Source organism: Pteropus medius, unplaced genomic scaffold, assembly GCF_902729225.1.
Source record: "Pteropus medius unplaced genomic scaffold, Ma_sr-lr_union100, whole genome shotgun sequence".
Taxonomy (NCBI): domain Eukaryota; kingdom Metazoa; phylum Chordata; class Mammalia; order Chiroptera; family Pteropodidae; genus Pteropus; species Pteropus medius.
Window position 1 is genome coordinate 624,930 of NW_024349519.1, and position 69,192 is coordinate 694,121.

The following is a 69,192-nucleotide window of genomic DNA, read 5'->3' on the forward strand; positions in this document are numbered from 1 at the left end:
TTCTACTTTTACTTTTTTCTCTCTCCAGACCGTCCTCCATGCCATCTGAGCATATGATCTAGGTAAAATGCAGACCTAATTACAGTCAATCCAAGCCCATTGTCTTATTGTTGTGTCTGTTACAGGATAAAACCTACCCCCTTCCTCGTCCGGTCCCAACATACTTTGCTAGCTTCTCCTTTCCCTCCTCAGGCCAAAGCTACTCAAGAAGCATCACATCTGCTGAGCCCCAGTATCCCCTGCATTTGGAAGTAAATGTTCTATCACTTCCCTAAACCTTCATGAATTGTTTGCTTGTGTATTTATTAAATATGCACATGACTCATTCTTGAGAAGTCACATTATCTTCAGTTCTCCCATTGCCAGGAATTTGCCACCCCTTTCTATCTGGTAAATTTCTATTCACACGTTAAGTTCCAGCTCAGATATCAAGTCTCTGTAGGCTTTTCTAACACTCCCACCTCCCAGATAGGATTAAATGCTTCCTCATCTGTGCTTCTAAAGCACTTTACACAATTTGGTCCTAGTACTTATTTTATTGTATTACTATAGGTATCTAAAAGGCAAAGGCTAATACAATCAGTAAGTGCTCCTGACCTGGAGGGATTTTGGGGAGGTTTAAATGGGATAATATATATACGGTTACTATTTCCTTTCTTCATCGCTTTCCTAATAATAGTAATAGAATCTCTATTACAATTTACAAAGTATAAACTTTGTATTCCATACAATCTCTTATCGGGAATAAACCTGTGAGGTAGGGATGGTACTATTATTTCTGTTTTATAGTTGTAGAAAGTACAGAAGGGGGGAAAAGTGATAATGCAGATGGTTTAGTGGTATGCTTGCTACACAAAAGTGCTCTATCGGTATTTGTTTAAATGGAATCAAGTTTTCTAGCTATAAAATCTGTGATCTTTTTAGTAAACCACACTGCTGCTTCTAAGCTGTAGCCAGTATTTTTTCAAATGACAGTAGCCAGTCATTATTGAGTAATAAATTCAATGATGTAGGGACAACCAACACGGGAGGGGAAAAGAGATTAGAAAAGTTCAGAGTACATTCTATGTAGTAAAGATAAGTGTTCTGTGATACTTGGTTGTACTGTAAAATATATTTCTCACCATGGGTCTAGTTGAAAAGAAAGGATGAAAGTCCCATGCTAGCACAATGCCAAGTTCTAATTGAATGTTCATTAAATGGGATAATAGCACTTTCATTTTGTGTTTATTTTTGTTTACCTGAGCTGTCTTCTCCATTAGTGGCTACTGAAAAGCAGAGATCATATTATCTTTATTTTTCTGATTCCTAGTTGACTGCTTGTTACAAATTTGGTGCTCTTAATAAATGGGTATCAAATTAAATCCTGGATGAATGAATGCATCAGTGAAGGCATTATAAGTCAGTAAATATGGTTGCAAGTAACTGCTGTTCTGTCTCCTTCCACATTTCTCTCTAATTCAACAGCAAGACCCAACACTGTTAAGTTGATAGTTTGTCAAAGCCTTGTCCCCCTGCCTAGGGGACACAATGAGCCAAGAATTTGTATCAAGAAGTATCATTTGCCCTCAGTCAACATGGTATTCTGAATGGCTTCAGGAAAGGGCTCCGGGGGTGGGGTGAGAGAACAAACTAGAACTGTTGACCTTAGTCAAAATGGCTACCTTTGGCTTCTCTATGACAATGCGCATGCGTGGTCCTGTCCTCGCCACTCCTCCCTCCCGTGGCCCTGATGCGCGTGCGTCGCAGCTAGAGGGACAGCGCGGGAGGAATAAATTTCCCTGTGATTGGTCAGTGCAGGATTTCAAACTTGAGCTGGAGGCGCGGAGCTTCTCTGCTGTTGGGTGCGGCGCGAGGGAAGCGGAAGGCCGCCCAGGTGGGTCCTGGCGAACCCGACTAAGTGGGTTCTGGGGGGCTGCGAGTAAGAAGTTCGTTTGGTGTTGGGTTTGTGCTGGGAGGGAGAGCGTCGGAAGTGGTGAGCCGTAGCCGCCGCGGGGGTCGGGAGGAAGGCGGCACCCACTGCCCCTCCACGGGGGCTCCCTCCGGGCCAGAAGCCGGAGCGGCCTGAATGGTGGTGGCAGGAGAGATGGGGGACTTCTTGGCGCCGTGTTTTGTAGAAAGCCGGGGCGTCTTTTTGAGATGGTGGCTTAAACAGAGAAGGAGCCACCTCAAAGAAGTGGCTTTCACCTAGATAGAGTTTGGAAGTTGGGGGGTAACACTCCACCCTTTTCTGGGGAACAGGGCTTTTTCAAAGGGAAGAACCCTGGTGTTTGAGAGACTGCAGCGGCTGGAAGTGGAACCCCTTTACCTTATGGGCTGTGTGTGTCCAGGTAGGCTGGCCGAGGCAATGACATGTTGCCCTTCCCATCCTACTTCTTAGTCTTAATAACTACGAGGCTGTACTTTTACACTTTCCCGTATATTTCTCGTCATAGGATTTCGTTCGTAGGCAGAGGGTGTATATAGATAGAAACGTGAGGTGAGTGGAAAGATAAGCCTTTTTTTTTTTTTTTTTAAGAAATGTCATTATCATTCTCTTGAATGTGTGGGGTGAGTGTTTTGAGAAGGCGCTTTTCCTATAGCGTAATCACTCAGCAAGTATTTAAGTGCAAAATGTAAAAGACAATCTTATTTGGCTTTAAAGGAGCTTGCAGTTTATTTGGGAGTGATAGAACTTTAAAAAGGATAACTGATTGTGGTGAATCTAGTCAGCCTTTACACAGTTGAGAGTACTGTACATTAGTACAGCCCTTTCAGAAAATATTTGGCAATATTTGTCAAGAGCCATAAGAGGTTTTTACCTTCTGATCTAGTAATCCCAGCCTTGGAAATCTATTTCAAGAATCACGGCCACCTGAAGAGAACCACTGTCCTCAGTGATGTCCATTCATTCAATGAATATTTATTACTCATTTGCTTAGTGTCAAGCACTGTTCTGGATACCAGGGTCTCATTAATGAACAAAACAGACAAAAATCTCAGCTTTCTTAGAACTTAAACTATTGGGGAGACAGACAATAAACAAAATAAGCAAGTTAATATGTAAGTATGTTAGACGGAGATAAGTGTTTTGGAGCAAAATAAAGCAGAGAAGTGTTGGGGGAAAGGCTGCGGTGTAAAATAGGTGGCTAGGAAAGACTTCACTGAGAAAAGACGTTTGAATAAATACTTGAAGGAGATGAGAGAGTGACTGTGCAAGAGGTTCCAGGCAGATGTAACTGAAAAACTGGAAATTACCTAAATGTCCAAAGAAGAGAATAGTTAAATAATTGTCATCAACTTTTTGGAACTTAATGGAAACATGATAGAAAAACAGCACAAAATTATATATAATCTATTATTGCAATTCTGTGAAATAAACAAGTGCATACTAGACAAAGATTACATAAGAAGGTGCATATAGTTTAGGGTGATGAGGATTTAGTTTTACTATTAAAGAAAACCCTTAATTTTTTTGAACATTGAAAATTAACTATATGAGGCAGTGTTTTATATTTGCCAAGTAAATGTTGTAGATAATAAAGAAGAGATCGTTTTGGACTGAAATGGTTAAGGAATGCTTCAGTGAATTGGTTAAGACTTACACTAGATGTTGAATGGAACACTTCGGAATGGGAATTCACAGAAGAAAAAAAGGAGAATTAATATACTGAACCAGTAATAATTTTCTGAAAAACAATAATTCAGCTCATCTTTTTTAGTTTTTATTCATGTTGGACTGAGGATGGTCTGTTTACTCTTTCTCCAGTTGATTTGCTCATAAGAACATTTGGTTTCAAGGTATTCCTTCTGCCTGCCAGTTGTATTGAGACTTGATGTGGTGAAACAGAAGCTGGACATTTGGGAAGAAAAATTGTTCTGAGATGCTTTCATATAAAAGAATCCTATAGTATTGGGATTATCTTAGGGAATGATTTTCCTTGGCAGCAGAGAATCTATGTTGTTGATTTCTTGGGGATCTCCAGATTTAGTAATGTTCGTGAGAATGTTGTTCATTAAAACTCTTCCTGAAAAATTCAGGCAGCCTTCCATTGCTTTGTCTTACAATATTTAACACCCTTGATGCATCTAAACAACATGATATATAGGTCTCTTAATAATATTGTTTGTAGGTGGAGGAAGAAGAGGATAGAGACTTCCCACAGGATACTCTGCAGTTAAGATCTGTAGTAGTCTGTTATTCTAAAGGACGATGTCTGTCTCTTGGCTGGGTATTGAAATTAAATTGGGGACTCAAGCAATCACATCAAGCTGCGACTCTTTCCCGGTGATGCAGAATTGCTCCCTTAGGGATACTCACAGACTGGGAATCTGTAACATAGTGACTTCTCTACCTCTGGGGTTTCTCATCAATAACAGCTGAGATTTTCTAGCACCTTTTTGTTTAAAGTGCTCCGCAAACCGATTTCCTTGCTCCACACAGGGATCATTTCAGTTTTCCCGAAAGACAGCTGCCTCTGTAGTGAAAAGTGACAGCTGTTTTTATGGCTACAGAGCAATGTACTACAATATGACTTTGTTTTTGTTTCCTTTCACATTAGTGTATCTCCTAGCTATGGAGCTAAATAATGAAAGGGGAGAAATAAAGAAATATTCATGAGAGTGAAAATGTGACCCAGCAGGAAAATTAAGACCATTTTCAATTGACATTGAATAGGATGAGTAATTTTTAACTTTTTGAGTTACAATTTGGCTGAGATATCACAGTACTGATGCAGAAAGATATTTTTGTCATCTATGAATAATTCCTGAGAGTCACTTCTATAGAACGTTAATAAAGATGCCTGATGGTCCCCCAGCATATAAAGAAAAGAGGATTAAATTTTACTAGTGCCATTTTCAGATTACCTTAAGTAAACCTATGTTAGAAGAAAAACTAACTTCTCAGATGCTACAAGCCTCGTGTAGAAAAGCTTGCTTAAGAGCATAAACCTGGTCAAATTTTGCCATCTCCCCCATTCTTCTTGGTCTCGGTTCCAGCAATAATTTGGTAATCACTATTCCAGGGTGTAAGTAACTATCAGACCAAAGCAAAAACAAAAATTTTATACATACTAAAATAATACCTATATTTTTATAGTAGAGTTCAATTTATGCTTTATGAAACTTTTAACTACATTGATAATATTCTGTGAGGTAAGTAGGACAAGTATTATCGTTCTCATTTATAGATGAGTCTCAGAAATTAAGTGACTTACCATAGGTTATACGACTGGTAAATAGAAGAACTAAAACTGTCTCAGTCCTTCTTTTAGTACCTCCCCCCACCCCCACACACACCTGTTTTTTTTTTTTTTTTTTAAACGGTTGTTTTTGATTTTATCTATATTACACATTGATGTTTTAGTAGGATGGAAATTCTTTTGACGATAGAATCATGGATGTGTATGTGTGTTCTCTTCCTTTTATCAAGTATTTTTAAATATCGAGTGTTCGTATGTGTAATACAGTAGTGCCAAGTGTAAGGTTTCTCCTCAAATATACAGTTTACCTGGGACATAGGGTAGAAACATGGTAAAGTTAGAGTGCAAGATGTATATGTCTGAGTGCCAACTGAGGAAGGCAGTGGGAGAAAGGTCAGTTGAAATAAGTGATGATGACCCTCAAGTGATGAGATAGTAACATTCGTGAAAGAAGAATCCACAAGGTTTGGTGATTATATTTGTGGGACAGGAATTAACTTAACGTCATTCTGAGATTTAAAACTGAGTGACAGAGAGAATGATAAACATAAGGAAATCAAAATTGGGAGTCAGTAGGGTAGGTCAGTGGGAAGAATAGTTGATGTGTTGCTTCATGACAGGGATACATTCTGAGAAATGCATTGTTAGGTGATTTTGTCATTGTGTGAACATCGTAGAGTGCGCCATCATATTATACGCCTAGGCTATATGGTATATCCTATTGTTCCTAGGCTATAAGTCTGTACAGTATGTTACTGTATTGAATACTGTAGGCTGTTATAACAATAGTAAGTATTTGTGTATCTGAACATATCTAGACATAGAAAAGGTACAGTGAAAATATTGTATAAAAGATAATGCTACACCTGTGCAGGGCAGTTACCATTAATGGAGATTGCAGGACTGGAAGTTGCTCTGGGTGAGTCAGTGAGTGGTGAGTGAATGTGAGGGCCTGGGACATTACTGTACACTACTGTAGACTTTATATACACTGTACACTTAGGCTACACTAAATTTAGAAATTTCCTTCTTCAGTAATAATGTAACCTTAGTTTACTGTAACTTTTTTACTTTACATATATGAGGGGAAAGGATAGAACTATGTCCTTAAATCAAGCTCAACATCTGAGGCATCTCAAGCAAATTGAGAGTTCCAGGACTGGCGTTAGGAGAGAGGCTAGCGCTTGCGAGATAAATGGGTGATTCGTCTGCAGAGATCTAACGATTAAAGTGAGATAGTTTGATCTTTTCTTTAAGAGGTTGGAAGATTGAACTTTAGGCTTGTCTGGTGTTGAGAGAGAAGAATAGAGAAAACTCTATAGTCAAACTGTTTGTAAAACTCTAATCTGGAGACTGACAGTGTACCAGAGTTAGGATTATCTCTTTGCTGTTTTACAATACAGTACTGAGAGTTCAGTTAAACAACTGTCTCCTAGGTACTAGGCATCATATTAGGAGAACAATGTAGGTCAAGGTAGTTGTATGAGATAACGGTTACTATGATGAGTACGTGTCCCTAGGTAGGTTCTCTGCATCTTTAGACTTTTTGGGAATCAGGTTATATTTTCAAGAGAGTACCTCCCCTGAGCCCTTACTCTAGGGAGTAGTATGCACAAAGAACATGGGAAAGAAGAAGAATGGACTAGAGGAACTTGAGAAAATGTGAGGATTTCTTTTAAAAGAGCAAAAAGAATTAGGTTGTTGTATTGTCATTTAAGACATAAAAACTTTCTGAAAGGAAATTTTTAAAATGAGTTTTTAGTTCCCTAGTTGCACTGTGAAATTTTCCTTTTCCGCATTCTTGGACAGGTAGTTTTCCTATGTACTGAGCTCACTGTCTTATAGTCTCAGAATATACACATGAATGCCAAGATGATAGAAATCAGTGCCCCACATTAAAACTGATCAGTGGCTTTCATTTTTACTGAGAGCCAAAGGAAATCATCATTGGAATAAGCTACTGAATGCCCTGCTCCTGCTTCTGCCCTGTATCATTTGAGTATATTTGCCTGTTCTGTCATAGTGTTAGATCCATGGGCATCTCCATGACTTCCAAATCTCTTCTTGCCAGTTTTAATGCTATTATTTTAGTTTTGTTCTTAGTTTAGAGAAAGATTGTTGTAATAAATTTGTTGGTCTGGTTGCTTAGCAGCTTGCTACGATTTTGTAGCTTGGAACAGATACATTGCCGTTTGAAAATCTTGGTTTCCGGCCCTGATTCAGGTATATATTGCATCCAAGCTTGGAATTGAAAGCTTTTTTGCTATTAGGGCAATCATCATATAAGTACAAATGAATAATTCTGTAGCATTTAATAGAAAATATCTATATATTCCTTTGTCATTTGTGGTTTTTATTTTTTTCCCTGCTTGCCCTGATAGCATATGGTGCAATCTTATAAACATTGTAAAATCACTAAACCTTCATAAAAGAGTTCTTCAAATTTTATTTAGAGCATGAAATAAAGGCCTGGACTAGAATGTTGAAAAAGTGATTAAGCAAAACATAAGAATTCTTTAATGGTATTTCTGAAGACATTCAATTTTTAAATGAAACTTGATTTTTTATTTCATTTCCTTGATAGTTTTCATAACATCAGTTGATGTCTTTATTTCTTGACTGTTAAATGAAGATCTTATTTTCTCAAAATATTCTCAGTTTAAAGTATTCGAGGGTAGAACTGCTAGTGAGGACACAGTTTTTAATCTAATATCAGCAGGTCTTTGGGGGGAAATATGAAGCCTGAAACTCACTATACAGAACACAATAGCAAGTGATTTTTTTCCTTTGCCCTTCTAACTGTGAAGGTGGTGTATTGTCTCCTTGATGTCAGAATGTGGTACAACATAAGCCTTTTCCTATACTTAGTATAAATTTATTAGACTTAGTCCCTGCACGCAGTCCAGCAGAGATCCCTGCATTACAGAAATAATTTTTGTGTTGCTGAGCTGGCGATTTCTCCACTTAATCACTCGTGTGACGTCATCTGTGCTGATGGTAGGAAATGTGCTGACCATGTCCTGTGTTTTAAAGGGCAGAGGCAACAGGAGTACTAGCTAAAAATGAAATTAAAAAATAAACCTTTTAGGTTATGTTGAAGGTCTTCAAAGTCCAGAAGGATTAGAGTGGCAAAAATGTGATTAATCAATAGGCTCGACTAAGAACTACATTTTGTAGTTGGTCACCTAGTAATCAACTGACATGCTCTTTCCTAATTCCTTTCCTCTCAGCTCCATAGTGATTCAAGGGTGCAGGAAAAGAAGTAGGCAGGAAGTGGGTATTATATTCAGAGGTCTGAAATGCTGTTCTGATTTTCAAATGAGTGTTAAATATTCCAACTTTGTTTTTATAATAAGGATCACACAAAACATTAATTATTGGCTTGAGATTCTTATAATGGTAGCTACAAATGGAAGAATCCAGATGTTAGTCACTGATGACTCTAGTGGATTGCTACTGAATCTTTTGTCTGGGGGAGAAGGCAGGAACCCTAATGTATATTTGATTTCTTGGCAGAAAGATGGATACTACGATGCTGAACTTGCGGAATCTGTTTGAGCAGCTTGTACGCCGGGTGGAGATTCTCAGTGAAGGAAATGAACTTCGTAAGTCATTCTGAGCTGGCCTGTGTGAAGAAAGAAAACACATTTCAGATTTCGGTTTTCTACAAAGCTGAAGTGTGTTCCAATCTTAAAACTCTTTTTTAAAAAATAATTAAAAAATTTTTAAATTATAGTTGGCATACAATATATTAGTTTTTGTGTACAACATAGTGATTAGACATTTATATAACTTATGGAATGATCACCTTGATAAGCCTAGTACCCATCTGACACCATTACTGGTTTCACAATATTATTGACTATATTTCTTATGCTGTACTTTATATCCCCATTACTATTTTATAACTATCAATTTGTACTTAAACCTGTCCTTTTTCACCTACTTTCCCAGCCCGGCTCCCACCTGACAACCCTCAAAATGTTCTCTGTATCTGAATTTGTTTCTGTTTTGTTTATTTTGTTCATTAGATTCCAGTTATCAGTAAAATCATATGGCATTTGTCTTTCTCTGTCTGACTTACACTCAGCGCAATGCACTCTAGGTTCATCCATGTTGTTGCAGATAGCAAGATTTCATTCTTTAAAAAAATTTTTTATGGTTGTATAATATATGTATCACTGCTTTATCCACTCATCTATTGATGGACACCCAGATTCCCTCCATATCTTGGCTATTGTAAATAATGCAGCAGTGAACATATGGATGCACATGTCTCTTCAAAGTAGTATTTTGGGTTTCTTCAGATAAATACCCAGAAGTGGGATTACTGAGTCCTTCTTTGTCTCTTATTATAGCCTTTGTTTTAAAAGTCTTTTGTCTGATATAAGTATTGCGACCTCAGATTTTTGTTTGTTTGTTTCCATTTTTATGAAATATCTTTTTCCATCCCTTTACTACAAGAGTGAGTCTCTTGTAGGCAGCATAAGTAAAGGTCTTTTTTTCTTATCCATTCAGCCACCCTATCTTTTGATTGAAGCATTTAATCCTTTTACATTTGAAGTGATTGTTGATAAATATGTAGTTAGTGACTTTTTTTTATTCATACATTTGATCTTTTTCTTAAAGAAGTCCCTCTAACATTTATTGTATAATACTAGTTTAGTCTTGATGAACTCCTTTAGCTTTTGTCTGTGAAGCTCTTTATCTTTCCTTTAATTCTAAATGATAGCTTTGTTGGGTAGGGTAATTTTGGTTGTAGGTCCTCTTCATCACTTTGAATATTTCATGCCAATTCCTCTGACCTGCAAAGTTTCTGTTGAAAAATCAGCTGATAATCTTAGGGGAATTTCCTTGTAGGTAAATAATTGCTTTCCTCTTGGTGCTTTTAAGATTCTCTCTTTGTCTTTAACCTTTGGCATTTTAATTATGATATGGCTTGATGTGGGCCTCTTCTTTGGGATTCTCTGTGCTTCATGAGCTTGTATGTCTGTTTCCTTCACCAGGTTAGGGAAGTTTTCTGTCATTATTTCTTTAAATAGATTTTCAGTTCCTTGCTTTCTTCTCCTGGTACCTCTAGGATGTGAATGTTGGTAAGCTTGATATTGTCCCAGAGGCCCCTTAAACTATCCTCATTTTTTTGGATTCCTTTTTTCTTGTTGCTGTTCTGACTGGGCGTTTTCTGCTACCTTATCTTCTAAATCACTGATGCTATCCTCTGCTTCATCTAATCTGTTAATTCCTTCTAAAGTATTCTTCATTTTGGTTATAGTAGTCTTCATTTCTAACTGGCTATTTTTTATGTTTTCTATCTCTTTTTTTAAAGTTCTCACTCAGTTCATCTATTCTTCCCCTAAGTTCATTGAGCATCCTTATAACCAGTGTTTTTAACTCTGCATCTGGTAGATTGCTTGTCTCTATTTTGTTTAGTTCTTTTCCTGGAGCTTTGTTTTGTTCTTTCATTTGGGACATGTTTCTTTGTTTCCTCATTTTGGCTGCCTCCCAGTGTTTGTTTATATATGTTAGGTGGGGCTCCTAAGTTTCTTGGTGTTAGTAGAGTGGCCATACATAGTAGGTGTCCTTTGGGGACCAGTGGTGCAGTCTTCCCTGGTCACCTGGGACAAGTGCTCCAAGTGTGTCCCTTGTATAGGTTGTGTGTGCCCTCCTGTTGTAGTTAAGCCTTGGTTTCTGTTTGCACATCAATGAGAGGGATTCATTGGTTGTGAGGACTGGCTGGTGAGGGGCCAGCCCTATGAAGAAGGATTCACTTTAGCAGGGTTCTGGTGCCTGTCCTGTCTGCCCTTCAGGTATGTCATCCTCAGATGCTCCCTGGGTGGGTCTCCAGGTTGGGGGTAGAGGTGTGGTCAAAACGGGCCGCAGGGCGTGCCAGCCTCAGGGCCTCCTGGGAGAGTCCCTGCTGCAGGCAAAGTTCAGCAGCAGCCCGTGCACTGCCTGAGGCCACCTAGCAAGTGTCCCAAGAAATTTGCAGATAGCCGCCACATGTGCCAGCCTTGGAAGTACCTCAAGAGGCCAAGCCATGAACTAAGGCTGGCTGCCACTAGTGCTGGGCTTGGGACTGCTCAGCAAGAGGTATGGGGCACTTGGAGGCTAGATGCTGCTTGTTTCAGTTTTGTGACCCTTTGAGAGATTTTAAGAAAGTCTGCTGCACAGGCCATTTGAATTTAAAAGCTACTGGAGGCAGCTTGGGTGGGTCCACAAGTTGGGAGGGCCAGGGCATGAGGGAATCACCTGTGTAGGGTGACCTGTGTTAACCAGGTTGATGAAGACTCAGATATGGCAGCAGCCTGCGTCTGCATGCTGAAGGGGGAGGGCTCAATAAAAGGAACAATGGATTCTGCCTGCACTTCTGTCTGGGAGAAAGCTGCCTCTCTAGATCTAGCTATGAAGTCAGACAACTCAGTTTCTCCCGGTATGTCCCTGGTGCTTTCTGAGCAGCTGCCCCAGCGCTGGTGCTCAGAGCGAGTGAGTCCGTCAGCAAGTAAGTCCATGTGTGGGCTCTTTAAGAGGAATATCAGCAATTCCCACAGCCCTTCGTCTTACTCAGCTACAGTCTCCACTTGTTTTTCACAGCCAGGGGTAGTGAGGACTTTTTCTTCTGGCCCAGGAACCCTGGGCTTAGGAGCCCAGTGTGGCACTGGGACCCCTTGCACCTCCAGCAGGACCTCTGCAGCCGAGATTTCCTTCCCAATTTTCAACCACTGTGGTTGTGGGACCAGCCTGTTTATTGTCTCCGCCTCTCCTATCAGTCTCTAGGTGGCCCCTTCTGTATGTCCCTAGATGTAAGACTTCTGTTCAGTCAGATCTCAGGTATCTCCCAGTGATGGTTGTTCTGTAGTTTAGTTGCAGTTTTGATGTGGTTGTGAGAAGAGGCGAGTACAGTGTCTACCTACTACACCATCTTGATGAGAAGTCCTTAAAATTGTTTTTCATTTGGATTGCCTAAAAAGAAAGTGATGGTCACTTATCCGTGGTCAGAGCTTAATGACACTCATTCTAAATGGTCAGTTTTTTCTATACTTCTTAAACGGGTTTTATCTAGTCTTTTTTCATTATCAAGGTTCTCTTTCCACTAAATAGTTGGTGTTCGTTGCCAATTTCATTTTTGTACTATGAACTGTGAAAAATCTATTGAATTTCCAAGGATGTTGCTTTTTTCTTTAGTAGTTGTCTACATTTTTTTATCCTGGGCTTTTCCTGTGTTTTACAGAACATTTTCAGTTGAAGAAGAGAAAAATATCATAACTTTTTTTTTGAAGGAGGGACTATTCATCTGCTTTTATTTACTTCATATTTTGATGCTTTGTAATAAAGGATTGAGATTGGGCGGAGAGCTGGGGAGGAAAAGGAGGTGGTGATAAAATAGTCATTTAGGAAGTAGATTAGTAAGAAAGGAAGCTGGGGCTATTAGCAGTGACTTAAGTGATCTATGAGATTTATTCTTTACCAGCTTCTCTTTGTGTTGCTGTCCTCTGCTATTTCAGATTTTCATTAATACCTAATTTAATAAATGTTGCTCTTAAGTCAGCCTCATTGATATAAAAGTAATGAAGAACTATGTCTTAAAACTTAAAAAAATCCTACAGTACTTAGCATGGCACCTTGCTTATGCTATTCAATATTTCCTTTAATTTGATTGATGTTTTTAATAGCTCTTATCCACTTACAGGCCTTTCAAAACAATATTCTATTTTCTCTCTCTAATAGCTGTCTCATGACCCTATCATCTGGTACTAGCTCAGTAACCATGATGGCATACTAATTAGGCTTCTCTTTGAGGTCACATCATCTCAGAGGATGGATTACTTTGGAGTCTAGTGGGAAAAAGTATTGAATAAGAGATCTTAAAATTCAAGTTAATTCAGCAAATATTTAGTGAGAACCTATCACAGCCTCTGGCACACGTTGAGTTGAGGGAAAAGTATGAGTAAATGGCTTCATGGAGAAAAGTAGGGTTTGAGTTAAGCCTGAGATATAGAGTAGGATCCCAACAGATAGAAATGAAAGAGGACATTTAGGGTCAGGAGAACAGGAGGCAAAAGGGTGTGGAGTTTGAGGGGAATAGGAGTAAAGGGGAGTGACATAATGAGAGCTGTGCTTTTGGAACATTACCCTGGCAGAAGTGGAGGTTGCAATAGAGGTGGAGGCTGGGAGACTGATTAGCACATGATTGCCATTGCTCAGGAGAGAGGCCATAGGAGTCCTAACTAGAATGGTGGTTGTGAAGATGGAAATAAGGGGAAATGAGTGGAAGAGATTGTGAGAATAAGATCTCTAGGAGGAGGCAGCTGATTGGATGTGGGGACAGAGGAAGGAATCTGAGGTTTGGAGTCTCAGTAACTAGTGCTGGCTTTTAATGGTTATTTCTGTGTCTGTTTCTCTAGCTATAAAATAGAAATGTAAATGTCTTTATCTTTGTGAGAGTACCGTGAGGATTTAGGGATAAAATGAGATACTAGTTGTGAAAATACTTTGAAAGTAATTATGCCAAAAAAATACAAGATATTTATTTTTACAGATACCCTTATTTTATAAGCAAATTTATATCTTCCCATTTATTTCTGTTATAAAACAAAGGTACATTTACCTCCCTCTTCAAACCCCTAATTTGGAATATTGGCTTTTGGAGAACTAAAGTGGTTCAGTGTTTTCTAGACTCTAGAATTGCCTTTCTGCAACCACCCCAGTCTATCTTCTTTGACCTTGGGAATTGCTCCCATGCTCAGGTATCCCGACTCCTTATTCTTGAGTTTCATCATCATAATTTTATTCTTCTTTCTCCTTTGTATAGTCTTTTTTTTTTTTTTTTAAAGCTAAATCCAAGGTTACTGAAAGATCAGAGTGAGGGTTAATGTTCAAATAAAATGACTTTAATAGCCTGGGTATTTTGTTATCTTTGTTTTCCCCAGACTACATGATTTTTATCTCCTATTTTTATGTTATCATGAGTTGCCTGAACTTCTTTTGATGTTGTTGGTGTTCAAATTAGGAATAAATATAACAATATTTATCAGGTTCCTGTTGTATACCAACACCATGCTAGGTTTGTGCTATGCTATATACAGTAGGCAGTACTGAAGTATATGTGACATGTTGTCTGTCTTCAGTGAGATTATGGTTTTTAAATTTCAGAGACAGGATTATTTCTCATGAAACAAGATAATACAAATATCAAAATAATATGCTTTTGGGAAGTATAGAAAAATATAATGTAAGCAAATAGATTAGGAAAGGATTCATAGAGCAGATGGGACTAGAAAAATGGGTACATAAAGAAGAGTAGGTAGGGCATCATTCCATTTGGAGTGCATAGCTTGATCACAAGTAAGGGCAGAAATGAGTATGGGTCTGTTCTGGGGTCAGGGACAAACTGGGTTTGCTAGGGTATTGTGTAATGGTGGGAGGTAAGTTTGATTAGATGCGTAAGGTGGGCTTGGATGCTTGGGGTTTAAATTTGATCTGAACAGCAGTTCATTTGTTCAATGAATATTTAAGTGCTTTCTGTGTGCTAGGCAGAGTGCAAGGCACCGATGATAAAAGAGCAAAAGAGATACATATGGTCCTTGCCTGTAAGAAGCTTAGTGAGTCGTGGGGAAGACAAAGGAAAGAGCCTGTGCAAAGGCCTCAGGAGGAGTGAGCTGAGAAAACAAGATTTTTGGAACTGCTTCAGTCTGCTGAATTATGAACAAAATCCTGGTTTTTTTTTTGTTTTTTTTTTAATGAATTAAAGATTATCTTCAATTTGTTTTAAAGAAATTTTTCTCCTTTTTAAGTGCATTTTATAATTTAATATATACATAACTTTTAGGAGGTAATTTGAATTTAAGAAATCTTTTGACGTGAACTTCATGACTGGGACTAGTACCAGGTTGAATTGTGATTCATAAACTGGCAAAAAAAGGCCATGTTCGTTGTTCTCCAAGATCAATATTTTTCCTGGTCTAGGTCTAAAGTGCCTTTTTGACCCATCATAACAAACTTAATTCATAATAGAATTGTACAAGAAAAGTAATAACTTAGTCATGTATGCAAATGTCCTTCTGGTTTTGGTTTAACACTAAGCTGAACCACTAGTAATTTAATCATTTGCATTATTAAAATAGGAACTCCTTCCTTGAAGTGAACTGATACTTTGAGTTCCATCGTCCAGTTCAGTTAAACCTATAATATATGCCAGTTAGCAATGAACAGGGTTTAAAACCCAAATTTAATAAGACTTACCAAGAAGGAATATTCTAAAGAACAAACCAGCAAAATTAGGTCAAATGGAAATCCTTTCATTCTCATGTTTTGCAATTTCATAAAATATTTGAGAGTGTATATAGCACTATATTTAGAAACATTTAATTGACCACAGTGTGGAGCTAGAAAAGCTTTTAGACTGTATAGTTGAAAAGTGTGTTTCTTGTTCTTTATTTTTTGAAATTGAAATATTGCATACATTAGGAAAATACACAAATTATAAGTGCACTACTTGGTGAATTGCCAGAGTGAATATGGCTAAGAACTAGCTTTTGTTTTTAATTTTTTCCTTGTGAATCTATGATGTCTAAGTAGTTAAATCTGCAAAAATATATATTGTTCATGTTCTTTTTTTTTAAATTAAGGAGGAATAAAACTTAGAAATGTGTTCCAAACTGTTAACTAAACCAGCATATAATTTAAAACTATTTGAATTGTAATAATACACTTTGGGGGAGGGGGCTGATATTTCATTCATCTAAGATAACTAGGTCATAATATCCTGTTTTGCTAAAATTTTTTATTTGCTAAAAACTGAAGTTTCCTTATGTATAAGACTTGGTTTCTGTAGATTGAGTTGGTATCCTAATTTTAATTTGTAAGTTTTAAATTTAGTCATATTATTAAAATTGCTTTAAAGAGGCAATATATTGTTTCTGTGCTCTTAGGTTGAATTCAAATAGGAAAAGACCCTTAACTGCCTAAGAATCATTAGCCTTGTGTGAATTTGTCCTAGTTTCAGCTGGGTTTAAACTAGGTTAGTTTGACCAACAGCAGGTATATGCCTTGGAAACTTTTTTCATGATACTGGAGGAAAGTGATGCTTAGAGATAGATCGAGGTTAACTAGGAAGCAGTAAGGCATTGTAAAAGAATAATCTGCTGATAGCAGGTGATAAGAAAGAATGCCACCAGAGTTTTCATGCTTCGAGGTGCTGCCTTGGAAGTGATGCTGTCTTTGCAGACATTTGAAGAGAGTCCACATTCCGCTATCAGTGACTCATCCAGAGCTAGTATGATCTTCTCTTCCTGTGCCTTCCCAACTGGAATGTTTACATACCCTTCAGGGCAGTGTTAAACAGCAAAAGCAAATTGGCTCTTTACTTTCAAATCAATATTTGTATAATTATATAGCTGAATGGAATTGCAGGCCTAGACATCTGTAATATTAATCTACATCTACTGGAGCATATTACTGCAGTTACATTTGAATTTGCTGTTTAACGTCTCTCTGGCGCAGCAATGCGTGACTCTCAAGGAGGCTGTTTTTGTTTTATAGCTGTAACTGTCCTGGTGCGTGACAGCTGCCCCAAAGGTATCCCCCTTTGATTGCCTTCTGTTCAGGAGCTTTCAGTATTGGTGTTTCATCTGGAGCCAGGTGACTAATGAGTTACTTATTCCATAGCAGATGCCACTGGCTAAGCCAAAGTAAGTTAGCCTATTGAAACAGGAATTGCTCCCCACAAAACTCTCATCGAGGGTGCTGAACATATAGATATATATCCAGGATCTGCTCTTGGTTATTTTCAGTTGGATTTGCTCATAGTTTGGCTGGTTTCTTAATTATGTATTTAGAGTAAAACTAACCAGAGGACTCATTTATTAGAACATTTATACTCTGCTTGATGTTTGAATTATTAAAGTTTCCTCCTTTTTTTTTTTTAGAATTCATCCAGTTGGCAAAAGACTTTGAGGATTTCCGTAAAAAGTGGCAGAGAACAGACCACGAGCTGGGCAAATATAAGGATCTTTTGATGAAAGCAGAGACCGAGCGTAGCGCTCTGGATGTTAAGCTGAAGCATGCCCGCAATCAGGTGGATGTAGAGATCAAACGGAGACAGCGTGCAGAGGCTGACTGTGAAAAGCTGGTGTGTATTGTTTTCTGTGCTAAAACTGTGATGGTGGGGGAGGGGGAAGCATTATCTGATAATGTTTCCACTTGTCACATATACCCAGTTTCTTATTCCACGTTAAAGAACTAAAAGCAACCTGTCCATTGACAGCTTGTCCATGATTAGAGCTGAAATTGCAGCCTGGGAATCCTGTCCACCACAGGTTGAAATTTAAGTTGATTTTTGCGTTAGACTCAAAACTGTTACATAAAAGATAGATTTCAAATGAGAATTTAAAGGATTAAAATTGGGGGGAAGGGCAGGGAAATCCTATCATACTGTCATAAGACAATTGGCAGTCTCTCGTGCTACCCAAAATACCCTCATCCTTATATCAATAGCTAGTACTTTGTCATGGATACAGGTAAGACAACTCTTAAGTCTTCCCTTCACCAGTGCTTCTAATTCAGTGAAAAGGGCTAGATGTATTCAACCAGTTGAACAGTGTGGCTAACATAGAACATTTGCATTTCGATGTACAAGAGTGGGTCATGATACAAAGGAAAGCCTTCGTTAGGAGGCACTAATCCATCTTGGTACAGTGTTAGATGCCTCAGTAAGCTCAAATTGTGTGGTTCCAGTGTGTCACAGCTTTGTATCCATTTTAATACATTTTGCTCCACCATTTAGGAAGGTAGGTGGCTGCTTTGATCTGTAGAAATACCTAATAATTGTCCTGATAAAATGACACTAAAGTGATTTTGCTATGCGAAATCTATTTTGGGACTCTTATTTTGTAATACTCTCTCCTCTTGGATTAGCAGTTTGATCCAAATGTCTTCTAACAGAAACCCCACTATTCTAGGTGGAGTTCATTTTACCAGTCAGAAATCAGAGACACAATCTGGGCTTGATGCGAATTAATATGCTATTGGTGTAGCAGCCTTCCTGAAGGCTCATTTACATAATGCTGTATTTTTGTCTTCTGGTCTGCCCATCCCATAAATTTGAGGTGAAGCTTTCTCCCCTGGTTAGTTAGGATGTTTTACTCTGCTTTGGTCTGTAGGAAAGACAGATTCAGCTGATTCGAGAGATGCTCATGTGTGACACATCTGGCAGCATTCAACTAAGCGAGGAGCAAAAATCAGCTCTGGCTTTTCTCAACAGAGGCCAACCATCCAGCGGCAATGCTGGGAACAAAAGGTGGGGGAACTGCATCTGTTGTTATCTGATCACAAGCAACACAGCTGTCAGAAGTTCTTGTTATCTGAACTCTTATATATACTGCTTCTGGAATGTGTGCTGAATAAAGCAGAAAAAGACTTTGGAGGAATGGTGGGTGGGAAATAAAAGCAGAGTCCTCCCTATTTTCTTTTATTGTGATTTTTTTAATCTTTCCTTGGGATTTTGTTTCACCATGGGTAAAATTTTGATGTCGGTGCTAAATTGCTCATCAATAACTAATCCTGTAGATTGCTAAGAAATCTAAAGGTGAAAGTGGCAGTTCAGCAATACTTTCAGTGTTTACTCTCCAGAGAGCTCTTGTAGCTCTTCTGGTTTAGAAAGGCCTTCTGTGAGCCAAGACTAGACAATAATTTTGGTTCCACTGCATCATTCTTTAAAATAGTCTCAGCCAGGCTTTGAATTTAACATCCCCAATACAATACATAGGGAAAGGTCAGCATTTTTAGAGCTGTTTATTTTGTTGCCTGTTTGTTTTACAGAGAATCCTTATAACTAAAAAGATGTACAGGCTTAATTTCTTAAAAAGCTAATGCTGGGTAATACTCTTTCTTGTAAAAAGCAACCACAAATGCGATCAAATTAAACTTCATTCTTCTGCCTTGTGAATTTTTAGTAGCCTGTAGTACACACTCAACAGGGAATAGCACCCATACCACTGATTGTAATTTTCAGCTGTGGTTATAAGGCCTTTGCTGAAAATGCAACTGTGCTGCATTTATACTCATGCATGCACACACAGTCCCCATGAAACCATAAAAAGCAACCCACCACAGCTAGGGTTTGAGCTTGTAGTTATCTCCATAGGGAAGGCATTGCTGTGAAATTGGCTGGCGTTACCTGACCAATGTGACTGTTCTGGATGCTGGTGGATTTTACGTTTCACAGCCTTCTGTATCTAACACTGTATTGTTTCACTCATCTAGACTGTCAACCATTGATGAATCTGGTTCCATTTTATCAGATATCAGCTTTGACAAGACTGATGAATCGCTGGTAATGAACATTTGATCTCTGAGAATTACATATATTCCTGCTCCTTCAGGAATTTCTCCTGTCCTCTCTTCTGAAATTCTTTTATTACTGTGTTATTAGTTGATGTGTTATAGATACTGAGCTAACATTTTAAAACATGAATTCACACAAGCTATAAGAGACTGGCTTACATATTTTTTTAGTTTCTGGAAGTAAGAATATAGAATTTAGGATTTGGCATGAGGTTACATTTATTTAATGGATCTGTGAGCTGCATGTACTAACTGACTATATCTTGACTTATCAAAGCCCCAGCTACCAATAAAAAAAATTAGCAAAACTGTATCCAGGCAGAGCTTATTTGCTGCTCTTAGGGAGAATAGACTTGTGCCTTATGTCTGCATTAGTTTGGTTCTTGAGGAAAACTTAGTTATACTTTACAATTAGAAGGACAACCAATGCTCTGGAGCTTCAGCCAGAAGATTGATGAGGCTGTTTCCAGGTGCTATATGCTTTGATCAACAGTGGTCAACATGTCTAAACTCTTCGTTACCCTGCTTTTGTGGGACAACATCTTTCTAACTTATGGTGGTGTTTCTGCCTGAAAGATCATCTCCTAATATTTCAATCTTTGATATTCAGGAGATTGGTAGTTTATTAGTTTGTGTATCTTTCCTGTTTTACTGGCTGAAAGCTAGTAAACAAAACAATAAATCAGGAGGTTATTGGTGGTTAGTTTTCCGATGCTAGCAGAACAAGTCACAGCTACTTGTTACATGGGCTAGGAATTTTCTGTTCAAATTCAGTATTTGACTAAGTAAATTAACTGCCATTTTACAGATAGAAATATTAGATATCACCTTTTTAAAATAAATGATATAGAAAAATGGGATATATAATAAAACTAGAACATATTAGCTGATTTTGGAGCTAGACCTATGATATATCTGTTGTAACTAAAGGTGAATTAAACAACCAGTAGCTAAATTACTTGACAACGAATTGGAGAGGTTAAATTTATTTAGCTAAGTTACTAAGTGCTGTATATAACTGTTTCTGAATTTTGTGTTTTCGGGGATTATCAAGAGTTAAGAAAGTCACAGGTAGCTACTAAAAATGAATGCAGGTGGTTAAAATAAGTGAAATGAAACTAGACCACAGTAAATGACACATAATTCTTTGGTGGTGAATATGCCTTTTAGAGTCCAAGGAAGATGGACGATTGAGAAATGTAAAACTTGAACTAGAACTTTTTAAGTGGCTATATTGTACTGAACATCTGATTAGACAATAGCAATCCCTTAAGAGCAAGAATCACATTTAATAGGATCAGTATAACACCTAACATTCTGTAAGTTCTAAAACTAATTAGAAAAATAATCAGAAACGAAGGACCAAGTACTGGAGATAATCATGACAGAAGTTGATTATTTAACCTTTTCTTGCCTCTGTGATATTGATTCCTGATTCTGTTATGGCTTCAATTTTGGAAACAAAGTATGTTCTTTAGCTCTATAGCTACAACACTTGAGACCCTCCCTTCTTCTCTTCAAATTATAAACTAGGTAGTCTGACTCAAGAAGCCTTTAAAGTTCTCTAAATTTATTTGCATAGGGTTTTGGGAAGGCCTAACCAAACAGAAATTAATACAGTTTAATTATCAACAGGATTGGGATTCTTCTTTGGTAAAGACTTTCAAACTGAAGAAGAGAGAAAAGAGGGTATGTATAGTTTTATTTAGTTTTTAATTTAATTTAATTTAATTTTTACAAAGTAACAATAAAAGAGTTTTCTCTGGAAATTTTGCCATGATACTGTATTCCCGACATGTTGCTTTAGCCATTGTTAAATACATGTTACAAATGAATCCATGCTGGGGGCAGTATTGATGTTTTTTGAGGTAGTAACTCAAGAGAGAATCTGTCCCATTTCACTGTTCTGGATTGCTCTCACTTCAGTCATTGAGTGTAAAAGGATATACTTAAGTTTGTTTTGAGTTGTCATATAAATTTTTATGCAGGACTTTTGTGCTCTAACATAAGCTTCAGATGAAATGTGTGTATAATGGGATATACAGAGATCTATTTGTGTGTGCTTGTTTAGGGTACTTAATATGTTTCCAAAGACTTTATGTTCTTAGATAGGATTACAGCTCTACTTTTTCTGGTGCTGTCATCTAAATTTTTCCAAAGCTTACTTGTTTCTTCTAGGGCAGTGAAAGCATTTTTGTGTTGGTACAACTTAAGCTTCACGTGGAAATTGACAATGAGAGAAAGTATATTGTTTGTTACTTACTGTAGCCCTGGAACCTAGGACTTGCATCCAAGCCGTCTAATGGGATAATTTTATCTTCTGTGCTTCAGATCTTCTCCTTGGCACTAAAGTTATTGTTATTCGCCCCCTCCCTAGCGCTCCAGTAGCCGACAGTTCATTGATGGTCCCCCTGGACCTATAAAGAAAACTCGTTCCATTGGCTCCACAGCAGACCAGGTAAAAATAGTCAGGTCAAGAGAATTATGGTCTTGAACACATCAAAGATTCATGAGCCCGAGCATTAAAAATCTGAGTTAACGTTGCAGTGTATTTTTGAGAGAGGTGTTTAGTGAGAGTTTTTTATGTTAATAGACTTCTTATCCATATGAATGGATTATTCTGATTAAGTAAACAGCTCTCAGCTTTATGTTTGATTCTTAGTTGCTTGTATGTATACCCCTATGAGCTATATTTCTGTTCTAAAGTATGAGATTTCAACTTAATATTGTTTTGGGCTAGGGCCTTAATCCTAACAAAGGAATTTTCAAGCACTCCAAAACACCCTATAGTGGAGGAGGGGAAATGAGATTCAGATATTCTTTTCTTCTTATTACTTTTGTTTCAGGGAAATGAATCCGTAGTTGCAAAAACTACAGTGACTGTTCCCAGTGATGGCGGGCCCATTGAAGCTATATCTACTATTGAGACTGTGCCATACTGGACAAGAAGCCGAAGGAAAACAGGTCCGTTGGGTTTGCAGCTGAATTGCCTGTGTAAAACAACTGGTAAAATTTTGGGGAGAATTGGTTTCTTAGAACCTTCATGAGGCAGGGATTGGATATATTGTGTAGTTTCTTACTGAAGGCCAGTGCACTCTGTGTCAAACCCTGCCCTTAGACTGCCAGCCTGGCCGATGCCACTAGTGCATAACTTGTTCTTGAAATGGTTTCTTTTGCAATAGCTGTTATATTCCTTTCTGATTATGGTTACAGATTACCGATTATCTACCAGTTATATTAAAATTGGGGTTAAATTCAGAAGGAACAAAATACTTAAGACTTAAACTTGTTTTCTAGGTGCTTTACAGCCTTGGAATAGTGACTCCACTTTGAGCAGCCGGCAGCTGGAGCCAAGAGCTGAGACAGACGGTTCTAGCACTCCGCAGAGTAATGGAGGAATGCGTCTGCATGACTTTGTCTCTAAGACGGTAAAAATGTGATTGCTTCTTTTTTTGGGTATCTTTAATTTTCTAATTGTGAAAGTACTATGTACTAGGAATACATTTAAATACTTCAGTGTTATAAAGTTAAATGTTGAATTTCCTTCCTCCTTCCAGTCCCACTCTCCAGGGATAACTACTGGTTATAGAAGGTATATATATTTCAATTCCATGAGTAATATTAAAAGAGAGCAACTTTTCCGAAGCAGTTATTTATGCTTTTTAGTGATACATATTTGTGTTTTGTGCTTAAATAATAGCACGTTTTAACTTTGCTCCATTTGATTTCCTCATAAAAAACCCAAGCAAACTGTCAGTCTCAGAGGAGTTAATTGACTTGTTTGAGCTACGTGACAGTAAGTGGCAGAGTTAACATGGAGGTTTTCTGACTCCTTGTCAACAAGTTCTTCTCACTACTGTACACTGCTCTCTCCTAGCTGAATGACCTTATGCAAGTTATTTAGCCTTTTTTTGCTTATGTTTCTTTATCTTAAAGAGATCAAATCCTATTTTATATGATTATTGTGAGAAATACACAAGCAAATATGCGTAAAAGGATTAGAAAGTTGTTCAGCACTGCTAAGTGCTTAATAAATGTTGGTCGATGATGTTTATCATTTTATAATTCATACCACTCTGTTCCTTCTGCCCCATTTCATCCTCAGGTTATTAAACCCGAATCTTGTGTTCCATGTGGAAAGCGGATAAAATTTGGCAAGCTGTCTCTGAAGTGTCGAGACTGTCGTGTGGTCTCTCATCCAGAATGTCGAGACCGCTGTCCCCTTCCCTGCATTCCTACCCTTCTAGGAACACCTGTGAAGATTGGAGAGGTATGAGCCATCATTGTGTTATAGCTTCAGCTCTTCCAAAGTTGGATGTTTTTGTTCTAAAATTAATGATACCAAATATATTTCTTTCCACACATAATGAACAGAAATTATAAAATATTAACTCAACAGAGTCCTGTTTGGATTTGTCTGTCTGTTTTGTAACCTTTCTAAACCATACTCTTCCCTTACCTGCCCTCCTTCCTGTCCCTCCCTTCCCCTTTCTCTCTCCCTACCCTTCTGCCATTTCCACCCTTCTTCCCTCCCTTCTTTTCTTCCTCTCCTTCCCTTTCCTGCTCTTCTTTCCTCTTCCTTCTTTTCCCCATCCTATTCTATTTTGTAAAATTTGAAACAAAAGAAAGTAGAGAGATTAGTATAACCCCTGATTCCTATCGTTCAACTCTCATGATTACTACTAATTCATGTCCAATCTTTATTTATCAGTACTTCCATCTCCTCCTCCTGGCCCTGTCCAGTGAATTATTTTGAAGCAAATCTCAGCCATCATATAATTTCATCTGCAAATATCCTTTCTCTTACATTAGAGATATTCCATACTAGGCTATTAAGATTAGGTTGCTTATTTCTAAAAATTGATTCAATCCATTAAGAGATTATTTATCATACAAGCAACATTAGCAAGAATCAAAACAAAATGACTAAGCTGCTACTCAGCCCTCGGCAAAACCAATTTTATTTTTCCCTAACCTTAAGAGTTCTTATTGGTGCAAATTTTTTTTTTTTTTTTTTTTACAAATTTTCTGTACTCTGATATAGTACCATGGAATTCTCCTCTGTAGGTAGGTTTGTATTACAATCAACTGAGTTGTGTTAATTTTTCTTACTAAGAATAATTTAAAAGGTTTTCTTTTTTAGAGCAACAAATTAGTTTATATTAAAGGCCATACCTGTAATCTCATTATTGCTTGCTTTCCGATGTCCTTGAGTAGAAGAGAAGCACAGACACTTGTAGCTAGTCGTTTTATTACTTGTTCATGAAGACTGTGGTATCTCTGACCATAAATCAGTCCTGGCGTAGAGGTAGGAAAAAATAATTGAGAGTCTCTGTTTTAATATATGCTTTGGGAATAGGAATTTAAAAGTAGACATGATGTCCCAGCCTAAGTATTAGTCTGGAGATGGTTCTTCCCACTGGTCTGGATCTGCTGGTCTAAGTGGTATAAATAATAATTTAAAACTTCCTTTTCAGGGAATGCTGGCAGATTATGTGTCTCAGACTTCTCCGATGATACCCTCCATTGTTGTCCACTGTGTAAATGAGATTGAGCAGAGAGGACTGACTGAGGTAAGGGTAAACCCTAGTCGAGGATGAATTTATTACTTGTGTCAACAATTAGGAGCTTAACTGAAATGTCACCCCAATAATAGACAGGCCTATATCGGATCTCGGGCTGTGACCGGACAGTAAAAGAACTGAAAGAGAAATTTCTTAGAGTGAAAACTGTACCCCTTCTCAGCAAAGTGGATGACATCCATGCTATCTGTAGCCTTTTGAAAGACTTCCTTCGAAACCTCAAAGAACCCCTTCTGACCTTTCGGCTAAACAAGACCTTTATGGAAGCAGCAGGTAAGGACAGATCTTAATAGGTACTTGAGTGTGAGTTCCACAAGGGGCAGGAATTTTTGACTCTTCTGTTTACAGTTTTATCCCTGCCTAGTAAAGTGCCTGAAACATGGTAGGTGCTCAAATACTTTGATGGATGAATAAATATATCTGTGTCTCCTATACCTGTTTTCTTCATCTAAACTGTATAGGGCACTAACAGGTTTTTTGTTGTGGTTGCTTTCTGTCGTTGTTTAGTCAAGTTTTAGGTTGTCCTTTTGAACTTGGAACTATCTTTGATTCCTTTTCCTCACATTCCACATTTAATCCAGTGGCAAATCTTGCCTGCAGAGGTCTTGTAAAATACATCTTAAATTTGCAATTTGTCACTCCTACTACTACCACTCTTTACATCTTTCACTCTGGAGTGATGTGAGAACATCCTGATTTTCCTGTTTCTATTCTTGCCCCCCTACAATGCGATCCTCATACAGTAGCTAGAGTGGTCCTTTAAAAAGTTAAATTAGATGATGTTTCTTCTGTCCTCAGTATCCTCCAATGGCTTCCCTTCGCTCTCAGAATAAAATCCACAGTTCTTAGCATGGCCTAAAAGACCCTACACAATTTGGCTTCTGGTTATGTCTCCAACATCATTTCCTTTTATAGTCTTCCCTTCTTTCCTTCTTTTACAGTTACAATGGAATTCTTGCAATTCTTAGAACATAACAGACTTCTTCCTTGAGACCTTCACATTAGTTGTTGTCTCAGCCTGGAATGATATTTTCATGGTTTGCTCCTTTATTTCTTTAGGGTTTCTTTTTGAATATCTTATCTTCAGAAACACCTTTCCTGACCACGTTGTCTAAAATAACAGCTCCCATTACATTCTAGCTTTTTGCCTGCCATATATTACAACCTAATATGTTACATGTATTACTACTTAATAGATATTTGCTTTTTGACTAACTCTTCCAATAATACCTGGCACATAGTAGGCCCTTAAACATGCATTATGAACGAATACCTGCTTGATAATTATAGTCACAGCAGTGTGGGTCTCGGTTGCTAGCTGCTTTCCCTAACTGCAAAAGCTGGCTTTTTTTAAAAGTTCTGATTTCTAATATTGAGTTGTTGGCCAGTATCTTGCCTGTTAATGAAACTAGAGTCTGATGCAGTCATGAACCTAATCACAAGTTTCAGAAGCTTACTGTATAGATGAGGCTTTGCGGTCAATAACCTGGAAGCCTGCTGTCGAGGGAAAGAAGTCTTAGGCCTCTTGGTGCTCTCTTTTCATTTACAGAAATCACAGATGAGGACAACAGCATAGCTGCCATGTACCAGGCTGTTGGTGAACTGCCCCAGGCCAACAGAGACACATTAGCTTTCCTCATGATTCACTTGCAGAGGTGAGTACAGCAGAAACTTTTTTCGAGGAGTTAGGGAATTTTCCAAGGGGAAGATAATGTGGGTTGGGTTTTAGGGAGGGAACGTGAGTGATGGATTGTTTTCTTGTAGAATTTATATTTTGGTCTGTGTTTAAGTGGAGAAACAAGTGTTCTAATTTAATGCTCTTTTGCTTAGAGTGGCTCAGAGCCCAAACACTAAAATGGATGTTGCCAATCTGGCTAAAGTCTTTGGCCCTACAATAGTTGCCCATGCCGTGCCCAATCCAGATCCAATGACAATGTTACAGGACATCAAGTGTCAACCGAAGGTAGGCAAGCATGTATATATATATGAACTTGTGTAACATAACCTGAGAGACGAGTGAGAGGTTAGCCCTGAGCTTTTGGAAGTTTGCTAACATGTTTGGTGGTTTTTAGGTGGTGGAACGCCTGCTTTCACTGCCCCTGGAATACTGGAGTCAGTTCATGATGGTGGAACAAGAGAACATTGATCCCATGCGTGTCATTGAAAACTCAAATGCCTTTTCAACACCACAGACACCAGATATTAAAGGTATGGCGTAAGTTGAGCTTTTCTTTTTTTTTTTTTTTTTGTAATTTTAAAAAATTAGTTAATTTTTATGGTGACATTTGTTAACGAAATCCGGTAAGTTTCAGCTGTACATTTTAACAGTAAGGCATATATATATTTACATTGTGTGTTCACCTCCCGTAGTTTGATTTCTTTCTGTCATTACATATTTGACCCTTTTTACCCCATCTACCTCCCCTTTCCCCTGCTTCCCTCTAGTAAGTTGTGCTTTTTAAAGAACCTGACTCCCTGTCCAGTTTTGGTCACGTGTCCTCTCCCTGCCTTCACTAGAGTTGTTTGAAATTTATATTATTCAATAAAAATTAAATTCATTTTGAGAATTCTAACATTAAAGGAAAATCTACCATCCTGATTTTTTCCCTACTTTTTAATGCTCTCCTTTCTTTACACATATGGACATTTTAAAAATGTAGATGTAATAATAATTTAGATATAATTTGTTATGTTTCTTGATATGTTTTACCAACTTGATTTCTTAAAAGCGTTTGCCAGTTTGTGTTGCCACCAAAAATGTGTGAGGCTTATTTCATTCTAATCTCACTGGCATTGGAGACCTCTTCTTTCCATTATTGCAATTTCCTTTTAAGAGAGCATATTGTTTTTTTCTAGTATAGGTAAAAATCAACTGGTTAGATGTTATAGTTATGAAGTTTGGAGTTTGAGAATGGCCTGAATCAGGAAGCGAATGTCAGCTATTAATTAAGCATTAATTTGCCTGCATAGTTCAAAAGACATAGGTATGTTCTAAAATGATGATAAAAATGATCTCTGGGACTTTGCTAGGTCTCTAACCTTAGCTCTTAAGTGCTCCATGGAGGGTTTCAGCTTAAAACAGGCCATCTACAAGGGTGCTTTCTTTTTTCCCCCCTCCTTTAAAAATATGTCTTAACTTTGATTGAAGTGAGTTTCCTGGGGCCTGTGACCACTCCTGAACATCAGCTTCTTAAGACTCCTTCATCTAGCTCCCTGTCACAGAGAGTCCGCTCCACCCTCACCAGGAACACACCCAGGTATGTAGAATTGGCCTGCTTAGAAAATAATAACTACTTTCTTAGATTTCTTTCCCATCATACTGAAGCTTATTGAAAGGAAGATTGAATTAGGTCTTAGGTAGCAACTAGACTTTAAAAGGAAACCTGGGGCCTTTTTTAAAGGGTCAGAAGGTCTGTACTGTTTCCCCTCTCTCATCTCAGGTGACAGAGTAGCTTACAGGGTAGTTATTGAGGGTTTTTTACTTTTAGTTTATTATATCAAGTCATGTTAGAATTGTTTATCATTTTTTTATAGAATACTTTTCTAGTTCATTCTTTTTCTTTAGATTTGGGAGCAAAAGCAAGTCTGCCACCAACCTAGGACAACAAGGCAACTTTTTTGCTTCTCCAATGCTCAAGTGAAGTCACGTCTCCTGTTACTTGCCAGCATTTACTGACTGCTAAAAAGGGTGCACCTGTACTCTCTGCTCTTGCAGCCTCCTGTACTCATTACTACTTTTAGCATTCTCCAGGCTTTTAATCAAGTTTAATTGTGCATGGGGGTTTTATTAAAACTATATATATCTCCCTCTCCTTCTCCTCAAGTAACGTACTATCCACACCTTATACCGTCGTTGGGAGCTTTTAGATGGGAGATCTTTACAGGCATAGAGGGGTAGTATGGAATTCATTGTGATTCTTTTTGGGGCTTAGGGGGGTTGTCCCTTTGGCTTAAAGCTAAATGCTGCTCATGGAATAACCTTTCTCTGATGTTATCTAGAACTAATTTCCACGAGACAATGACAAAAGCCCTATCTCTTTGGTAAGACTGACTTGTTTCTGGGTGGGAGGTGGAAGGTGAGAAGGCAGGGTAACGAAAGGTTTGGACATAGGATTTAGGATGGCTCCTTCCGAGAACTTGGAAGTTCCCATGCCTCCATTATGAACTGAGCTATAACATGGAGCCTTTATAAGAATGGGATAGGGTAAGGACAGAACTAGTCATGGGAGTATGCTTAGCTTTAATTGGGATTGATTAAGTTTTATAGTGTTAAGTGGCGCAACCTTGTAAAAGTGACACTACAACTTATATTTATCTCTGATGGGCCTCTGGCTGGACTTTGGGTCTGGTTGGAGTCAAAGCTAGTTCTTAAGTTGAATTCATTCTGATGCTTGACATGCACCTGCACCCCCTCCCTAGTCCATTGGAGCCCTAAAGGTCAGTATGCTATCTGTTTGGCATCCCAACTAACAAGAGTAGGCTATAAGGGGAGATTGTCAATATTTTGTGTGGCAAGAAAAGCCACATTCATTTTGTCTTTGCACTTTGGATGCCAAAATCCTCTTGTGTAACATAGCCACATCTAGATAAATATGAGCTTTTCTCTCTATTAAAATTACTTTCAGTGTCTATAAAAATGCTTTCTTCTTTAGAATGTTTCTAATCCATATTGACCCTTATCTGTAAAACACATATTTGGAATAATATTTGGAAAAAAGTAAATAGTTTTTTCAAAACAAATGTGAAGTTGGTTTTCTTGTCCTGGAAGGTAACATTCAACGCCTTTTTTCTTTAGAAGATATTTTTCCTCAAAGTGTTTTGCGTCTGTTGTTCATCTCCATTCCCTCCTCCCACCCAGACTTTACCACCACCAGGAGTTTGTTTCTCATTCAGTCTCTTTCATTGCCAAATTGAAATGGTAGATTTGTCCCTATGATTGTTATCCTCTCATTTGAAGAAACTACTTTAAACAAAAAACAAACTTTTAAACAAGTCTTTAGGGACCAGAATGGTGCAGATTTAAATGGCTCACCAGCTGTGGCTGACTGCCCAGAAGGAACATCCTTCACTGCTGGAAGTGACTCTGGAGTGAGCCGGGATGATTAACTGAGGGCACCTGCACTTGGAACTCTGAAGCTGGTGAACAGAATGTATCTGAGATTGAACGTAAACAGTTGCAGGCTTAATATGTAACTGTGGAGAGAGGAGGCAACCTACTGGCTTTTTTCCCAGTAGGGAAAAAAGGTGGCAGTTCTCACAGCAGGGCCCATCTGCCTTAGCAAATTGACAGAGGATGGGTCCCATCTCCCCTTCCCCTCTTTTACACACACATGCCTATTAGGTTTGGGTTTTTTAAACTTTTGTCCTAGATGCCGTCTCTTTTCTTATGTCTCTGCAAGCCTACTGTTGGCCTGGCTCCATATTTGCTGTTCTGTAGTATCTCCCTAAGGTGCATTTTAAGTCACTAATGTAGAAGAAGTAAATGGATTGTATAATGTTAGTGAAGGCAAGACTTCCCTATGCAGGAACTGATGGCCCATTAACGAAAAAGGAAATGGTCCTATGTGTCAAGTGTTGGCAGCCAATCTCTCAGTTTTGGGCTAGGCCAAGAGACCTTCGCCATGAAAATAATTCTGATCTTAGCAAAGGGAAATATGTACTCACCTCCAACTTCTTTAACAGCACTTCATGTGGAACAGCCTGACTTTTGAGGGCTTTCTTAAATTATACTTCCTTGTGTTGGATCTATGGAAAAGGGACAGTGTTCTGGAGTGACTGTCACCCCTGTCTCCTGCTCCTAACCTTTTCTGATGCTGCCTCTTACTCCTTCTTAAATGCAGTTTAACTTTACTGCCCCACTTGCTAATAACCAGAATCTTTAAATCCCTTCTCAGTCTATGTAAGACAAGTTTGATGTTTATTTAACTGGGCAAGCATTACATGGTTTGATTCAGCAGCAACACTTTGCATTTATTACAGGGTATTTAATGATTTCTTAAAAAGGTGAATTCATTGCTTGCAGAAATAGAAGGTAAGAAGTCACCTGAGTTTTGATCAGAGGACTATAGGGTGCTCAATTGATTGACTGTGGCAAAAATAGTCATTTTTTGGCTATGAACTGAACCTGTGGCATTGAAAGGGGTCTTGAATGCTTATATTCATGCTTAAATTATTGGGTAGCATAAAGTGACAAGTAATGCTGAGTGAGTAGAAGGAACAGAGATACCAGGCTTGCTGTTTTTTTGTTCCAGTAGGGCCTCCTTACCTCAAGCTTCAGACTGATAGACAAACACATACATGTCCATATACATATGGCATATGAGTTCCTATTGGAAAAGCATTTGGGAGACCCACTGCTGTGCCTGATACACCGAGTGTTTTGCTTAATCAAGCATCACCTTTTCTTAGACTCTCAACGTGAACAGAGAGAGCTGTTCTGCAGTCCAGATCTGAGAAGCAGGGGTGGCACAGAGTTCAGTGTTTAGGTTGGCACAGCTCACATAGTAGGTTCTTGGTCAAGGCGCTTTGATGATAGTCTTGGTCATGACTCAAGTTGCAGCCACTAGTGTGAAAAGCTTTCTACGCATGCAGGATTGGGGCATGTTAGTCATTGTGCTTTTAGTATAAACAGGGTTTGGAGAATGGCCACTTAACTTAAGAATTTAATAGTTTAAAAAAATCTGCTCCCTGGAGCTGGCATATTTTGTAAATAAGTGAAGGCCCCAGGTCAGGAGGTCCTTAACTTGTAATTTATTAGACTCTGGTTCTTAGAGTCTGTATTTGTTGATGGTTTCTATTCATGAAGTCAGGCGGTAGACAGCTTGACATCACCAGGAATAACCTTGCAGTGTGTGGGAGCCTTCTCCTTTGCAGTCATGTGGGATGGGAAAGGAGGCCACTTTTCACGGACTCAGGGTTGGAAGCAGAAATTTTTCCTTTTGTCTACCTTCTCCCTCTAATTCTTGCCAGGCTTCATTTAGTTGCATTGTTTTTATATAGCATTACTCTCACATCTCACAGTTGGACACCATCTGTGTGCTAGGTTCAGACACATGTAAATAGATATTTAGACTTCTAATAAAGGACTTGCCACTTCACATCTCCTCTGGTCTTCAGTGAAGATGGACTTAGGGACCAATTCCCCACAAAGCCGCTAGGAAAAGTAATATGGTGATTTATAGTATACAGAGTGCTTTTCATTTATCTTACTTCATCTCCCCACACCCATGTGCGGTAGGCAGGATAGGTGATGTCATCCAAACTGACAAATTCAGCGAGGTAATTTGGCTCAGATTCCCACAAACTAATTATAGTTTCCTTGGGGTTCAAATCTGAGCATTGCAGCTCCACTCTGGAGGTCAGCTGTGGTGCTTGCTATTTCAGATTTCTTCAGCATTGTGGGCTTTTTAATATATTATTAGGTACGTAAATGATTCCAGAAACTCAGGGCTGTATGTGGATGTGCTTATTTACTCAACAGATGACCTGGAAAGAGCTGGGGGGCCCAGGCTGCTAGGAAAAGCATTTGGGACAGGAAAGTGTTGTAATGGTTGGAGTTATTGTCTGGTAGAATAGAAGACCTGTGCTTGGTGATCCAGGGCTGTTTTCTGTGTGGGAGAAGGAAGAGCTGATGTGGGTACTTGAAGTTGCTTCTGGTGGGAGTCTGTTCTCCAGCCACCCATGTGCATCTTGTGTGCTCTGGAGCTCAGAGCCAAGAACAGGCAAATCTCTGAACCAAAGCCATCAGCCTGCTTCTAGAAACGTGTCAGTGGATTAGCTTATTGGCTTTTCCCTTGAGTGGCATTAGCTCTCACCCCATCTCATGTTCACCATCTGGCTTTGAGTAAGAAGTTTTCGAGTGATCTCTCTTCAGCAGCCTGCTCTGTGCCAGGGTTTTCTAAGGGCTGTTCAGCTTTCTCCCTCATCAACCCTAGGGCCCAGTGTTCTCTAAGAGGTAGTCTGTTGTCCATACTTTTGCATATCTGGGGGTCAGAATACTATTTAAGGCCTCAGAAGAAAAAAAAATCAGCTCAGAGGAGAATGAATCTGCGTGGTTAGTGGCCTACAGGTTTTTTGTTGTCAGAACTAACAAGTGGATCTGTCCTTAAGTGAGTTTTCAAAATAGAGTTGCTCCCGTCATAGAGAAAGAGCTTTCTGCCTGTGAGATGATACAATTTGTCCAGATTTTAGTAGAGCGAGGGAAATGAAGGGGCTGGAATATTTCTTCCTCATTGGATAGGAAAGCCTGGAGATGGAGGTGCTTAAATGAGCCACCTCCCCTCCTCTCAGAGAGCTGGCTGCTCTCTCCTCCTAGGTTAATATACATTGACTGGGGCTAAACGCCTGATGCTTCTGGACAGAGTCCAGCCCCTCAGCAGAGCAGCCGCACTGTGGAGATACAGCTGCTGGCATTAAAGGGCTAAGCCCTTTCCAGCTGCTTTGCTTTAACGGGAACTGCCCGCAGTTGGCAGCTTAACAGAGCCGTCTTAGCCAGATTAGGAGGAAATGACTAATCTCGGCATCTTATGGAACTGGCCTGGAGGCTCTGGGGCTGATAACCCAGTAGGGTGGGAGGTAGTTGGATAAACGATGTTGAAGTACTAGGTGATTATTTACTCAAAAATGGTGGTCCTGGCTTGGCCTGGCTTGTACTTTGTTTTGTCTCCCTGAAAAAAGTGGAGTTCTCTTTTGTAGCCTCCTGGCACTGAGGGAGAGGAGGTGTTCAGAGGCCTGGATATTTAAAAACTGGACTAGCAGCAGATGTGCAGAGGAGTTGAGAGCATGCAAGGGCAATAGTTTCTACCCCCTTAGAGGAAGGAGAAGACTTGGGACCCTCCAGAGTGGTCCCCCTTTGGCTTTCCATTCCCCTTTTCTTTAAAGTCTGACTAAAAGAGCCAAGATTTGAAGGAGAAATGTTTTCCTTGATCGTAAGGTGCACTTGAAACATGTTTTACTATCTCTGAGAATTGGGGTATCTTATAATCAATGGAATCATACAAATATAATGATGTGATTTTTCTTTCTTAGTGGCTCATAAAATAGTGGTGCATCTTATCATCAATGTTATTTGGGTTGGAAGTGTTAGCCATTTAGAGGAGACAGGCTGTTAGCTAGACCAGATGTGGAGGCCAGGGAACCTGCTACTTAGCTGTGGAGAGATTAAAACAGAGAATTCCCTCAGGTCTGAGGGAAGCTGCAATATAGGAAAAGCAAGTCTCAGTCCCCAGGACATTTGGCACAAAGAAGCAGACAAGCAATGTGTAGGATAGGATCAATATCTGTCCCACTCATGACTCCCAGAGCCATTATGTGTGACCCCTGAGTTGTGGAAGCAGGAGAAAGCCATTGTGAATCGGTGAGGCCAAGACCAAAATAATAGTATGTCTTGGTGGAGTTAAATCACAATATAAGACTAAAACACTCGCTGTGCCTTAACACAAAAGAGATTAGAGTGTTAGATACTCTCTTTGGGCAGGGAGTTAAGAGTGTGTATTGCAATCCTTTGTCCAATTTGCTTACCAAATACAAAATAGCAGAGGTTTTTCCTCCCTTGAAATGGGAAGGCCATGGTTTTTGGATTGACAAGAAAAGGACAGATAGTCAAGTTAAGGAAACCATTGCTCTGAGATGAGAAGTAGACTAAAAATACAATTTTATTTAAGAAGCTCTTCGTATTCAGTAGAGAGAGGTGTTCAGATAACTAGGAAATAATGTGCTCAGTGCCAGGATGGAGGTGGGTGCAGAGCACTGTGGGAGCTCGGAGGAGGGGCTGAAGGCTTAAGAGAGCCTAGCAGGTGAGGACATTCAAGCTGGACTGCAGGATGAACAAAGCAGCTAGAGAGGGCCCGGAAGCATATTCCAGGCTAAGGAAGTACCTTCAGCCTGGTGTTCTGTAACCAGACACCCCTAACTGCTGGCCTGGCTGGGCCTAGTTTTATTGGTCCATGGGTTTGGGGTGGAGTTGTTGGTTCCTGCCTCTGTCTCTGGCCTCCTCCACCCCCAGCTCTGGCAATAACTGCTCCTTCATCTGACTTAATCAGAGCTCTGAAACAGTTTTTCTTTTCTCCCTTTACTGCCCATTAGCTGCAGCCTATTAGTGCCACTGGATGCCCCACCCTCATAAATCCCCTTCACGAACCATGCCTCCCCTCTATAGCTTTTGCTAAATATGTGACTGCTCCTCAGTGTAGCTGCCCCTCCCTGAGAAGTGATTACAGATCTTGGCTGTGCGGACCCCCTGCCCCAGCTGCCTGAGTGGCCACAGCTTGGCTGGATGCTTCATCTTGATTAGCCCTTAAGGTCTGCACTCCCTCCCCTCCCTGTCTTGCCCCTGACTTTGCTGGGCCTGGCATTGGCTGCAGGTTAACATCTCTTTTGATAAAGGAGCGCTCTTCTTGCGCTGTGCTGGGGAACAGCACTGGGGGCCCCGAGGGACTGAGGTGATTCCTTCTCCCGACTGACCCAGCAGAGTCTCTCATCAAAATCCCCAATCAGCTGGTTCCAGAGCACTTGACCTCAGTATCAGAGATCACAGATTTTGCTCTGTGCTGCTTCTTAAACTCTCATCTCTGATGGCTGCTCCCCTTTTGTTTACTTAGCTTCCATCTGAACTTCCAGATACTCAAAACCTTCCTTTTCACTCCTTTATACCCACCCAGCCTCCTTTCTCTCATTCCCTGACTCTCCTCCAAACCAGCTTCCAGCCACGATCACTCCAATGCTCCACTTCTCTGTTCTGAGGAGGCTCTTATTTCTCTTTCTTGCATTTTATTCTTGACTCCTCTGGGATCCTGCTCCCCTAAAACACTCATGCTCACATACTCTCTTCTTTGCTTAAACTAAGCCTGGGCTATGGAGAGAAAGTGATCCCTTCTTTAGTAATAGCTGGACTGCATTAGAAACTGCAGAGGAGACAGCCGGACTCATCAGCAGAGGGAATGATAATCTACCGTGATGATGGTAAAAACTGCGACCGCTGATTGAGATCTGATTATATGTTAGGAGCGGTGCTGAACATATATATACATCCCGCATATTCTTCCACACTCCTTAGGAATAGACCCCATTTTCCAGAGGAGGAAAGTGAGGCTCAGGATTTTAAGTAACTTGTTCAAGTTCACACACCTATAAGTGCCCAAGCCTGTATTTAAACTCTTTCAACCCTTTCAACCCCTAGTCTACTTTTATATAGTCTTTTTTTCTTTTAACCTTGGTACACAGAATCCTTTAGGTCAAAGTGATTTTCTTTGGAAAGTCTTGCTTCTCTCCCCTCAGTCTGAGGAGCCCAAATGTGTCCCAGAGCCTGACCCGTTTGTGGGCTCTCCCCCCTTCCACAGCGTGGTCCCAGATTAGACCTGTCCTCTTTACACCCCGAGGTAGCAGTGGGGGTGGGAAGTGGAGAGGGGCTTCCTGCCAACCAATGGTGAAGGCTTTGTGCTGGCATCATCTGCTCCTGCTAAGACAATCATCAACATAAAAGGCTAATTGTATTAATCACCAAGGCACTCGTCCCGAGCCCCCCTCCCTTTGGGGAGAATTATGAATTGCAATTGCAGATGGCTCTGCTGATTGAAGGCAGTGCTCAGCAGGGAGAAGGGCCAGATCAGATTACACACCATTAATTAAAAACTTCCCCTGACAAACAGGAGGAAGGGAGTGCACGCCAAGGGTCTGTCCGGTTGGGTCTCTGTTCTCCCTGTGCTCCTGGCCCCCCACCCAGACCCAGGGGCTGTGACCGTGAAGCCCACTGCCCCTGGCTGGAATCATCGAGATCTGGCTCCCAGAAGGCCAGCCCTTCCCTCATCCAAACAGATGGCCGGCTGTCCTATTAAAGGGCTGCAGAGGAGAAGTTCACCTTTGGTTACTCGTTCCTGTCTAACTTTGAATGCTCTTCAGACTCTAACCTAATTCTTCACTTCTCATGAAGCTTGTCTTCTCTTATTTAGTCTATTCCAACAGCACAGCTTCAAAGAACTATTTGTGAAAGTAGCCCCCAGCTTTCTCTTCAGACAGTCACCCTTACCCTTTTGGCCTGAAGTTTCTGGGATAGAGGTTACACAGTCGGCTCTGGAGTAGGAGTGAGGACTCATGTACGGCCGTGTGCCCTCTGCCCAGCTACCCCTTCTGCAAGCGCAGGCTCCTGGGCTGCTGTCATCTTGGCTCAATTGGAGCTGTAAGTCCTGAATTCTCTTGATAAATTATTGCCTCCCCTCCCTCCCAGCCGCCCAGCCTCAATCATTCATTCATCTAACTTTTATTAAGCACCCAGTGTGGGCTCGTCTCTGGGGACTTGGGGAGATGATTTGTCTAGGATCTTAAGGGCCTACTACAGGAGCTCCACCCCCTGCTCTCTTCAACCTTCTAGTTCCTGCTTCTTCCCTTTCTTTGGCTGCAGCTTATATAAGTCCCCCTGGAGCACTATTTTGGAAAATTCTAAGCTAGGAGCTGGGGAGACCTTAGGGGGCTGTGGTACTGAGCTGGATGACCTTTAACAAATCAGTCACATCCTACACACACACACACACACGCCCAGCTGTCCCTGCTCATAAAAGGGCACAAGAAGCCCTGGGCTCTGAGAGATTGCGAAGATAGATGAGTACAACCCAGCTTGGAGAAATATGAATAGTATTCTGCACTGACAGTATTCCAGAATGCTGAGCACAGCTGCTATGGCCAAGAGCACCGGGGACTTGGTTGCTGCACTGGTCACAGGCTGGGCCCTGTCACTCTGTCCTTGGAAGACTTTGGTAGCCCCTCCCCCATCCACAGCCCCTTTGGAGACACCATGGAAAAGGATCTATCTTTTTTATGGATTTGGTTGCTGCATCTCGAGGTACCATGGTGATGGGCACCATAGAGATGAGAAGAACTGACTTATTGGCTTGTCTATTCATTCCAGGACCCCTCCCCCAACCCCCAGCATCTACACACACACACAAAGTTCCCAGGTCACTAGACCCAGGAAGGAGGTAGGGTACCCCGTAAGTGGAGCAGATGAACTGAGAAAAACCTCTCCCCCTCCCTCTCAATCATCTCCTCTTCTTCTCATCAGCAATTGTATTCAAACCCAATAATTAGAATAATAGCAACAATAATCATCATTTATTGGCTTTGTTTTTCTAACATTTTAACTTACCCAAACATTTTCCAATCTCTTGTTTATTTTCACAGCAGTGCCTGGGGGAAGCTTGTGCCCATTTGATAGCTGGGAAAGCCAAGATCCAGATAGAACCCCAAGTCATGGACAGAGTCAGTTTACAGCAGCTTGTGAATATTAACAAACCAATAGAGACTCCAGTAGTCCTTCAGAAGCACTGAACAGAAAACCATGGTTTCCTGGGTCATTCCTGAGTTCCTAGCATCCTTGGGACTTACTTATTCAACAGCTTTTGGGGGATCCTGGCAGAGCTGAGATTGAAGCTGGAGTTTGCTTCTTCTGGCCCAGGTCAGGGGCCGAGGGCCGGGCCGGGGCTGTCTCCTCAGGATTGTTTCTGTGAATGGGGCTGTGAGGTGGAAGGCAGGCAAACACCCAGGAAAAGCTTGCCCTGGAAAAGGCCTGTCTGGCCCAAACCTCCCTTGCTAGCCTGAGAAAACTTCCTCTCTGTGTCAGCTCTTCCCAAGGGTGGGGTCCTCTCCTGGGCATTTGGAGGAATGAGGAATGAGGAAGGAAGATCTATGAGAGGGTAATCTCTGTCCTCAGGAAGCCCTCAGTCTGAGGAGCCATAGGTGCCCCCCTCCCCCCAAACCACACTCGAGCAGAGACATCCCTCTGAGGAGCTGAGTCTTCTGAGAAGTCTGGCCTCTCCTCCCCACAGCTGGGGTAAGAAGTTGGGGTTCTCTAAGGTCCCTTTAGCCCTCAGCCTATAAGCAGAGTGGCTTTCTGGGCTATAATTTATTTTTTCAAGACATGAGGATCCGCAGTCCAGATGGATGAGAGAAGTGGAAGGCAATCATGCATTCCCCTGCCTCCCTCTGCCCTGTCCCATTAAGAGATGGAGGGGGAGGAAACTGAACAATTTCCTCCCCAGATTCTATCTAGAAATGTAATGCCAGGGAGAGGGATTAGCATCTTGCCCAAGATGTTAAGACAAGAGGCCACGCCCCGCTACCCACACTCGAAAGCCCCCTTCCCACCACCCTAGAAAACCTGAAGATACGCTGCCCACCTACACAGCTCATCTCAGAAGCCTGAGGGGAGGGGCCAAGTTCTATGCCATCTGACATAACACTCTCCATTTCGGTGTTCCCTGAGCTGGACTGGGATTCCTTCTGGGGCTCCACCCCTACCAATTTCTCCATCTCTGTAGTGCCCATGAGGATGGCCAGTTGCTGGCTCAGGGTCTTGGTGTCAGGAAACAGGAGAAAGTTGTAGATCAGCGAAGCCAGGACAGCCGCTGTCAGGGGTCCCACCCAGAAGATCTGAGGAGGCAGAAAGAAGTAGGCGCCTGGCTCATGAGCTGTCAGGATCACAGGGTGGCTTTGGGACCCCTGCCTGCTTCCCTAGTGTTGACTCCTCTGGTCTCCCAGGACCCCTTGATCTCTACAAGGTGGAAAATTTGAGAAGCACAAGTCCTGCACCCACCCACCACTCCCCCAGTATCCTCACTACTCCTTTCCCCTGCTCTTCTCGCCTCCACTGTCCCAGCCAGGAGCCCTGGCTAGTGCCATTTCTGTCTTTGCTGGTGTGTGTGTGTCTATTTCTGTTTGTCTTTATCCAAGTTTGGAAATTGGTCCAGCTGGAGAAAGTGAATAAGGAAACAGCCAGGACTTGAAGTCGGCCAAGGCTGCGGCTCCTGCCCTGGCCCATTTCTTGCCAGCCCACCGGATACCCTGGGCTATTGAAGTTGTAAATTTAGTACAAAGCCAGGATACTCTCCCTGGTCTTCTGAGCTTAGAGAAAACCCCATCGGGGGTCAAGATGTTCTGCGGCAGGAGGACTTGTCTCCCCAAGTCTCTATGGCCCCACTGCTGGTGAAAGCCACAGTAGTCTCTATGCCCCTACTTGAGCCCTCTCCCCTCCCCATGGCTGCCAGTCGAGGGTCTCACCCAGTGGACTGTAAACTTCCCAACGATGATGGCAGGACCGAAGGAGCGGGCCAGATTCATGGAACAGCCAGTGAAGCAGATCTGGGGAATGATTGTGGGTTCGGGGTGTGAAGAGCCTGGAAGGGGATAGTCCCTTCTGCCTTGGATGAGAACCTCAGTTCCAGCTTTGGCATCTGCAGCACCATATCCTAGTTCTGGAGTGTGGGACACAGCCTTAACCCCAAGACATGAGGAACTCAGGGAGGGACACTTCCTGGCCTTCAGGGCCCCTACTGCCCTCACTTTGCCCCTTACCCCAATGAGGTGGCCCAATGCCACAGAGATCCCAATCATGGCAGCTGGGGAGCCTGATGCCTGACGGCTGTCCGTGGAAGCAAAGACAACAGAGCGCCAGCCGCAGGGTCAGAACCAGCTCCACCGCCAGCAGCCCCCACAATGGCCCCTGCCAGCTGGGCAGCCACATAGGCCACAGTACGGGGCAGTGAGATTTGGGAGCCCACGAGGAAGGCCAGTGTCATGGCGGGGTTGACATGAGCCCCGCTGGTCTTCCAGGTGACCTGCACAGCCGCGGCTGTGGCCAGGTTGAAGGTAATGGCGACCTGTAGCACAGAGGGAAGCGCCGAAGGCCAGTGCAGAGCCGAACCCACACCAAAGAACACATACAGCCCCGTGGCCAGGAACTCGGCAAACAGCGCTTTGCCGATGGCCACGCAGAGCTGGCACTCCAGCATCCCAGCCACGCTGCGCCCTCCTGCCTCCACTATGTCCAGGTCCTGGTGCCTTGGCTGCAGCTTCCTCTGCCCCCAGGGCCTCTGTGTTCCCCTTGCTTCTGGTTTCCTCTGTCTCCTCTGGTCTCGTCTCTGGCCTGCTCTGGCTGTCTTACTGTACAGAGGCTTTGCCGGCTCTCGTCTGAAGCTCCCCCACTGCATTCCTGCCCCAGGACTGTGCCAGTCAGACTGGCAAAGAACAGGCTGATAGGGTGATATGGGTCTGGATGGGGGAGGAGTGTAGGGGTGGCATGAGGGGTGATGCTCACGGGCCTGCTCCACTCTGAGCTCACTTGACAGCCGGGGGAGGGGGATGGTCTCAGGGCACTGAGCTGGAACCTCCCAGGAAGTTTCCAAACTAGATAGGCCTGACTGCTGCAGGCAGAGGCCCAACCTGAAGGCCATAGGTGCAGAAGCAATACTGAGCATGGGATTCTAGGGCGCTCATATCCCTGATGTCAGCTTAGCTAGAACAAGATCACTCAGTCCTCAAGACCAAGGCCTGCTTCAGAGGGTCTTGTGTATTCTGGGCTTGGCACGGGCTCCTGTTCTCCTGGGCCCCTCTGCCTGCAGGCTCTACCTCTAGACAGACACACTATTCAGTGCCCCATAAACCTAGATGTGAAATGAAGCTCTCTTCCATTCCCAATTAAAACCTCACTCACAGAGAGCAGATGTGAAAAGAGTTAACTTTACTAAGGATATGGGCCTGTTGGGGCACAGAGGGGGCAGATGGAGGACAGGTTTATTCCACAGCTAATCAGATGATACACATGGCAGTGGGCACCTCTGTTACCTGCCAGGGGAATTTCTACTGGTCCTTCACCTAACTCCTGCCTTCTCAGCTCCTCCCTGTTCCATTCTCTGCTCCTTCTCTCGGGACCAAACAATTCCTGTCACAACTCACAGAGGGCAGCTTAGCCATTTTTGTGGCTACGCAGTCCCTAAGGTCACCCATACCCTAGGCTCTGCCCTTTTACCCCCAGCAGCAGATCGAGGTATTTACCCAAACAAAGCAGAGTCTGCTAAGCTGTTCAAATAATTGTCTTCACCTCTTAACCACATCTGGGTGCCCTGACCTTTGCCCCTGGCCATATCGACCGGCCCAGTGGATGTCCCCTGGTTGTCCTCAAGCTCCTCAAATGCAACCTGTCTCAAAATGGAATCCTCCTCTCTCCCCGTCCCCACAAATGCACTCCTGTTTCCTCCAGGTTAGTTGGGGGCACTTGAGCATCCTAGATCCTTCCTCTCCTGCCTCCATCCAGTAAAGGCATCAAGTCCTGCTGATTTTGAATCCTGACTATTTTTTGACTGTGCCCTCTTCTCGCCACCCCCGCTGCCCTGCAGCCTTTCACCATTCTCTCTGTCTGCTCCCTTGCTCTGCTCCAATCAATTATCCACACTGCAGCCAGAGTGATCTTTCTAAAATGCAAATCTGATCCTGCTGCTCCTCTGCTAAAATCCCTTCAAAGCCTCCAGTCCCCTCTGGGATCCTGCTCCTCCTGCCTCACCTCTCCCCAATCCTTGCCTTGCTCTTTACCCTCTAGCCTCACCAAATGGCCAGTGGTTCTGGAACACTCCATGCTGATCTCTCCTTGGAATATGCTCTCTCTTCTCCTTAGAGAGCCCTTCCCACTTCCTTTGCTTGGGCAACTCCTAACCCATCACTAAAGCTCAACTTCAATGTCACCTCCTCTTTATCTGGGTGAAGATCCCTCTGTGCCCTCCCACTGCACCTGAGCATTTTCATGCACTGCAGTCACCATAGGGTGTTGTCACAGTGTTAATGTGTCTCCCCAGAGAGGCGGCGAGCCCCTGATGGTCAGGCACCAAGTTTTTTGTTCATCCTTACATGTAGTGTCTTGTACAGGGATTGGCCATAGAAGGCGCTCAATAAATATTTGTTGAATGAATGAATGAGTGAATGAAAGCGTGACCTCCTGGAGGCAGATGACTTTCATATCTGCTTCATTTCAGCCAGCTATTCTTATATAGCCTTATACGTTCCCTCACCTGGGACTGGGCCCTCTGATACCTTCAAGTGAAACCTCTCAGCGTTGATCACAGGCTCTGTCCACACACCCTCCCCCATCTCAGTCACAGTAAAATTCCCTTCCCCACCCCGTTTCTGTTCTCCCAGCCAGATCCCTGGTATCTAACCTCAGTGCCCCACTGTCCTAGCTGCCTGTTCCTCCACCCCACCCTCCCACCTCCACCACCTCACCCTCATCTTTCCATTTTCATTCTCGCACCCCTCTGCCCGCCATCTGCGTGCTGCTGAGCGCTGCTGGAGACACTGGCCTAGCCATGCGGACTGCTGCCATGACACGTCCATGGACTCTGGCCTCAGCAGGGGTTGCAGCTCTGCTCAACAATCCTTATACCATCCCCAGGTGGCTTTCTCCCCGTTGTTCTAAGGCCTATTTCAAACCTTCCCCACTCTCTTCCCCACTTACTCTGGCTTTCTTCCAGCAGGTCAACTTGCCTTCTGTCCCACCCAGAAAGTCAAGCTAGCAGGAAAGACTTTTTTCCATCCTTCCTCCCCAGCTGCCAACTCACCAGTGGCTGCCCTATGCCCTCACCAGCTTCCCTGTGGCCCCGAAGAAGAGGCAGCCCTCTCCTATGTTGAGTTAGGGGCCCCTCCCTGTGCCCTCTGAGTGATGGGGACAGCTCTTGGCCATTCCAAGTCTCATCTGTGGTTTACACATCTCCCGCTCCTGGCTTCTTTTTAATGTGCCTGATAATCTCAGAGTAATGGAGAGACCATGGGTTTGAAATGCCATTCCTCTTTGTTTTTCTTTCAAGACTTTGCTCAAGTCTGATTTCTCCATGAAGCCCACCCTGATTTTCCTCTCCAGTAGAATGAAGGCAAGCTTCATGGAGAACTTGGGCTTGAGCAAAGCCAGCGACAACTTCTGGCTTCAGCCTCCTCAGTGTGTCCACTGTTCCAGTGCAGAATCCTGTGCTTGCCTGTCTTAAAGGAGTCTTTCAATACTCAAGGAATGAAGGAATGGGTAGTATAGGTGACATTCCTTCCTGCCACAGTGGGTTCCCTGACTAGGAGCTGTCCCAGAGAACATCCAGGTCATCTCCTTCCCTCACCTCAGACAGGGCCATAGAGGGTTTGGGGACAGATCCTTACCAGTCCTTACATCTTACCTAGAGGCTAGGTTTCTGAATCTGCACACCAAGCACCAAACAGCAGGAATGCCTATCTGTTGGGAGACCGATAAGACAATACAAGCGAGAGCATGTGAATATCGCTTTGTATATTTTACCCCTCACCAGTGCTGAACTTCTGTGATCTCGGGTTCCCCACTTATAAGATGGACGTGAAAATTCCTACCTCCCCGTGTGCCACTAGGAATAAATGTGCTAATATCTAGGAGAGTGTCCCTGAGTCAGAAAATGTGGGTTATTAGGATTGCCACTCTCTTTCCCTCTCCAGTGAGACAGCTGTGAGGACCTGTGAGGCTGGGGTGGGAGGGTCCTGGTGCTGTGGCAGCTCCAGGACAAGCAGCACCTGCAGCCCCTGCTCTGGGCCCCGGAGGCTGAAATCATTAAGTGCAGCAGCAGCCCTGTGTTCCAGCTGGCCTAGAACAGAGCCTCCGGTGGCCCTACCTGGCCTGCGACAAATTTCTTCAACCCCTGAAGCTAGTCAGGCATTGTCCAGGGCTTGCTCCAGTTCCAGTCAGCACCTTGCTAGGCCCAGCCAGTCTTGGGCTCTAGTGTTATGCTTTGAAGTCGCTCATGCTCAGAGGCCTTTGCCAAGGCCCCACACATGGCTACCTATAGCTAGCTGTCTGTCAGGTGGTTGTGTGCTCTTAACTTCCCAGAGGCCTCTCTGGGCTTCTCAGACTGCTGGGGTGGGCACCTCTGTGGGAAGGTGTATGTGAGTGTGTGTATGTGTGTGTGTGTGTGTGTGTGTGTGTGCATGTGCACAAGGGGAATTATGAGCTCTGACTGAGGTTCTCTCAGGGCTTGAGGGAGGTAGGGGAACAAGGGGGAGCGGAAGGAGGAAGGTACTGGGGGAGCAGAGGAGGGACAATAAAAACACGTCAGAAAGGGAAGAATTCAAGGTAGCTTCCCTCACATCATCTCACCAATCCCCACAAAGGTAAGGAGTTCTGATCTCATTCACACCTGACTCAGGAGGAAGCTGAGGTACAGAGAGGGGCTGAGAAAGCTGATCCTCCAACAGCCCCTCCTCCTGTCCATCCATCTAGACAGCCAACCTTCTGTCCATTCTCCGCCTTTACCCCCAGTTCTCTCTCTCCATGAAGTCACCCTGTCTATCTTCCTATCTGGTGAAAACTGGCAGCCCCTGGGCAGATGGGGAGTGAGCCCAGGAGAAAGCCTCCCAGAGAAGAACCAAGAGTCTTTCTGGGTTCCATCTTCAGGTAAAGCAGAGGGTCAAAGGGGCAACTGAACGTGTATGTGCATGGGTATGACACACATGTTTGCCTCTTGGAGAATACATGGAGTCAAGGCTTCCCGTTCTGGTCCCGAGCAGCCCTGTGAGAGAGAATTGGGGGAGGGTTGACAAGGTTCTCATACACACGGAGTGAGCAATCCCTGCCGAGAATACGCAGCCCCTCCGTACAACTGAAGGTCGGTGTGGCTGTGCGGGACTAGGGTGTGCGTGTTCCTGTGTGCGCAGGTCTTTGTGAGACTGGACCTAAGCAGCGAGTGGAGAATCAGCCACCAAGGAGCACAGCGCCCTCTGCTGACCACACGGCCCAACCGCCGCAACTTGTCCACTCAAAGCCCTGGGCGGACCCTCGCCCTCTGTCGGTGCTTGGAACTCCCTCGTACTGGGTGCCCCACCCACCCCGAGGGTCTGTCCCCCACAGGCTCACAAAGGAACGCAAGTTGCTGGGCCAGCTTTGCTGGGGAGAGGCCAGCCTCACAGTCATGGCTGTGTCAGTACCTGAGTCTTGTGGAGACTGAGTGGGGAAGAGATCCCCTCTCTTCTGCACCCACTCTCGGATGGTGGGATGAGGGTGGACTGCGGGTAGATGCTTCCCGGTGGCTCCTGGGGACCCAGCCTGAGAGACTCCCCTTGTCCTCCACCCCCCACACCCCATCTGGCTGGAGCCCAGCCTCAGGACTCGGGGACGAGGAAGAGCAGCAGCTGTGCATTTGGTGGACGACGTCCCCCCCTGCAGGTCGGAGCTGGCACTTGCGGCCGGGCTGGGGTGTGGGCCGGCGGTGACCAGTAGGGGACTGCTCCTTGAGGATCTCACATGAGCACTGCCATTTGGTGTTAACTATGCCGATACGGCGGGCAGGGCAGGGCAGGGCGGTCGCAGCTCCCCTGTACAGATATTCGACTCAAGTGTGGAGAAGGGCTGGGGACTCCGCGGCTCTCATCTCCAGCTCCTGGGACTGACCCTTGTCAGCAGGGTGCATATTCTCTCCCACCCCTTCCTGGCCCATTTCCTGGCCCTACTGGCCCCTCCTCTTCTGAGGCAAAACTGAAGACCACGGGGAGAGGTTCCCACACCACAGAGAAGCAGGTGCTCAGGTTCAAACACTCAGGAAAACAGAAGCTCAGAACTGGGGTGTGGCTGGGGTCCCAGATGTTTACATGAGGGTTTCTTTTCACACTAGTTTATTGAACACTCACTCTGAGGTGCTTGGCCCTGTTTGCACAATGGTTTTACTTCCACCCATCGTCTCATCTTATCCTCACAACCACGCACGAGGTGGATACAAGAATCCCCATTTTACAGATGAGGTACGGTAATTAAAACTCAGAGAGCTTATGTTACTTGAAGTTGCACAGGAAGACTTGAACTCCAACCCGGACTCCTTAACTATGCAGGGCTGTGTCTTGAGCTGCTCATCTGCATTCCACCCTCTTCCCCACAGAGAGCAAACAGGCCCCAGGAATCTGACTCCTTCATCTCATCTTGATCCCCACAACACTGTGAGGGAAGCGGTTTTAATTCTCATTTAATAGTTTAAGAGATGGAGGCTTGGTGAGTTAAGGAGGTTTCCTAAGGTGTGTCAGTGGGCAAGGGGACAGCAAAGCTGCAGGCCCAGAAGAGAAGATGGTGGAGACACGGGCCTGTAGAGGCAGGGGAGGATACCAGAGAAGAACCGGGCCAGGTGTGGCTTTCGGGTGTGTGTGTGGTTGGGGCGGGGGGAAGGGTTGCTCTCTCTAAGCATAGGCTCTCAACATGGCACCTTTTTGGAACATCGAAGTGCAGAGAAGGAAGTCTAGGGCTGTGCTTCCTCCCAATGACAGACCAAGGGTGCTGGTCACCCCCTTGGCATCTCAAGAGGCTGCTGGCTGTTTACTTCTCCACCGTGCCTGGCACACCCTCCTCAAATGGCAGGGACTTGACATAGCTAGGGCGGGAGACTCAGTGAGGAGAATGTCTCCTCTGCTCCCACTGCCCCCTCCTGACCTCTAGCTCCATTTCTATATTTGACCTTGCCCTCTTCACTTTCCCCACCCCCGTATCTGACTCTCTAGGCCTCTCCTGGCCTCAGCTTCCCTGGTTTTTTCACAGAGGACTATGGAGCCCATGAGGATCCATAGGGGAGGGTTTGGGATAATGAAGAGGGAAGGCGATGAGCCAGAGTGTCCCAAGAAGAGGCTTCTGGGGAGAGATGAGGCAGTACATGAACGTCAGTGGTTTATTGGGAAGTCCCCACCCCAAACACCAGCAGTCCTACCCCATGAATCTTTAAGCAGAAATAAATAAGGCAGCATTTAATGAACCAGTCTGTCTCCCTCCTAAGGAGCTCTGGGGAGAGTCAGCCTCTGCTGTCCTAGGGGCTAGGATCCCTTTGGCTCTTGAAGAGGATCTAGGGAGAGTGGGGGATGAAGAGTGCAGGCCACCCCCTCTTGGCCTGGCCCTGGGGCAGCCTGCGAGCTTGGAGCTGCATTCATAATCTCTGAGGTCTGACCTCGTGGCAGCAGCCTGCTGTGTCCCAAAGAGATACCCTTTCCATCAGACCCCAGCCCCTGGCCACCACCCAGAGCCCCATCATGGATCCCTGCTCCCATTTCTAACTGTGGAGCCTGGGGAGCCAGTACCTCCTCCCCAACCCAGAGGACCCAGCTGTGGGGGAAGGAAGCTTTGCTGTCATGTTTTTCTTTTTCTTTTTCTTTTTTTTCCCCTGTGGTTCAGGGGCTGAGGGGCTGGCTCCTGCCTGATGCTGGTCAGCGGGCAGTCAGCTCCATGGTTTTCTTCCGCTCCTCCCGCTGCTCCTCCCAGTCCTCTTCAGGCTCATACGTGCCCTTGACGACAGCCACACGCTCACTCAGGCTCAGGGAGTTGGGGAAGAGCAGGTAGAAGTAGAGAATGGCAGCCAAAGCAGCTCCCACGATGGGCCCCACCCAGAATACCTGGTGGAGACAGGGCAGCATCAGGGGGCTGAGCCCCAGGCCTCAGAAATCAACCCCTTCCCCCCAGAGGACAGACTCAGAGGAGATGGATATACAGACTTCCAGACCTCCAGACCCTCAGAGGAGATGGATATACAGACTTCCAGACCTCCAGAAGGAAAGACTTCCCCCACCTCAGAGACAGATATACTGACACCACACTCTCCAATGACAGGGACATGGACCAGAGACATCCACATACTTAAGGGAGACAGATATATCTCTAGAGAGACAGGGCCCCTTCAACACTACCCTAAAGAGAGACAAATGAAGCTTCAGAGGAACAGACATATAGATCCTCAGAGAGAGGAACAGAATTTCTCTCCCTTCTATGTTAGGATAGAGACAGACTGGAGAGAAACCATGAGCCCTCACAGGAGGTGACAGATTGTCTAGAGGGACAGACTCATGCATAGGAAGGAAGATTCTTCCAACCCCTCAACAAAGGGAGATAAATAAAACATCAGAGAGGACAGACACACAGACCCCCAGAGGGACAGAAGAAATCTTCAACTCACAGGTACAGATCCCCTCCCTCCCCTAGAGGGATAGACACACATGGTACCCCCTCCAGCCCCCCAACCAGGGTCCCCTGGCCCCAAGGGCTCAAGACATATACATCTACCTTTGCCCTTGTTCTGGCTGCATCCATTCCCTACTGTGTTCCCTTCTCTCTCCAGCTACCGCTCTCGGGAGCCACCCCCAAGCTCTGGGCCCACAGCATCCAGAAAGTCCAGTTAGCTCTTGGCTGCCATAGCCGGATGTCCAGGCCCTCATTGCCAGGGACCCAGCAGCGGAGGCCCAGACTCACCCAGTGTGCAGGGCTGAACCGCTTCATGACCACTGCGGGGCCAAAAGAGCGGGCTGGGTTCATGGAGCAGCCGGTGAAGTAGATCTAGACAGAGAGAGGGATATAGTGAGGAGGGGGAATGTGCTTGTCCACTCCCACAGGGCCCCCAACTGTCTCAGGTGCACCCACCAGTACAGGGGCTCAGCCAGGTCTTAAACTCAAGTCTCCTGATTCCTAGGCTGGTGACCTCTTCCTCCATAGGTCCCTATGCACCCCTCTTTTATCTGTCTTGAGCTAAGGCTTGGTTTCCTGGCCCCACCTCAGTTCCTACCTCTCCTGCCTTTCCTCAGGCTACAGAAAGATTTGAGGGTTCAAGTCTGCACCAGAGTATAGCAGCCCCACTCCAGACCCAAATTGTAGGGCTTGTTGGTCCAGAGGGGTGCTATTCTAGGGCCCCATTATTTGCCTTGAGGGGCTTCCCACAACACCAGCCATGTGGCAGCTCTGCTCACCCCCACAAGATGGCCCAGTGTGACCGACAGGCCAATGGATAGGGCTGGGGAGCCCACAGGGCTGGTGCGGCGGGAGTCGGTGGAGGAGAAGACACAGAGCGCCAGCTGGAAGGTCAGAATCAGCTCTACCACGACGGCCTGGCCCGGCGTTGTGTTGTTGTTGAGCTGGAATGGGAGGTTGGGTTAAGACCCCGGCCTTCCTCTTCTTCTATGGCCAGGGGCTTGTGGAGATGAGCTTTGGGCCTCCAAGGACACCTAGAGCCCAGTGCACATCAAGTCAGGGAGGTCATTTGACAAAAGAGACTACATAATTCACGGTGTGTGCAATGCTTGGAGCACAGGCCAAAGGACAGTGTGAGGGGAGCTTTTCCTGGACACAGTTCTTTCAACGGTTCTGCCCAGTCCCCAACCCCCACAAGCTGGCATTTACCCTCCCTCCTGTGGGCAGCGTCCCAGTTTGCCTGCTGCACCCCAGCCCACCTCCCGCCCGTGCCTGACCTGCTGCCAGTGCCAACCTCAAACCCGTCTCTCCGGTGCGGCTGACTCACAATTTGACAATAGCTGAGAAAATCCTCCTCTGTGTTTGATTAATGAACCCAGTTTGCATGGGACATGGGGGCTGAATCTGGTGCTGGGGAGAGGAAGGCAGTAGGGAGCCAGGAGCAGGAACCAATATTCATCAGAGACCCTATGCACTGGAACTAAATTAGGGGCTTCAAAAACATGGTTTCTAAATGGGATCTCTTGACACCTGCTGTGTAGGTTATGACCATCTCCATATAATGGCTGAGAAAAAAGAGACCCAGAGAGGCCAGGGTCATTGGAAGCCAGGATTACAACCCATCCCTCTCTGATGGTTCCAAGAAACCACTGAGGAGCAGACAAGGGCCATGAAGGGCCCAAGAAGACAGAATTCAGGAGTGAGATGGGAGAAAAGGCACAAGTTTTGGATGAGAAAGGAGGGGTAACAGACACCAGGAGAGGAGCCAGGAAGTAGCAGCAGGAGGAGAGCTGGGCAGAGGATGTGGGTATGAAAGAGGGAGCCTGAGCCCCAGCACACACCAGCCTGGGGATTCATCTTCTTGGCCTTGGGAGGCTCTGCCTTCCTTGCAAGGGTGCGTATGGGCCCACTCAGTGGCACCCGTTCTTGAGATAGGGTATGGGGGCCTGGTCCCAATCCCACCCCAAGGTCCTTGACCCAAACCCCATTGGCACTCACCGCATTGACAGCCAGATAGCCCCGGGCATTTGTTGGTGCTAGCCCATAGAGGATGCCTGCTCCCGCAATAGCTCCCAGCAGCTGGGCCACCACGTAGAAGGTAGCCCGGAGCAGGGAGATCTGGTTGCCCACTAAGAGGGCCAGTGTGATGGCGGGATTGATGTGGCCGCCACTCACAGGCCCCAGGGCCTGGGCCAAGGTGCCTATGGCCAGGCCAAAAGCCAGCGAGATCTGCAAGATGGAAGGCAGCGCCGACGGCCACTGGAGGGCCGATCCGAGGCCGAAGAAGACGAAGATGAGGGTGGCCAGGAACTCGGTGAAAACGGCCTTGATGAAGGCCACGGAGCACACCTCCTTCTTCATGGTGGCCTCGGGGGCCAGACGGTAGCGGGAAGCACCCGTCGGGGCAGCGGCGGCGCTGGGGGCAGGGGACTGGCTCCCAGGCGCGGAGCCCTCTCCCACTGCGCGGCTGGTGGCCTGGCACCGGCCCTGCAGGGGTGCGCTATATAGAGGGCGGGCGCCCCCGAGCGGGGCCAGCGCGGGGGGGCAGTGGGCGGCTCCCGCGCTCAGGGGCCAGCGCCGCGCGCAGGGAGGGGACTTTGCGGCCGCCCTGGGCTCGCCGCTGTCCCGGACCCCGCGCGTCGCCCTGCCAGGGCAGCGTGAGACCTGCCCGGGCCAAGTTACCCAGGCGGCGGTATAGACTGGCCCGCCGGCGGGAGACCCGCGCATGGTGCGCTCCAGGCGGCTCCTGCGCTCAACTCACAGGCTCCGGAGGAGACTATGCTCAGACTCGACTCTCCTCCCGACTGTCGCTTCTGCACGGCTTTTATCTCCGGCCGTGGTCTCCCCACTTCCTCCTCTTCGGGCCCTGGGTCGAGTTCCTCCTTTTCCTCCTGCGACCCGGCATCCTTACTCAGCCTCACCCCACCGCGGAGCTGGAGCGATGCGATTCCCTGAGGACAAGCGCCATACAGCTCCCTGCAGCCCGGTGGCGGGGGCGGCCCGGCCGGGCAGTGCGGGGCAGTCCCACGGTCGCGGGCCTCTCCCTGACCCGGACCAGGCTAGCCTCCCGGATTGGGGCGGGGGCGTTTTGGGAAAAGCGGGCATAGTGCCAGCCTGCACGGCGCTTGGCAAGCAATCCTCGACCCCCAGAGCTGGGCAGTCCTGGTGGTGGGCAGCGGACCCCGGGACGTCCCCTCTACTCGGCAACCGTCCCAGCCCCTCCGGGAGCACAGCCCCTTTGGGGATCCCAGCGAGTCCCCTAAGGAGGTGAGGGCCTGAGGTCACTTTGTCCATGCGACGGGAGCGGGCATAGCCGGTTCGGTTTTGCTTTAAGTCAGGAAAGAGGCCCTAGGATGAGGGGCGGGGAGGGCGGTGGGGGTTGCCGGGAGAGTGCGGGCGCGCTACCGACCTCCCACGACAGGTCTTTTCCTCTCCCGCCTTCCTACCAGAAGCCTCCACGCTAAATCTCAGGTTTTCCTTCTGCGTCTCCTGCTTCTCCCCCTCCTCCCAGTTTCTTTAGTCTCCTCTTCCTTCAAACCCTCACTCGGTCTTGATTTCTATTCCTATAGTAAGCTCTCTGCCTCTCTGTCTTTCTCCTTCAGTTTGTTTCTCCAAACTCTGTCTCTTTTTCAGACTTTTTTTGTCTTTCTCTTCACTCTCCCTGTCTCTCTTTCTCCCTGTCTCTCTCTCGCTCTCTCTCTCTCTCTCTCTCTCCCCCCTGTCTCTCTCTCTCTCCATTTCTGTTTTTATCCCTTCTTTTTACAGTCTTAGCCTTTGTCTCTCTCTGTCTCTTTATCTCTGTCTCCATCTCCTCTCTATTTCACCTTTCCTCTATCAATTTCTGTGACTTTCTTGGTTTCTGTTTGTCTCTACCTCATTTTCCACGTCTGTCTTTTTCAGTGCCCCTAAAGTCAAGTCCTCTTACCCCTGGACTGGGTGGCACTTTTTTCCAGTTTCCTCCCCTCCTCCCGTCCTTCCTCTTTCTCTCTGAGCTCTCAGCTGCTCTCCCACCCCTCCCTCTTCCCATCCCCAGGTTAGGCATGTGGGGAATGAGGCTGGAGGGCCCTCCAGGGCTTGGAGGAGGGGCAAGGAACCACCCCTAAGATCCCAAAAGAGGAGCTGCAGTAAAGAACCCACCACCACCACTATAATGTGTCCTTAGGAAGCACTTAGCAAGGTGCCTGGCCTGGGTAAGGCTAAGTAAAGTTTCCTTATGATGTGACTATAATTTAAAAGCCCACTCAAGGGTCTGTGGAGCTAAGGTGGAAGGTGCAGTAGAGGAAGAGAATGGGTGCTTCTCTGGCAATCTGTCAGGCAGGGGCTAAGGGGAGGGTCCCAGAGGAAAGCCCAGGATTTAGAGAAGTGTATTCTGGGCTCCATGGCAGCTAAGAGGCCAAAGAAAACAGGGACCAAAGAAACCCTGTATTGTTCCTCCTCTGTTTAGTGTTTCCTGCTGGAGCAGCTCCTCCCCCACCTTTCTCCTCTTGAGGCAGGAGGTCTGTCTCCCCTTTCTGCCATGGATCCTAAGGTCCTGCTCTTGACAGGGCATGGCAGCTGTACACATGATTTTCATTTGAACTTGGGGATCAAGGCTTGACGTGGGCCTGGCCCAGACTGTGATGACCCCACAGGCCTTTGGGGGCCAGGCCCCTTGATTGTTGAACTTTCTTGCCTGTAGTCTGTACCCTTCCACCTTCTTTCTCATCTTTTCTCTCTAGGCACTACCTTTGTGGATCCACAGGTCTCAAACTCTATCACCTTGGGTGAGAAGGACTTGGCAGTGCTCACAGGAGGCTGAGCCGCCGGGGGAAGCTCCTACTTGAGGATCTGGGCCCAATCCTTTACAACTAACCAAGGTCTTTACCTTCCACTGTGTGATTTAATTCTGAGCTACCTGTAAGGAAACCCAGACTCAGAGGTTACACAGTGATCTGACATAGGACCCACAGGGTCACCAGGAATGGGCCTGGTGTGGCTGAAGGAGACTCAATCTGTCAAGGTGGCTTGGAGGGGGCAGCTGGTTATGTTTCCTAGGCTTGTGCTTGAGGTTCTTCTATTTCTCTGACATCAGGGTCACTCTGTCTCCAGGTTGTCCCAAGAAACTACTGAAACTCCTATGTCTTGAAATTGTCTTTTCCCTGAGCACTTGGTCTCTGCCCTGCTAGCCCCAGAGGAACCTCTCTGGGCTGGGAGATGGGCCTCCCCATTTGTGGCAGGGAGAGCTAGACTCTCTCAAGGAGGGCTGCTTTTCGCCTTTCTTGATTAGGGGCCCCTGTATTCTCTGGGATTGATGAGTGCTGGGGGTAGAAATGGTAGGGTAATTGGCAGCAGGTGATCCCCTGGGGCTCCACATATCCCCAGTGTTAGGAAAGAGTCATCCATTCATTCCACAAAAATTTATCAAGCATTTACTTTGTACCAGGCACTTTTCTAGGCACTTGGGTATAGGCATGAGCTGAAAGGAGACAGACAATGAATAATGGACATATGAAAATTTTATAGAATCGTATCATAGAATCTGGTAAATGCTATGGAACAATAGCATATATATCTGGTAGGAGTAGAGGCTTTTTGAAATTTTAAATGGGGTGTCAGCGTAGGTCTTATTGAGAAGGTGACATTTGAGCAAAGACTTGAAAGTGGAGAGAGCGATTCATGCATATATCTGGGGAGAGAACATCCCAGGCAGAAGAGCTGCCAGTGTTGCTGGAATAGAGGGAGCAAGAGAGAGCGTAAGGCGATGAGGACAGAGGTGGTGTAGGTGGGCAGACCTGTGCAACACCAAAAGGACTGCAGGCTTCATTTGAAAGATGGAGGAAGTCACTGAGCCAAGGACTAGAATGGTCTGACAAAGTTTTTAGCACGGCTCCTCTGCCGTTGTGTTGAGAAGAGTCCAGAGGGGGCAATAATGGAAGCAGGGAGACCAGCTGTCACCTATCCAGGGAGAGAAAATGGTGGCCTGGAACTGGGGTGGGGGGGTACTAAAGGTGAGGGTGATGGGATTCTGGATCCCTTGTGAAGTAGAACCAACAGGATTCCCCAATGGAGCTCACGTGGTGTGTGAGAATGAGGAGTTAAGGATGATGAGCTTTTTGGCCTTAGCAGCTGGAAAGATGGAGTTGCTATCAGTTAAGATGAAAGGACTGTGCAAAGAGAAGGTTTGGGGAGAAGAGCAGGCAGTCAGTTTCAGACATGTTGAGTGTTAGGTATTGTCCCAGACTCTGAAGGTCCCCTACCCTGACTTCCCAACACGGTGCTAAGCCATCACAAGGGGACCAAAAAGGGCTGTTCATTGCTCTGTCTGCAGGCCACACAGCCTGCCCATGTCTTCATGCCCTCTCCATGATGCCACCTGATTCACCCCCTGGATGCTCATCTGGCCAGGTTGACAGTTAGAATTTGCCACCAATTAGTTGAGCATTGTATTCCCTTTGCACCATTCCTAACAGTAGCTCTGGGGAACACAGGACATGCCAGAGACCCCAGTCTGTCTTCTGGTACCTTGGACTGTATCGACCATTTCTAAGTTGTGGAAGAAATAGCACTTATTGGCAAATGAGCATTTATTAAGCTTACTATCTGCAGAGCACTGTGCTAGACAAGACAGATGAGGGAAGATAGACAGGAGAAGACCATCCAAGAACTGGAAGGAGCCCTGTCCCTAAAGGGCTTACAGTCTAGTTGGGAGGCATTGCAAATATACAGAATCACAGCTTAAAGATACAAAACAACATCAAAGTGATATTTACAAGTATGAAGTCATCTGGCACAAAGTGGGAATATGGGAATGGATGCTGCTAGGACCTGGGCCTATCTACCTGCCCCCTCAAGCTCAGCCATCTTTTCCCCTTAGCTCAAGGCCTCTCTGTTTCCAACTTGAGGACCTGGAGGCCTGTTCACCTACCTCTATGCTGCCTGGCCTCTGTCTGGTTTGGGGTGTGTCTGACCTCCACCCTCCTCCAGAATGGGTACTTTTCAAGTGCAGAAACCACCCCATGTTGTCATTTTCTCCCTGCCCTGCCTCAGCCCTCCCCAAGGCCCTGTGTCCACCACAAGTCAGTGGGCTGGGCTGGATAGGCACTGTTTCATGTTCTGGTTTTTGCCAGGGGCTTCCAAGAGAGGCCTACGACTTGCCTCAGACCAGACTTGGTCTCCTTTGGCTTCTGAGTGGAAAGGTCATGGGGTTTTGAATAAAAACACCTGAGTTCAAGTCTTGGCTCCACTATTTTAGAGCTGTGTGACTTTAGTCTCTTAGTTTCTGTTTATTAGTCTATAAAAGAACAGTACAGTCACGTGCCACTTAACAATAAGGATTACATTCTGAGAAATGCATTTTTAGGCGATTTCGTCATTGTGCAAACATCATAGAGTAAACTTACAGAGACCCAGATGGTATAGCCTACTACTATAATTGTATGTATTATACTTTTATAGGCTGGCAGCACAGTAGATTTGCTTACATCAGCATCACTGTAAACACGTAATGTGTTGAGCTATGATATTACGATGTTACAATGGTTACAATGTCACTAGTAGAAATTTTCAGCTCTATTATAATCTTATGGGACCACCGTCATATATGCGGTCAGTCATTGACCTAAACATCATTATGTGGCACATGACTGTATTCGTTCTGCCCATCTCACATAAGGGATTGCTTTGGAAATAATAAAACCTTGCATGGCTGAGAGCCATTATTCTCTATCCTACCCGAAGTTTTAGGAGGATGAAATAAGCTAATGCATGTAAAGTGCCCAGCCTAGAGGCCAGGACACAAGAGATGTTTGTGTCCCATCACTTTGAATCCTGCTTTGACCTCTGACCTTAGTGACCACAATCTGGGCTGGAAGTGGTAGGAATCTCACATTTATTTTGGGGCAGGGGAGATGAAATCCAGGAAGCGAAACAGACATAGAGAGAAATTCTTAGCAATTTCCAGACGGACCTGTTGGGGTGAGGTGGGGTGGGACAAGGTGCCTGAGACACATTCAGGCTTTGCTCACTCAATGCCTTGCTGTCTTTAAACTTCCAGAGCAAGGACACTCAGCTAGGAACACAGCCCTGGAGGTCACTTTGGTCTCTGACTTGACCCCTCCCCCAGTAATGAGGCCAGATGGCTGTCACCAGCTCTATAGGAAGTTTGGGAGAGTCATCTCTACAGCACTTATAGCCCACGGCAGACTTTTTCTGATCCCAAAGGGAGCTTTGGTCAAGGAAGACAAAAAAGACATAGATACAAAGGTGTGCACCATTACATAGATGTTCCTCTCACACAGTCCATCTCTAAAGGGAGTAGAAGGCAGGAAGGGGCTGGCGAGTCCAATGCACAGTGGGTGTTTGGCGTGTTGTGGGACAGACACAGATAAAAGCCTTGAAAGCATGGAGGCAACAGAGAAGATGGAAAAAGGGACTCAAGGTGTGTCTCTCACATTAGCTACACAGCAGGTGGTGGGAGGAAGGAAAGGACAGAAGAGTCAGGGTGCACTCAGGTCCGGAGAGTTTAAGAAGCTGGACCAGAATGGGGCCAGCCCCAAGCCCATCTTCTGCCTGTACCTTGGGGTTCCCAGGGCTCTCCTTTGCTTTGACCACCAACTAAAGGAGGTGAAGAGGCCAAGGGTCAGGCTCCTTCTGAGTTCTTATCCCATGAAGCAGAAGTAATAAAATGATTTCAATAATGTGTGATAATGGTATAAGGAATTACAGTTCACACAGCATCTTTACATGCATCATCTCACTTAATCTCAGTTAATCCCAGTTAATGCACTGGCCTGAAAATTTAGAAGCCCAGGCTTTAGATCTGCCTCTGCCTGGACAAGTAATTTCCCTTCTCTGGTCCTGAGAGTGCTAGGCTGCTCTCTCCACAATAACTGTCCTGTGATGGGGGCTGGAAGGGAGCGAGCACTGGGGCTGAGGAGGAGGAAGGGAGGGGAGGAGAGATTCCTGGGAAGGAAGAACCGCTGCCTGGGGAGGGGGGCCTACGGTGGGTAATGGAGAGGTGTTGCCTGGTGCCTGTGGTTGCATGCCTGAGTGCCTTGCCCAGCCAGCCAAAGGTGTGTGCTGGGTGAGAGGGCTCACTTGCGAAACTGAGTGTCTCCTTTCAAGAAGTGTCTAGTTGCAAATCTCCCCACTCCCAATTCAAAACCAGAGGCCCCAAAAGGGGTTTTGTTTTCTCCATCACTGTGGGAGGCTAATCTCTAGGTCTGGAGCCACCCTGGAGATGGGTGGTCACAGGCATACACGTGGCATGCACATATACATGCCTGCTTCCTCTTTTGGAGAAATCCTCCCTCAGGGGAGAAAGGAGGTCCCTGGCCACCTATTCTTCCTTTTTCTCAGAGGCGGCTTCTAAGGGAGCCATTCTCTGGTTGATACCTCTCTCTGCCTTTAGCAATGGTCCTGACAAGTCTTGGGGCCCGATGCCGCAGCTTAGGGAAATTTTCTAGCAGGGGCAGGGTAGAGAAATCAAGGCCCTCCCTTCAGCCCTCTCAAAGTGGTCTCTAGACGCTCCCTTCCCTTCTCCCGGAAAACACACTCTTGGATCTCCTGAGGATGACCGCTGGCAAGTACTCATCCACTGCAGAGGAGGTGGATTTATTGCAGAGGGGGAGGAAGGGACAAAGCAGCAGTGAGAAGTCACCAGCAAGTGCACATTTGCACCACCACAGCACACCTGCTCACCCTTAGGAGCATGCGCAACTCTGCGCTTGGGGGGACTGAGAGGCACTCGGGGATGAGCACACATTTGCACACTCTAGCAAAAACTCATTTCCAGACCCCCAAAAGCTCATTTTCAGGCGAGGTCTGTACACTTCCTCCTCGCTAATACCGCGGGCAGGCTCTCCCAAACCGTCCTCTGCCGGCTCACCCACCCTCCTTCCCCAGCTCGGTCCCCAAATCCCTAGCTCCCCGCAAGGAGCCAGAGGGTCGACTCCTCTCCCGCCAGCGGCCTCTGGACAGGAGTCTTTCAGGCTCACCGCCAGCCCCGCATCCCTTGCCGGGCCGTGCCCTCCTGGAAGCAGCTACTCAGCACTGGGGGCCAACTTTGGACCCGGGGAGAGGAGGGGCAGGTGGACCCTTATGTCTCGGGCCGGGGCCGGCGGGAGGGGCGGGTGCCCCGCAGCCCGGGCGCGATCTGGGCCCGCAGGCGGCCGCTCCGAGCTCCCCAGGGCCGTCCGGGCCGGGCCGGGGCGCTCAGGCCTTGCTGCCCCGCGGAAGGCTCTGCGGCGAGTGCAGCTCCACTGACTGCCGCCTCCGCACCTCGCGCTCCTCCCAGTCGCTGTCCGGCTCCAGCCCCTTCAGCACCGCCAGGCGCTCCGACAGGCTCTTGGCGGGCGGGAACAGGACGTAGTTGTAGAGGAGGGAGCCCAAGATGGCTCCGACCAGGGGTCCGACCCAGAAGACCTGCAGGGAGACGGAGGGCGGCTCGCAGGGCGCGCGGGGCCAGGATGGCGGGGGCGGGGGTGGGTGGGGTGGGGTAGGGGTGACAGGGCAGGAGGACAGCGCCCGCCGCGCCACCACTCCCCGTGCGCTTCTGAGCCTGGGGATCTGCAACTCTCCCCACCTCGCGTGGGAAAGGGGCCTCACACGCGATCAGGGTTACAAAATACTATCATATAATTAGTAATGACAACATGAGCTGCTGGGGAAGACTTTTTCGTTGGGGGCTAAGGGTGCGCGTCCTAACGCGGACTGCCTGGGTGAACTTAGACAAGTTACTTACCCCGTCTGTGCCTCAGTTTCCTTTCATTATAATAATACTTAGCCTTCTAAGGTTGTTGTGAAAACTAAATGAGTTAATATTGGCAAAGCACTTAGAATAAGGCGTTGTACATGTTAAGCACTAGATAAGTGCTAAATAATAAAAATATGTGTTAGCTAGCATAAATACTACCATTTATCGAGTTCTAAGTGATCTGTTTTACACCAGTAACCTACCTCACTTAATCTTTCCAAAATGCCAGGGAGGCCAGAATTGCAATTATCCTCACTTACGGATGTGGAAACTGAGTCTTTAGCATCAGACCTGTAGGGTGAAACTCAAGGCTCCCAAGGGAGAAGAAGTGTGGAGAGTTTGCTGAGCCCCCACCCCACTCTATTCCAGCCTTTGCTGAGATGAGTTTCTGGAGGAGGGGAAGGCAGGGAGGTCTCAGCCATTACCCAGTTGTCATCAAATATGCCGGTGACAACGGCTGGAGCCAGGGAGCGGGCAGGATTCATAGAGCAGCCGGTGTAGTGGATCTACAATGGAAGATAGGGGTCAGAGAGTGAAGGGAGGCGATGACTGGGCAGGGAGTTTTTGTACCCTTCTCCAGTGCTTGATCTCAACCTAGAGGGAGTCTATGCCACAGACAAATTAAGTTCATGTTATATTCACAAGGCTCTGTATTCATTTGAGGCTGGAGCGGTATGTGTCCCTTTGGGGTATCTGGCAGTCAAACCCTCTGGGGTATGTCTGTCCCTCTTGGGAGTTCTGTATATCTGTCCTTCTGGGGCATCTTTGTGTCTGTAACTTTTGAGGGTTCTGTAGCAGTTTCTAGAGTGGTCTGTATGTCAGCTTCTTTGGGGGAAAGTCTGTGTGTCTGCCCCTCCAGGGGGGCTGGAACCAGTAGCCACAACCTACCCCAAGGAGGTGGCCCAGGGTCACAGAGAAGCCAATGGAGAGGGCGGGGGTGCCCAGGCTGTCTCCACGGCGCTCATCGGTGGAGGCGAAGACGCAGAGCACCAGCTGCAAGGTCAGGAATAGCTCCACGGTGACGGCCTGGCCAACTGTCGTGTTGTTGCGGAGCTAGAGACAGACAGGGAGGGTGGGAAAACAGTGAGCATCTTCCTACATTGGCTCCATCCTTCTGCCCACCTGCAGTCAAGGCTCCAGAGAGGCTTCCAGGCTGGGAGCCAGAACACCTTAGCCCAAATTACCTACAGCTTCTTCTTGGGCTGTGACCCAAAGGCAGAGGGATAGACCCCAAGACTGCCTATGGTCCCCCAGCCAGAGATAAGAAAACTGACTCTACAGACCTTTAGATTTAGGGGCTAGGGTTGTGTGCCTACAGTGCAAGAAGAAAAAGATGCTGAGTCCAGAATTCATTTCCTGAAGAACAAGAAAGGGAGAGATTTTGAATATAGTAGGAAACTTTAGATTAGCTAATAGAAAGACTTTCCTCTCTTCCTGGGCCATAAGATACTTGTGTAACAAGAGGCCTGTTGTCTTTCTTCTCAATGGTCAAAGGGCTCCCATGGACAGGGTCTAGGGACTTGTATCTGGGGATGGTTCTAGTGTGCCCCCTTACCCCACAAATCTAACATTTGACTCTTTCCTCTTACCTTGCCTGTTTCCCACTGCATTACAGGCCTCAATTTTGCCCTGTGGGTTTGCTCTTTGTATTTCCTGTGGAGGCTGGGCTGGGGGTGCTGGAGCCCTATACTGCAATGCCTCCACACCCATGCAGGTGCCTGGGGTTCCAGCAGACCCTGCCTTGGGTGATGAGAGAACTTAAGGCCAAGTAAAGAGGCAATTTCATAACTTGACCGCACCCAGTACTGGATTTCTCTTTGGGTTTTGTCATCCTGTGCCCTACACCCTTCCCTCTGGGGCTGGGCACTGCACTGGGAGGAGCTGTGACAGCTCTCACCACCCATGTTCCTTCTTTAGGCCCTGAACCCCTACCCCTGGGTCCTAGCCATTGGGCTATCACCACTGAGACTCTCTAGGGTCTAACTTCAATTCCCTGTGATCCAATGTCAGAGCCTCTAGTTTGGGACAGTGAAAAGAGCTTTAAAGGCAGATACTTTGGAGGCCTCTGATTTATCGTGGGGTCCTATTTACTTCAGCCTCAGTTTTTCCTTCTGTAAAATGGGGATAATAAAATTCAGGAGGACTGTTTAAAGACTGAAAATGAGAAAGGCAAAGCCCCAGCCTCATTCCGTCTGGTGAGAGAGACAGTGCGAACATGGGTTTGGTGTCAGACACTCTGGGTCCGTTTTCAGGTGCTGACACTTACTGGTTCTGTGATTTGAGTCATTTGAATGCTGAGCCTCAATTTACCACTCAGGGTGGAGGGATCACAGAATTCACCTTACAGTATTATACCAAGAATGAGATGATGTCTGGTCTGGCACAGAGCAGGTGCACATCAACGAGAACTTCCTGGTGGCCTAGGGACCTCAGAGGACAGCTGAGGCAGCCCCACTGCTTTCCGCTTCCAGCCAGGCAGGGTTCTTCAAGATAGTAGATGCTGAGCAATAACTTGGGGGAACTTTTCCAGACCATTTTATTCTGAGGGCCCCGGTCAACTCTGAAATGATGAAGGAGCAGGAAGGGTATCCCCACATCCCTCTAGCAATCCCACTGTCTCTCTGTTAGAGGAGATTCCCTAGCCACACAATCTGAAACTTTCTTGGCCATGCTCTCAGGAAGTTCCTCTTTCAGTCTATCTGCTCCTCTCTTTGCTGCCAACGGAACTAATTCAACGGAAAGGGTCACACTCTTTAGTTTGTCCACCACCATGGCCACTCTAGTGTCTTCTCAGCCCTGAGCTCCCGGCCTCATCACATTTTCCAATTTGAAGAAGAGAGAAGCTACCCAATTGGGATACTTCTGCCCCTCCTATGAGGAAGGACCACCCATGCAGAGGAGAAGGTGGCCACAGAGAGTATGCAGGACTTTTCAGAGGTACCAGAGCTCTTATCCAGTGGCCCAGGGATAGAGCAGGCCAAGAAATGCAGGAGACTGAGGCATGAAAGAGGCATTGCTGTCCAGGCTTGGGATGGGGGTCGTGTGGAGTGAGAGTTGTACTGAAGGGGCACAGACCATCCCTCCCAACCCATCCCCTCAGATGCCCAGGCCTTGCACAGACCCAGGAGAAGGGAGGGTGGGCCATAGAGGAGGAGGGGCTGCGGCATCTGCCTGATTAGCAGTTAGCTCACAGGCGCCAGGGTCTGGAGAGACCTTACCCCTTTAGCTTTCCTTCGCGTTCTGGTGCTTTCCCTGGTATTGACAAACAATAAAACTTTTGGCCTGTACTTCCCTTCCCTGAGCCTCAGTTTCCTTGACGATGGCTCAGGGAAGGGACATTGGTCAAGTGAAAAGATTATGGGTTTTGCGGTCAAGCTTGGGTTAGAAGTCTGGCCCTGGCACTTCCCCTCTCTGAGCCTCAGTTCCCATATCCTTAAGAAAAGATATACCCATCTCAGCTTTGCAAGGTTGTTGCAAAATGTCTATGCGAGGCCCATGAGAAACATTTGCCTTGAGGCTCGCACACAGTAGATGTTGAAGAAATGTTGCATCCTTCTTCCCTGTAGAAGACCCTCAGGACTTACACTCTAAAGTTCCTCTCAGGTAGGAAAGCACATCTGCTTTGGGACCCTGTCTTCTGCTGAGTCCTAGCCCTGACCTTACTCGAATGCAGGTATCAAGTCCAATAGAGACCTTGATGCTGCTCTTCCTCCACGAGGCCCAGGGCAAAAAGCACATATGTCCTGCTTCCTCTCTGCATTGTTGCTGCTTCTACCTTGATCCTCCTATGGCAGCTGTGTTCCTGCCTCCAGCATCTTTACCCACCCTCCTTCCCTCTGTCTCTCCCCACCCAGACCCTCACCCAGATCTGTTCCCTCCCATCTTATCCTCTGTAAGGGACTCCCCAGGATCTGCCCTGTGTGGAATGGACTAAGTTCCAGTTACTCACAGCATTGACAGCCAGGTTTCCTTGGACGTTTGCGGGTGTGATCTCATGGAGCAGGGCAGCCCCTGCCACAGCCCCCAGCAGCTGGGCAGCCACGTAGAAGGCAGCTCGAAGAAATGACACATGGCAGCCCACCAGGCAGGCCACAGTCACAGCAGGGTTCATGTGGGCCCCGCTGATGTGTCCCAGAGCCTGCACAAGGGTGCCGATAGCCAAGCCAAAGGCCATGGCAATCTGCAACACAGAGGGCAAGCTCTGTGGCCAGTTGAGGGCTGAGCCTAGGCCGAAGAAGACAAAGATGAGTGTGGCCAGGAACTCTGCAAACACAGCCCTGGAGAAGGCTATGGATCGGAGTTCCCACATGCTGTGGGGCCTTTCGAGGGCTGGCCCAGCTGTCTCGGGGCAGGAGGTTTGTGGCTCTCTCTCTCTCTCTCTCTCTCTCTCTCTCTCTCGGGGTCACCGTGGAGGCTGAGCCATGGGCATTTATAGGGTCCTTTCATCCTGGATTTGGACACGTGGGGTGGAAGTGGAGTTTGGGCCAATCCTCCTCTCCTCTACGGCTGCCCCCTACCTCCACTCCCCACCCCTGCCCACTGCATGCCTATCACTCTATCTTGGACTTCACAGCTGACTAATGTTCCCCATTAATAAGCTACAGATAAGGACTGACGTCCTGTGTTTCCGTGTTTGTTCCCTCGGTTACCCCAAGGTTGCTGCCCCAGGGCGGCCCCCTGCCCCCACGGACTCTGTGAATGGGGATTCTGTAGGAGATTGTGCCAAACCCCTCCTCTCTGACTCAAACTGTTGGCCAGAACAGGGGCAACACTTCACCCAAAACCGACCATGAGAGTGGATGTCAACACTACCTCTTCCAGTGATTGGGAAGTCCTTCCTGATGTCTGAACTCCAATTATTCCTGCTTGAATGGGATGGAAAACAACTGGTTGGCTTGTGACATGAACCTTCCAAAGCAGAAAGGTTGCGTGTCCCTTCCATGGTTGCTTTCTTGCAATCAATCACCCGTAAGTCATTAAATATAACCTCCTCCCCGGAACCCCAGCCAAATAGCAGCTCTCATAGCTTGAAGGCAGGGGGTGGTTTCCATGGCTTTGGGTCTCTGGCTCTGGCTGGTGGAGCCAACCTCAGGGGGTCAACCGAAGAAGGTGTAGGCTTTCATTACAGCATCATGCTCATCCATCTTTGTGAGCCCTTTCTTGTCTGTCTCTGTAAAAAGGGGGAAATAAACTTACATTATTGGATTGGGATTTGGATTAAATGAAATAATGTAAATAAGGTGCTCCGAGCAGCGCCTGGCTTATAGTAAGCCATCAATTAATATTAGCTATTATTAATAGGATTATTTATACTCTGAGGAGGAGAACAGGTCTCCTCAAGCCCACATGTTAAGGTTCCAGGATCTGTGACAGGCTCTAGGCAACCCCTGGAGCTCAAAGCCACACAGGTCTCTGGGGAAGATCATTTCTTTAGGGCAGCGAGCTGTGCAGGCTCAGGGAGGCTGCAATGTTTGATGACTCTCCAGCCTTGATGCTCTCTCAGCCCAGCAATGGGCAACACCAGCTCCTGCCATCAGCGTTGCTCTGGCCTGGGTTCTCGGAGGTATTTAGGTCTGATTGTCCCCCAGGCCTCATGCCCTGCTCTTCCTTAATCCCTCCAGCCTTACTCCGTCTCCTGGGGATGAAAAAGTAGGCTCTGGCTCAGAGCGTGGTCAGGAGGACTGGCTTCTGGACCTTGCTCTACCTTCTGGCCAGCAGGTCCCCAGGCAAGTCACAATCCCAAGAATGGAAATCTGGGAGAGATTGGAGACTGTAGAGTGGAGCTCCTTCTATTGTATCATGGGGGTGCGGGGACATCGAGGCCCAGGGATGGCAAGTGACTCATCCAAGGTGGTTCCAAAAGTTAGTAGCTGAGCTGGGACTAGAACCTGATCTGGAGCTTTCCACCACACCCTACACTGCCAAGTCACACTCTGAGCCTCAGTTTCCCCATCCAGACAATGGGAGTAATGATGCCCACCCCACAAAGTTGTTTTGAGGATGGAGCAAAATAATGAATAGGCAAGTGTGTTGCAATTGAGAATGCATATCATCCAGGTATATATTGGGAGTTGTGAATCTGCTAGTGAGGAGGAGGAAGAAGAGAAGGAGGAGGGGAAGAAAGAAGAGACCCAAACAGAATGGAATCTCCAAAAAAGCAGAGATTCTTATGCAGTTTGTTCTCTGATGCATTTCCAGTGCCTAGAACAGTGCCTGATACACAGGTAGACGCTCAGCTTCTTCTGAATAAAGATAACTTCCTTCTCCACCCCAGCCTTCCACCAGAGGCTGAGATAAATCCAGATGGACTGAGGACTGGGGCGGACATGAACTCCACATTTCCTACACCCACCTGCCCACTCTGAGTCCAGTACCCAGTAGGTTTCCGATTGCTTCAGGCAAAGCTCCCCCTGGACCTGCCTGCCCCCTCTCCTTTTCCAGGGCACAGCTCTTACCTGAAACGTTAGTTCTCTGCCTGCAGCCATCCCTCCCCAACCTCAGGCGTTCCCAATGCTCTAGGAAAAGATTCAGAGGGAGAGGTTGCAATTTAGCCGCTTTCTCCCATCTGGGAGGAGGCGAGGGCTCCGACCATGACTGGGGCCCTAGTCTTAGCCTTTGAGCCAAGAAAGGAAGAAAGTGTTCCTGTCGGAGCCTCAGGGTTCAAGCTCTGCTTTCTGGCAGGCAGTGGAGCTCCCCAGGGGAGGGCTGCGTTTTGTCTCCAGCGACCACTATGTGGTATCTTTATGAAGTCCAAGTTGTCATTAATTGTATGATGCACTACTAATTAGAGAATGACGAAAATACTTTCTTTAGAGATGGGTGGCAGTGATGGTTGCACAACAATGTGAATATACTTAATACCACGGAACCGTACACTTACAAATGGTTAAGATGGTAAGCTTTGTGTTATGTGTACTTTACCACAATTAAAAATAATTTTTAAAAAATAAGGAAAGGAAAATGACCTGAAAATGTTTTCTTAACAATTTTTATTTTATACTTATTGAAAGAAGTGTTTTAGATTTATTTAGATATCGGTCTTTAAGTCAAAATCACCCTTGTGAATGCATAAAAAAGGAAATTATAGGCAAAATCAATTGGCTAAAATATAGTTGACCCTTGAACAGCATGAGTTTGAACTGTGCGAGTCCACTTACGCATAAATTTTTAAAAAATCAATACTGTAAATGTATTTTCTCTTCTTTATGATTTTTCTTAATATCATTTTCTTTTTCTTCAGTTACTTTATTGTAAGAGTACAGTATATACTATATAAAACATAAAAAATATGTGTTAATTGACTTTCCGTTTTTGGTGAGGCTTCAGGTTAACAGTAGGCTAGTAGAAGTTAAGTTTTTGGGGAGTCAAAGTTACACGTGGATTTTCGACTATACAGGGGGTTGACACCCCTAACCCCACATTGTTCAACAGTCAACAGTAGTCCTAAGATTTCTTCATGTTCAGAGTCCAACTTTCCAAAATTCCTTTCTGATTCAGAGTCCCCAATGTTTTCTTACACAGTATCACCCTCCGTGCCATCAGAAGTGTAGTGATGCACCATTTCTTGCAAGATTGTCCACTGTTTCCAGAATTTCTTTCCAAGCCTCGGATGATCATTCTGTAAACTTTATCGCAGGTGTTTTCTTGCTTCATGTGTGACTAGCAATCATGTTGCCATTTTCTAAGTAATAAAACATACCACAGTTTTATCTGCTTATGGGGCTCTTCCTTTCTTAGGTTTCATAAAACACTTGGCTGTTGTTTTGCAGGAAAATATGGAATTGTTCTTTAGTGATAACTATTTGCTTCACTAATCTCAAATTCTTGCTGTGCTCCTCTATTTCCTCGCCTTTGTGTTTACACAATAACTCTGTGTTTAACTGATAAACCACAACGTAACCTTTTGAAGACATTTAAACAGCAATTAAACAACACAGTCGTGGAAATGAGAAGGCATGTTGGAACTCACCCGACCAAGTTTAAGTACGCACAGGTAGTGACAGCCTCTCCCAGCTGCTGTAAGACAGCACAATTGTAAAAGATGCTGAGATGAGAAAAAAAAGGGTACACTTTAGGACTGATGAAATATAGCAGTTATAATATTAAACACATATTTAGTGCTCACTCTGTCATGCACTGCTCCAGACGTTCTTACACGTATTAACCCTCTTAATTTTCGCAGCAATCCTGTGAGCTAAATGTTACCAGCCCAGTTTTTAGAGAAGAGGAAAATGAGGCAGAGAGAGGTGAAGTAACTTTCTAGCTAGTAAGTGGAGAGGCAGAATTAGAACCCCAGGAATCTGTCTTTGAGAGGACTTTTTTGATTGTGAAAGTAAATTCCTACCTCACTGCCCCTGCCTCCCCCCCCCTGCCCCCCCCCCCAAATAATCAAGATGAGAAAGAAGTGAGAAAGAATGCTAAAGCACTCTGAATAATAAAGAAACAGGGATTCGAGTGACTTGGCTGGTGGCTTGAACGAGAGGGCTGAGCCCCTGGAAAAGCAGAGAGAGGAGGAGGTTGTCCGTGGGGAGCTGGGCCAGTGAGGATGCCCAACGTGGGAGGACAGTGACAGAATTCAGGACCCGAGCTGTCTGACAGCTGATGTGCGGAATGTTGCCTGCTCTGAGCTGAGCTGCAAATGCCTTCCATTCTACCAACAAGGTCGGTAAAAGTGGGTCACACACCACAGCCTGTGAGGCTGGAACATTGAGGAATGAAAGAGAAGGGACAGATCCACAGTCAGGTGAAGTGAGACAGAATGAAGAGAGAAAACCCAGGCAGCAGCTGGCAGGAGAAGTGAGAGGCTGGGGTTCAGGCACCTCAGGAAGCCCGAGAACTATGGTAGGGTACAGGATCCATGAAGTTCTGGGACAGAGTGCAAATACTTATTGATAAGCCATTGGATTTCCATGTAGGGTTGCCAGATAAAATACAGGATGCCCAGGTAAATTTGAAGTAATTCCAAGCAATATATGGGACATACTTATACTGAAAAATTATTTGCTGTGCTCCTCTATTTGAAATTGAAATTTAACCGTGTGCCCTGTATTTTTATATGCAATTCTATTCTATGTGAAAGCAAAGGGGAAACCCAGAGGACTGAGAGCCAGGGACATTTGGGTTTCAAACTGAATCTTCACAAGGACCTTCAGAGACGAATCATCTTAGACCCATTTTACACAGCAGGAAACTGAGGCACAGAAAGGTTATAAAAGTTTCCCAAGACCACAAGGCCGGTAAATAGCAGAGACAAGCTACAGCTACGTAAACAGGTCTGTCTGATCCAGAAATTCAGGTTTTCCCCTCAGTGACAGGCTGACTTCATTCTCTAAACCCAGCTCAAAGGCCAGGCAGTCCTGACATGAGGCCCAGGTGAAAGCAGGGAAGGTTGAAGGCCCAGGATCTTGAGGAGACACAAAGACAGCTTCCTGCAGTCTCTCTCCTGCCCATGGGGTGGGGCCCAAGGGTGAAGAAGATGGAAACTCACCTATTCTTTAGCTCCCCACTGTACACAGAGCACGGCTGGCCTTGAGCTTGGTGTGTCCTCCTTCCAACCCCTTCACCTTTGGGTTCTGATATGTGTTGTTCCCTCAGCACCATTTTCTCATGGCTAACTCG

General features: G+C 45.5%; 4 protein-coding genes and 1 long non-coding RNA gene across 9 annotated transcripts; 2 read left to right on the top strand and 3 right to left on the bottom strand.

The window, feature by feature from the left end:
• The first annotated feature begins 1,727 nt into the window (after positions 1–1,727).
• RACGAP1 (Rac GTPase activating protein 1) lies at positions 1,728–29,841 on the top strand. 5 transcript variants are annotated; one of them, XM_039882081.1, is made up of 17 exons: positions 1,728–1,876; positions 8,700–8,788; positions 17,108–17,310; positions 18,341–18,477; positions 19,443–19,512; positions 21,159–21,212; positions 21,901–21,981; positions 22,370–22,487; positions 22,821–22,951; positions 23,629–23,793; positions 25,001–25,096; positions 25,180–25,378; positions 26,655–26,760; positions 26,936–27,068; positions 27,178–27,313; positions 28,254–28,362; positions 28,671–29,841. In XM_039882081.1, exons 2-17 carry the CDS (start codon positions 8,704–8,706, stop codon positions 28,744–28,746), a joined length of 1,899 nt encoding a protein of 632 aa, XP_039738015.1. In that variant the 5' UTR covers positions 1,728–1,876; positions 8,700–8,703; the 3' UTR covers positions 28,747–29,841. The 5 variants fall into 5 exon arrangements, with proteins under 5 accessions (XP_039738015.1, XP_039738016.1, XP_039738017.1 ...); XM_039882082.1 differs by having other exon boundaries at positions 1,745–1,876; positions 8,704–8,788; positions 28,671–29,742; XM_039882083.1 differs by having other exon boundaries at positions 1,873–1,928.
• A 9,124-nt stretch (positions 29,842–38,965) lies between these two features.
• Positions 38,966–41,322, bottom strand: LOC120618580 (aquaporin-6-like). The gene is given in 5 exon segments (XM_039882852.1): positions 38,966–39,523; positions 40,151–40,231; positions 40,445–40,531; positions 40,533–40,572; positions 40,574–41,322. Coding segments are annotated over 5 exon segments (1,314 nt in total). The 3' UTR covers positions 38,966–39,166.
• A 1,899-nt stretch (positions 41,323–43,221) lies between these two features.
• On the top strand, positions 43,222–47,649 carry LOC120618183 (uncharacterized). Its single transcript, XR_005657158.1, has 2 exons — positions 43,222–45,317; positions 45,578–47,649. It is a non-coding gene; the product is annotated as an uncharacterized LOC120618183 (long non-coding RNA).
• A 401-nt stretch (positions 47,650–48,050) lies between these two features.
• On the bottom strand, positions 48,051–51,332 carry AQP5 (aquaporin 5). Its single transcript, XM_039882088.1, has 4 exons — positions 50,841–51,332; positions 49,622–49,786; positions 49,131–49,214; positions 48,051–48,280 (listed from the first exon to the last, which is right to left on the bottom strand). The coding sequence occupies exons 1-4, from the start codon at positions 51,201–51,203 to the stop codon at positions 48,095–48,097; spliced, it is 798 nt and encodes a 265-aa protein (XP_039738022.1). The 5' UTR covers positions 51,204–51,332; the 3' UTR covers positions 48,051–48,094.
• Positions 51,333–58,780: 7,448 nt separating this feature from the next.
• AQP2 (aquaporin 2) lies at positions 58,781–63,947 on the bottom strand. The gene is made up of 4 exons (XM_039882837.1): positions 63,524–63,947; positions 60,463–60,627; positions 60,000–60,080; positions 58,781–59,243 (listed from the first exon to the last, which is right to left on the bottom strand). Exons 1-4 carry the CDS (start codon positions 63,881–63,883, stop codon positions 59,034–59,036), a joined length of 816 nt encoding a protein of 271 aa, XP_039738771.1. The 5' UTR covers positions 63,884–63,947; the 3' UTR covers positions 58,781–59,033.
• Between the last annotated feature and the right edge of the window lie 5,245 nt (positions 63,948–69,192).

What these genes read in the sequence shown, in the direction of transcription:
- RACGAP1 (XM_039882081.1), top strand. Translation starts at nt 8,704, where the DNA reads ATGGATACTACGATGCTGAACTTGCGGAATCTGTTTGAGCAGCTTGTA. An exon ending in TGAAGAAGAGAGAAAAGAGG is followed by an intron (nt 21,213 to 21,900) that starts GTATGTATAGTT and finishes CCCCCTCCCTAG; the next exon opens with CGCTCCAGTAGCCGACAGTT. An exon ending in AAGAAGCCGAAGGAAAACAG is followed by an intron (nt 22,488 to 22,820) that starts GTCCGTTGGGTT and finishes CTTGTTTTCTAG; the next exon opens with GTGCTTTACAGCCTTGGAAT.
- AQP2 (XM_039882837.1), bottom strand. Translation starts at nt 63,883, where the DNA reads ATGTGGGAACTCCGATCCATAGCCTTCTCCAGGGCTGTGTTTGCAGAG. An exon ending in GAAACCTGGCTGTCAATGCT is followed by an intron (nt 60,628 to 63,523) that starts GTGAGTAACTGG and finishes GTCTGTCTCTAG; the next exon opens with CTCCGCAACAACACGACAGT. An exon ending in GCATATTTGATGACAACTGG is followed by an intron (nt 59,244 to 59,999) that starts GTAATGGCTGAG and finishes GTCTCCCTGCAG; the next exon opens with GTCTTCTGGGTCGGACCCCT.
- AQP5 (XM_039882088.1), bottom strand. Translation starts at nt 51,203, where the DNA reads ATGAAGAAGGAGGTGTGCTCCGTGGCCTTCATCAAGGCCGTTTTCACC. An exon ending in CACTGGGCCATCTTGTGGGG is followed by an intron (nt 49,215 to 49,621) that starts GTGAGCAGAGCT and finishes CTCTCTGTCTAG; the next exon opens with ATCTACTTCACCGGCTGCTC. An exon ending in GGTTCAGCCCTGCACACTGG is followed by an intron (nt 48,281 to 49,130) that starts GTGAGTCTGGGC and finishes TGTCTCCACCAG; the next exon opens with GTATTCTGGGTGGGGCCCAT.